We start from the raw sequence: 72,089 nt of genomic DNA on the forward strand, positions 1-72,089 counted from the left end.
CATACTTTCAAACTAGCATATTACCATACTTTCATACTTGCCTCATATCCTCTTTCCATAGTAGCACACTTACTTACAACATACTTCCTAGCATACTTGTATAGTGTGGGGGAAAGTATGTTATGCATATTTTCAAATTACCCTATTAGCATGCATGATCTTTTTTATATATATATTAGAATACTTGTACACTAATATGTATTTTGTACGTGTGGACCTATGCAAGTACGCTGTTGTACAATAATGAACGAGTTTTGTGTCTGCACTCATTTAAATAACAGTAAAGAGCTAAAGACCTCATTGGAAAATTTGACTGATACATAAAGTATGTTGGTATGCAAATATGTATGCTAGTATGTTAGTGTGCTACAGTGCAAATTTGCACGTATTCCCAGGAAGAATGCTAGCATTAAAGTAATTCACAATCAAGTAGCCCATAGGGGGCCTCTTCTTGTCCCACCTTAACACATACACGTATCGATTTTCTTGTATTAGCCTTGAGAGCACAAGCGACGACTCATGCTCTGTCTGGAGGGAGGGAGTATGTGAGTGGTGGGCGCAGTCGTAGGCTCATGGATCCCTTGGCGTTCTTCGCTGCTTTTGGGAAGTGTGTGTGCATACATTTCCAGTTGTAGCAGCTTTAGCTTCAGAACATTTCATGCACTGAATGTCTCCTCATGATGGGGTGACGGCTTGTAGACCAACAGAGACTTTAAAAACACTGCTACGCTTAAACGGATATAAATCCTGCATTCAATTTTACATTACTACCTTCTTTAGCTATAATTATTTGCAGATTGACTATGGATCTCATTTGCATATTAGCAAACTAGCATAGTTTTTCATGCAGTATATTAGCATATTAACCTACTTTAATATTTGCATTCCAGAATACTAGCAGACTTTCATACTTTCACACCATTCGATTCTTATTAGATTCTCTTAAATAGGTATGAATTCAGCATCGCAGAACAGCTCACTAGCATAGTAGCATAATAGAATACAAAACATACTTGAATCCTTTAATGCTAGCACACTTGAATACCTGCCCACTTGCACAATTATTAACTTTGTAAACTTCTATAGTAGTACAGATGCATTCTGGCATAGTAGCATTTTATGATGGCTCTAATACATGAGGTGAGTTGGAGCACGTTATCAAAGAGAAAGCTGGCAATCTTACATATTGCACATTAGCATCCATAGCTACATGATGCATATCCAACAGTGGCATACTAGCATACTGGAAGAACTTGCCTGCAAGCATGCAATACACATGGCAGTGTTATAAGTGACCCTGACCTGCCTACACTAGATCAGAGAAAGGCATGTGTGTGTGTGTTCACTGTGGGAACCCACTTTCCCCCATGAGCTAGTTATCTATTAGACATATATGGAAAAACTCTGTCCATGTAGGCTACATTACATGACTGGATAACAATCTATTGATTCTTCCAAGCTGTTGTCTGGAACAGTTCCAGTTGGATGAACATTTATTGATTGGATGACAGGGAGGTGAAATGTACCAAATGGCGGTTGCCTTTAGGAACACGTGAAGAGATTTATCCATCTACAAATCTATAAATTCACAATCACAGTGATTTATTGTGAATAAGTAAAGTGTTTCATCACGTCCTTAAAAGTGAGATAGGATCAAACCAAGTGTCTTGTCAAGCCAATAATGTCTGTCTGAGGATCACAGAGCACACAATGCTTGTCGTTGAGTGTATAAACAGTGTATAAATATATGTAAATATACACTCACCGTCCACTTTATTAGAAACACATTCATTTATGCAGCTATCCAATCAGCCAATCACGTGGAAGCAGCACAGTGTATAAAATCATGTAGATACAGGTCAAGAGTTTGAGTTAATGTTCACATCAAATATCAGAATGGGGAAAAATGTGATCTCTGTGACCTTAACCGTGGTATAGTTGTTGGTACAAGATGGGCTGATTTGAGTTCTTCGGAAACTACTGATTCCCTGGCATTTTCACACACAACAGTCTCTTTTTTTGTGCAAAAAACAAACATCCTATGTGTGGTGTGTCTGCAGGCTGAAACACCTTGTTGCTGAAGGAGATCAGAGGAGAATAACCAGACTGGTCTGAGCGGACAGGAAGTCTATAGTAACTCTTTTAATCATTCTTTACAACCGTTGTGAGCTGAAAAGCATCTCAGAATGCACAACACATCAGATCTTGAGATGGATGAGCTACAACAGCAGAAGGCCACATCAGGTTCCATCAGGTTCCTGTCAGCCAAGAACAACAATCTGAAGCTATCATGGGCACAGACTCACCCAAACGACAGCTGAAGACTGGAAAAAGATTTTTTTTTCTTCTAATCTTCAACTGTCCAGTTTGGGTGAGTCTGTGCCCAAGATAGCCTCAGATTCCAGTTCAATTCAATTCAATTCCATTCAATTTTATTTGTGTAGCGATTTTTACAATGCACATTGTCTCAAAGCAGCTTTACAGAAATATATAAACATGGGATACAGTTCTTTCTCAGCTGATCTTAAAAATATTAGACTTTATGCAATAAGATGTAACTAATATTTTCTAAATCTTGGTTACTCCGTCCAAAACGATGACTATAGCTCAAGACTAAAAGGTTTTTTTTGAATGGAAATTGGATAGCTTAATTGGAAATAATATTTCACATTAAGTAAGTGCTAGAAAAGTTTCTCTTAATCTTAAATGCATTTTTCAGGAAGCAAAGACGAGGATGTTTTGACCACCATACTGCGTACTATACATAAACTTTTGAAACATTATGTTGTGTTATGGAAAAGCTCATATTGCAGGCTTTGCAATACATTTGCATGTTATTATGTTATTGTCGCTCAACTCCTCAGTTCAACCCACATTCATGTTTTTTTTTTTCTTAAATGAAAGTTAAAACATGATTCTGACTTTAAAATGTAAGCCAAAATTCTATTTGTTGAGGTTTTAGTTTAAAATCTTTTGACATTCATTTCTTATGTAATATACACACACACACATATATATTTCCCTAAAGTGCCCAATAACTCAAGCTCTGAATGGTAAAAAGTTTTGAAATTTGGCACATTGATACTACAGGCCACGCGTAACTGCCACACCACAAATGGCCCACGTGTGCCCATAGGTGGCGCTACAGGCCATGCCCAAAGTCTACGTGATTTTCCCTCCGCCCCGTAAGTCCAAAATGTCTGAAAATTGGTATACGTACCTTATTTCTCACGGGGAACAAAAAAGCCTTTGGGACCCATAATGTCTGCCATTATAGATTTTCCAGTACATTGAGAATTTCTCCAAAACTACAAAAATCTTTTCCTCATGAACCGTAGGTCTGATTCCCTTGAACTGTGGTACATATGTGTGGGATACATGTCTTTCTATAGGGTGATAAGCAGTAAGGAATCAAATTAAAATTGGCTAAACTATTTACATATTGGTAAATTGACAACTGTAGCACTTATTTCTTGTGAGCATAAATCAATGGAACATTAACCTGTGGACTTGATCTGTGACACACACAAAGAGGACACTACAGTATGTTACCATGTGTGATGGCAACCTAATTTCTCCAAAAACAATGATTTTAAAAATAAGAAATACTGTTACATTATGTTTAACAATAACTTTATCGTCCACTAGATGGAGCTGTTTGTCTTCGAGGCAAAGTACACTGTAGTGCATACTGCTTAAAAGCTTGCATTGTAAACTGAATTGTATTCACTGACTAATGTATGTTAAATAAGCGTTTTTGTATTTCTTTTCAGTTTGTAGAGTGCTTATTCGAGCCTCTCGACAAGCTGAACTGTGTTTAGCTATCTGTATATGCTCACTCAGAAACACGTGAGCAGAGGACAGAAAACTACAAAATGAACTTAAAATCTGCCACTGATCCAAATGCATTGAAATGTTGCATCTGTGGGATACATTTCTCTACCATGTCCATTTTGAAATGGTCCTCAGTCTTGAGGAGGAATCCGCCATTGCTGCTTGCAGCTATATTTTCTATTTGTTATTTTATTTTATTTTTTTAAATGTTTCAAATATATACTGGCATTGTCCTCCAAGTACCAAACATGTTATACAGACAATTTTAACCCTTTCATTCAAGCAAAGCATCCAGAATAAGTGATGGTTCTGCTGCCTCTCCTTTTCTGTAATTTGTATTTTGACTGAACCACATGTGCTTAGTTGATCTACTTTTATTTTTTTTTTGTGTGTGTGTGTGTAATCACATGACATGATAGACTGCATGAATCTACAGTCTGGGCTAGAAAGTAATCAGCCCAAGCCTCGCTTCTTCATACCATTTTGTGTTAATACTATTCTTACTTCCCTTGGTAGCGCTGTTACACTCAATTCCACAAAAATAATAAATAATCCGCTTTATATCATTTAATAAGAGCAATAATCTGATGTGGATACCAGAAATGAAACATTTTTATCTTCTTGAACAGAACCGGTTTTGGAAAAGGCCGGACTCCAGTATGTCATAAGAAAAGCATTAATGCTAACTGTTACATCATGCTGCTCAGCCCTGAGGGAACAGGACAAAAGGATTTAGCAGAGCAGCTAAATCCCCACAGCACTCTGGGAAATTTCCTGGTGTTTTGAGTGAGTGAGAGAGAGAGAGAGAGAGAGAGAGAGAGAGAGAGAGCGGTGAGGTGAGAGAAAATGTATAAAGGAAGAGAGTTAAAAAAGAGTGAGTGGGGATGAAGAGTGGGATGGCGTAGAGGATAAAGCAGCTTATGTCTGATTAGATGGAGGGAAATGTACTCTAAACATCCCTTTTTGGGGATTGCTGAGCTGATGTGTGTATGTGGATTAAGTGGGGGGGAAAGAAGACCGTTTTAATGGTACACAGAGTAAGGAGCCAGAACTAATCTAATTACAGCTGCAAGTCATATTTTATGTATGGATGCAGGAAGTCAATCCACAATTGATTATATTTCTTATTTTACAATCAAGTTAATCATTTTTATATCTAATTTCTCACCTTATTAAAAGTTTACCACTTCATCAAGTGGATAAAATGAGATAAATAACACAAACAACGGAAATTCAAATGCACTTTTATTAAAATAGGACATTCATGAAGAACATAATGCATGGATTTATCTCTGGACATCAGAAGACAGGTGGACAATAGTCATCACATTCTGATGATAATATTGATGAGTTGCACAATATAAACAGTGATATGAAATAATAAGGCTTTTGTCCAAATGTGTGTGCGATTGTGCCCTGCAATGGGCTGGCCCCCCTGTCCAGAGTGTCCCCTGCCTCGTGCCCCGAGGCTCAGGCTCCCCACAATCCTGTGTAGGATAAGTGATAGAGAAAATAGATAGATGGATTGACTTTTCCCCATTTCGCCCCAATTTGATCACCTGCCAATTCCCACCTACTAGCCAGTTCTCCGCTATCATACAACAGCGACTAACCAGGGAGAGTGAAGGTTAACATGTGCTTCCTCTGAGACACGTGAAGCCAGTCAGCAGCATGTTTTCGAACTGCCGCTGATGCTGTGTCACACGGCAGCGTAACACACTCAAAGGAAAGTGCTATCCGCCCTCTTCTGCATACAACAGCTGGCATATGGCCATGATTGACTATAGTCACTGTGATTGACAGAGTAATGAGAGTATACCATCGCTCCCACCCAGAGACCACGGCCAATTTTGCTCCCTTGGCTCCCGGCCACACGCGAGCTGGGAAAGACAGTTCTGATTTCACGACCTCTGACTTGATTCAGAGCATATCCGAAAGAATATATTAATCACATTATACACTGTTCATATAGAATGTACCAGTCAGATCGTCCGTCAAAATATTTTCTTCAGTGCACGTAGACAGAAGCAGCTTTCAGTGACTGTACATATATACTGTATATTTTAAAGGTTAGATTTAACACAGGATTTAATGTGTTCCACGCTTGACATTATCAGAATAGTCAATCCATACACAGGTATACTTACATTTGAATCTTTCTGAATCAGCACAAAAGTTCAAATGGAACCAAATTACAGTATCATACGTCTCTGTTCAGGCGGCAGAGAAAAATCAGTCAGTTATTCCATATATCAGCATTCTACAGAAAATTAAAGTCCGACAGCTAAAAAAAAAATATTATAAGTGAACAAACTTATGCATAACAAAATTTTCCCAGCATTGGAAGAAGGAAAGTTGCGACTGAAGAGGAAATGAAAAAAAAAATTCTCCAAACAGCATGATACATCCATCCATCTATCCATCTTCTACCGCTTACTCCTTTTCAGGGTCACGGGGAACCTGGAGCCTATCCCAGGGAGCATTGGACACAAGGCGGGGCACACCCTGGACAGGGTAGCATGATACATATTACAGCAGAGACTGAGCAGCATTGTGGCACATTTCTCTTACACTGTCCAGTCATTTATATACAGTGGTGCTTGAAAGTTTGTGAACCATTTAGAATTTTCAATATTTCTGCGTAAATAGGATCTAAAACATCATCAGATTTTCACACAAGTCCTAAAAGTAGACAACGAGAACCAAATTAAACAAACGAGACAAAAATATTATACTTGGTCATTTATTTATTTAGGAAAATGATCCAATATTACATATCAGTGAGTGGCAAAGGTATTGTATGTGAACCTTTGTTTTCAGTATGTGGTGTGATCCTCTAGTGCAGCAATAACTGCAACTAAACGTTTGCGGTAACTGTTGGTCAGTCCTGCACATGGGCCTGGAGGAATTTTAGCCCTTTCCTCAGTACAGAACAACTTCAACTCTGGGATGTTGGTGGGTTTCCTCACATGAACTGATTGCTTCAGGTCCTTCCACAACATTTCTACTGGATTAAAGTCAGGACTTTGATTTGTTCACATGATCTTTAGTAAACTGCAGATGGGCAGCAATGTTCTTTTTGAAGAGCAGTGGCTTTCTCCTTAAGGAGAATTGCAACCCTGCCATGCACATTGTTGTTCAGTGCTCTCCTGATGGTGGACTCATTAGCCAATGTCTTTAGTTGCTTAGAAGTTACCCTGGCTCCTTTTTGACCTCACAGATTATTACACAACTTGCTCTTGGAGTGATCTTTGTTGCTTGACCACTCCTGGGGAGGGTAACAACGGTCTTGAATTTCCTCCATTTGTACACAATCTATCAGACACCATGATGCCCACTCTATATCTATCCATCCATCCATCCATCCATCCATTTTCCATACCACATCCTACACAGAGTTGCAGGGAAACCTAGAGCCTCTCCCAGGAGCCTGTCCTCTGGACAGGGTGCGAAACGACAGACAATTTGGAAATGCCAATCAACCTACAATGCATGTCTTTGGACTTGGGGAAGAAACCAGAGAACCCAGAGGAAACCCCAATGCATGGGGAGAACATGCAAACTCCACACACATAAGGTGGAGGCAGGATAATAACTGGTTTGTAAGGTGTTAGATTATTGGGATAAGACGGACTAGTTTTCCGTCATTTGAGCCCACCATCCTCCTTTCATATAGAATTTGTCTGCTGCCTACAGTACAGTACTGTCATGTCTTGAATATGGTTTGTGTGCAATTCTTCTCAGAGGAAGTCATGCCGGCCCTTTAATACACCTATTACCGCTCCTGTTTTTCTGCTGAGGGTCTCTTTAGTGCACATCCTACAGTGTGTGTGTGTGTGTGTTGGCTTGCGTGGGCTGATGGCAAGAGTGGTGTTTAAATGTCATATAAATCAGCATTTAAATCTCTACACAACTTTGCGGAGGAGGAACCAGGTGCTTAATGAAAAACACTGTTTCTTTCCACCCCAACCTAGTAATAGCTTTAGACACTGATGTAACCAAACTCAGTAAACACTCCAATTTCATTTGTAAATCTGAATGTTCAAGTCATATAAGTCAATATTCAAGTCAAAGTCAATCATGTCATTCAATTGTGTGTCAGGCTGTGTTATTGTGTGTGTGTGTGTATTGTTTGTTCTTACATGTATGAAACAAAATGGCTGTAGTTCAGAGACGCCAGTTATCTAAACATGAAACATTGATGCTTCTGTAGAAGATCCTCTGTTTCAGCTGATACATCCACAGACATTTATGTCAATTCTTTAACGGAAGGTAACTAGTACGACAGAGAGAGGTCAGAAATCAGTTTCATATATTTACACTAACTGGTCTGAAGTGATCAAGTGATAATGAAGTGATAGCTTGTTAAAAAGAGTTGAATGTTTAAAGAATATATTTTATATTACTGTGTTTATTATTATTATTATTATTAGTAGTAGTAGTAGTAGTAGTAGTAGTAGTGAGTGCTTGACTCATGAAAATGTTACTTGCAGCATTTATTATTATTATTATTATTATTATTATTGAGTGCTTGGCCCCTGAAAATGCTACTTGCAGCATTAATTATTATTATTATTATTATTATTATTATTATTATTATTATTATTATTGTTGTTAGTGAGTGCTTGGCCCATGAAAATGCTACTTGCAGCATTATTATTATTATTATTATTATTATTATTATTATTATTATTATTATTATTATCTGTTCACAGTTCAGAGTAGAGGTGTGCATCCGTAATTTTTTCTTACATTTTTCCTTAATACAGTCGGTCAGATATGAAGCTTGCAGGACAAAGAAAGGCCACATTCATTCGCTCAGGAAATTACAGGTTGCTCACGCAATGCTGCTAAGGGTTTTCACTAAGCCAAATAAGTTTGTTATAAAATATCATGGGTAAGTACAGAAAATAGATAAATAAATAAACAAATACAGGAACGGGTGAGTCGGGGTAAAATAGTCTCACACACACACACACACACCTCTATTTCAGAGTCAAAAATGTTTACATGCAGCACCACTGTGAAACGAAACATAACCACTTCACTTGTCATGAAGTAATCATTAAAAGTTAAGTATTAAAATATAACATTGTTGCCATTCAGTCATGTTGGCTGTTTATCCGGACCCCTGATCTAGGAGAACATTTCAGTCTCTGACCTTATTTCATTTTTTACATCCTATACAGAGTCTGTGTGTGTGTGTGGCGGGGGGGTGGGGGGGTTGTTCAGTCCAAGCCAAGAAGTGGAAAAAATATGGAAAGAGTGGTGCAGCCCTTAGGGAGATCTGAAGATGTGTTTTACTGCAGGACCAGGAAGGAGAAGCTGAGAGGCAGAAGAGAGAAAACAAAGGGAAAGAGAAAAGGAGAAGGGAGAGAGAGAGAGAGAGAGAGAGAGTGAGAGAGAGAGAGAGAGAGAGAGAGAGAACGTCTAACTAAGTACCAGACAACCGGAGAAAAAATACTACTACACTATCTTGAACTGCAAAATTGATGGCCTAGCACAGTGAAAACTTCTTCAGTGTAGGCAATATCTGTGATATTTCTCTTTTACAATATTGTTGTGAGACTACATTTATTTATTTATTTGTTTGTTTAAATGTTCTGTACTTGATGCATTTCAAACTTGGTTACCTTGAGAGACATAAAGCGATCATGGCTTTTACTCGTCTTTGGTGTGTGTAATTTTTTAAACTCGGGTTAATCGGCTGATTAGTAAACTCATGGCAGTGGCGAACGGTGTGTGTTTCTATCAGCTGAGTTGGTAATAAACAGGTAAACAAAAATCAATTATAAATGTCAATTCCTCTGTTAATATATTATTATTCTTATAATACATTATTATTATTATTATTATTATTATTATTATTATTATCATGTTAGAAAGTGCTGTAAACAATGGTAGGTTAAAAATGTATTATATTATATTATTATATCATAATTTCATAATGAGAAATATTAGCTACATTCACCACTATTTAAAAAGATTTTTGCTAGTGCAGTGTGGTCTCAGGTCAAGTCAGAAATGTGCATTTTGTGTAAATTTTGATGTTTCTGAACCAGTGAGCTGAAGTAGATGTGTATATATAGCGTGCGCGTGTGTGTGTGTGTGTGTGTGTGTATGCCCTCTGTCAGAGAGCATCACTTTTCTAGTCAGCACAAAACCACAGAAGCACACAGCATGCTGTCAGTGCCAGAGAGAGGTGTGTGTGTGTGTGTGTGTGTGTGTGTGTATAGAGAGAGTGGGAGAAAAATGTGAATAGGGGTTTTGACAGCAGTGGCCTGTGCTTGGAGTTGCTGGTGTGCAGATTGACTCTGGCAGAAGCATATGCAGGACTGCAGAACACAAACAGCAGGCCACCCATCTCCTCCCCTCTCTGCACTCCTCACCTCTCCACCCCTGCACTCATTTGCACCTGGATCTGCAGTGCAATTTTAATTGCAGTCACACTTTTGACAGCAAAATTCTGCAAGTGAAATTATGTCCATTTCAAAATAGAAGTCTGCGACACAAAAACCGGTGTCTGTTTTTTTTGCATTGCAGGCTTCCCCCTGAAATCAGTGACATACCCAGGAATTCATTTCAGAGGGGAGGTTAAGCAAATATACGAAATAAAATCACTGCATGATCTGTATAATTATATTAATAAGTGAGACATGCTCATGCATCTTCTGCATGGACGGTAGTAGAAGTTGTGCACAATTGTTATTTTACCATTTAAGGCATAATGTACCAACAACCAATCTTGCTATATTGATAACGTTACCATAAAATACCATTATGACAGTTCTAAATGACATTTTATTTCACAAAACCAGATCTATACTTCTTTTCCCCCCAATTTCCCCCAGTACTACATGCTATCTCTGTGCTCTAAATGCTGGGTTTCAAACAGAAACAGGAAAAAAATGCATGATTCCAATTAGTTAATCCTGTTTCTCACCATAGCAGCTGGTAGCCAATAAAATGTGATTAAACAGAAAGAGAACGTTACTTGGACATTTTTGTGCAGTGATTACTCTATAATGATGTCCGTATACGTAAACTGTATTTGTATATTTATGACCATGCAAGGAATAAGCATTAGGAACTGGAAAAAAATTTCAGTGCAGTGTACAAGAGCTTTGGCTGTTCAACCCAAGTATAAATTATTCCATTAAAAGAGGCAGCATAGTAGTCAGTCAGGAGGGAGGATGAGTTGGTATAACTGTGAGGTTTGTTTAGTAAGTAAACCAGTGCAGACATGCTGGCAAGCAAGAAATTGATAACTCTCATTAATTAGCATTAAAAAAACATATTTTATATACAGAGTGCCCCAAAAGTCTCCATACACTGGGCAGTGTGTTTGGCAGCACCACGTCGGTTGTGCCTTCATCTGAGGACGTGCATTTCTTCTCGATTGGTCCGCAACATGTCCAGTACTTTTTAACTTGTTAATAAGTTTGTCACCAATGTTGTGTGTGAGAATGAGAATGAGATAATTGGGCGTAACCTAAAGATAAGACTGTATAAATAGGGCATTGAGTCTGTGCTTCACTTTGGGAAGTCTCACTGATTGGATCTCATGTTGTTTTTTTGAACAATAAACTGGATTTTTGCTTCTCTCATCCAACGTGCTCTAGATTGTGCTTTTGAGTATGACCACTTATGGAAAAAGATCATTAGCACCACTAGTCGTTTTTGACATGACACATGTTTCCCGTTAAAGTCCATCGCAACCTTGCGACAGCTTCTCGATCCAGCCATGAGAATGATTTCAATACGTTCTTCTTTTGTCAAAGGCGTTTGAAAGATATTGGGAGACTTTTTGTTAAACAGTGTTAATTTCCTCTATGTATGGAGACTTTTGGGACACTCTGTAGTACACTTAAAACATGAAAGATACACTGCATTCACAAAGACAACAAAAGCACCTCATTCTCATCACAATATTGATATCTGTAATGCTGAGTCATAGCTGAATTGCTAACTTGTCTGTAGCTTGAGATACTGCACACATATGCACACATTTTTGTGTACAATCAGAGATGATCAGTTCGGCCCAACAGTCCTTCGACTGCTGATGCACGGATTTTGAAGAAGTGACAGTTGGCCAGTGATACTGTGGGATTTGTATATTTACAAGACAGAAGATCCCAGACACCAAAACATTCTGGGGTCTGACTATGTGAGAGTTGGCTCATGGATAACAACGCAAATGTTTACAGAATGTTTTGGTGTCTGGGTGAAATGTTTTGAAGGCGGACGGAAATGCAGACAACCTTTTATTTAAACAAAATACCAACAAAACAAACAAAAGGCAGGACAAGAACCAAAACAACAGCACATAACAAGACAAAGGCAAGGCAAGGAAAAGTCAACGGAAATACTAACTACTAACAGCAGCAAATGTTCAGCAAATAAGCAGGAGAAACAGTGCTTTTATAGGGGAACCAATGAGGAGAACACAACAGAAGTGTGCACAAACACAGGAAGTGACCCAGAACCAAAGGAAGAATTTCAAAAATGTGGCTTGGCGGTGACCCGTCCAATGGTGGAGGTGACACTGGGATCTGGCTGTGAGAGTCGACTCATGGCTAACAACGCAAATACTCACAGGAAGCTCTTAAAGACAGGGGGTGATTTATTTGCATTTCATTTAAGTGAAACTCCCTGACCCTGCACTCTGTGTTCACTGTAATGTTCATACAGGATTGTTCATGCTAATTGCTTACAACTAACTTCTGTCTGCATGAGTGCTGGCTCTAGCATTAGAGGCAGCTTTAGACAAACTGAACGATTGGATGAAGATACAAATGGCAAAGCCAGGTAAATGTTATATTTAAAATTCAACACTATTAAGGAAAATGTGGAGCGGGAAGACAAAAACAAAACACAGACACCTAAACCATCAAGAAATGCTACTGTAAGTGAAATGGCCTAGCAGCATGGCATTGGCTTTCCCTTTACAAACACTCGGGCACTGGCTTCACCGTGACTGTACATGGAGCTTTCGCTTTGCCTGTTTGTGTCTCACACAAGAATGTTTCATAGACAACTGAATCCTGAGGGCGCAGACGCTGTCCACATGAATCCGAGACAATATCTTCCCTTCAGTCCTCCGGCGCAGGCTTTCTTTGGCAAATAGCACAGGCTGAGAAGCACAAGCATCAGTGTGGAAATATATTGAGATGTAGAAAGGGGGAGGGAGAGAGACAGAAAGAGAGAGCGAGAGAGAGAGAGAGAGAGAGAGAGAGAGAGACAGAGACCGGACACAAACACCTTATCCATTGTGATTCATCATATGCATGGGGTTGAGACTGTACCTCACAACACTGTCTTGACATACATAACCTTTAGCACTGTGCCATATATAGCACCTATTTTTACTTTATCATCATTGTCAAGGTGCTTTGAAGGAATACACTGGCATTTTGAACCTAATTTCTACTTACTTTTCTATTTGTGTGTGTGTTTACCATGGACAAGAATTTCGTCATCATCTATTTGATTCAACATTAATTCATTTATATTAGATATCAAAGGGCAGCTGTTGAATTCCTTCAGTAATCATATCAAACGCATGGGGTGTGTCTCAATCAGCTCCCTAGTTCACTAGTTAGGGCACTGATAAGGAAGTCGGCCATTTTAAGGGCTGTCTTAATCGCGGAATCCTTCCAGTACACTTATTGCACATATTCGCTCCCTAAAAAAATCCCACAATGCACCACAAAAACCAGGGATTTTCAATGCTCAGTATATTCCCTTACAGGAAATGACGTTGTGTTTTCTGAAGTCTCTCGGCTCGAAAAAATGGGGGACGAACTCTCAGCCAACTTCATCTACAAAGGTAAGTCGCTTCTTATTGTTGTTGTAGCTCTCAAATGATTACTAACGTTTGCGATTTTTACATTTATTGGACATTGTTTGTGTCTAATGACTTTTAAGTGTTTCACGATTTTTAAAAAAAAATCCACTAGCTAATCTACGATCCTGCTTGACGTACCATGACAGAAATGCATGTGATTAAGCTAACAAATTTATATGACATATGAGACTTATATTTCTAAGTTTTTAACTTCTGGTGAAGATTTACAACGCGAGTACGTACTCATGTTGCCGGAAATCAAGTTATCAGTGTCCCAGTGTGTAGTGAGCCAAGGTCCTTCTAGTGCCCGAACTCATGTACAGGATATACTGATTCGCTATTCTTGGTTCTAGAGGTGGGACTACTGTTTTTAGAGGGAAGATCTGTGTTTATGTATTGGTAACATATCTAATCCCATTAGAACAGCTTTGGTATGTCTTTCTCTCATGCTCTTCTCATCTCAATACCTTTATTGTTATAGTTTTATGTTTGCAGTTTTAAATTATGTTTAAGTGCATAATGCATTATTCAAGGAAATACATGAATTACAGTCATATGGTTAACACAGAGCAGTCCATAATCAGAAAACAATAAAAACAGGCAAGGGTTAAAAACAGGAAGCATAAAGTTATATACTGCTTAGACTTAACAACCCAAAAGCATGATTGTAAAGAATTGTAGGCTGAGACGGAAGCAAGTGCAGGTATGGCAGTTTAATCAATCAACAAGAAGTTCAAAGGATCAGGCAGAAATCAATGTATATAGGCAGGCAAGGGTCAAACGATCAGGCAAACAGGCTAAACTAGGCAAGGCAGAGAATCAAGGTCAACAGAGTAAACAAAGTCAAGAACCAGAAAAGCAAACACGACATAAGGCTTGGAATAACGACAGAGACTAAGCAACTGAGCGTAATACTTTGCAAAGACTAAGCGTTTGAACAGTCTCTTGTATAACTACTTTGGTTGTGAGTGCGTGTGAGATTGGACGCAGGTGTGCGTGATTAGAATGAACGTGAGTGTTTCTGGGAATTGCAGTCCATGGCAGCCATGTTTGTAGGCCGCAGTGCACGATGGGAAAGGTCACTGGTTTGCTGTGACATGACAACTTCGCAAAGATATTCAGACATGACAGCTAGGCAAACAAATCAAAGACTTAACACAGCAGAGCCGAACATTATAAGATAACAAACCAATCACTGGACTAAGACCAAAGCAAAACAAAAACAAGCACACAGCTCTCCAACAAATGCTCTTAGACTTGACTGTTAAGTAAAGACGTTTTTTTGTTGTTGTTGTTTTTTGTCAATACAGGCAAACATGTCGACATTCTTGCCCACAGTAATCACGCATGTGCTCCAGATGCAGTGGAGAGAGTTAAATTGAAAAAAGTTTAATTAATTATAAAGTAACAAAACTTCCTCCAGAGTTAAGTGCAATCAGTGCAATCTAAAGTGAAAGCCATAATCTCCATTGTGGGTAAGACCTGGAACCATAACCCATAAACCCATATTCAACCTCCTGCTAATCCCAGGCAAAAGAGGAGGCCGACTTGGACAACATCCTCCGAAAATAAGACCTGCACCTGAGGAAATTTTTTGCCTTTAGTCTCCTGTAAGTACCAGATACAGTACTCATCGACTCCATGCTCTCTGTTAGCTATGTGGCATCTCTCAAGTATTTATCCTCTATACGTTTGCTTGTGTTTGTGCTTATGGCTTAGGACAAGGACTGGACAATTCACTAAAGGTTAAATGAAACGTGTATGACTTTACCCATTTATATCACTGTGATGGAGATCCTTTGTCTGACAAGAGGATAAAACCAAATGTGAGCAGCTGACAAACAACCTCTGCATGGCAAATCACGCCTAACTAACTGGGAGATGCTCTTGGCATTTCAGCGGAAAGGTGAAATGGAATAAAAAGCAATTAATGTACAGAAAGGTCACACATAATGTCACGTGAGCAAAACAGAAGCATCGATCTTTCTTCTGAGTTTGCTGTCATCACGGCCGTGCATATTACTCACGGTCAATTTATGCAGTGTTTTTTCATATCGATCAACCTACGCTCTTAGTAAATAGTCCTTCAGTTTATCCCTTTGGGGAAACCTAAACATGTTTCATGTAGAACCCTACAACAGCGGCGTTCCCTTTTAGAAAATCTTTCAAGAAAGATCTATTAATAATAATAATTTTTTAAAAAAAATCCCTTTAAGAACATTTTCCATTGTGTCATTCTCACTGTCAGTTTGATATGTTATTATACTTGTCATCTGCTTTGCTAAAAATAAATGTTAAAAAAAGGTATCTAAACTAGTGCTTGTCATGCTAAATATCTTCTCAAGTGAAGTAATTAGCAAGATACAGTATTATTAACGGCTGAATAACACAAATAGACAAAACGCTCAGATGGACACAACGAAATAGTGGCCCAAACAAGTCAGGAATCCTAAACAGGGGTGGGACTTAAGTGAAAGTAAAGATGAGTGAAAAATCTTATACAGTTAAACACATCCAGCCAAAAATGTACTCAATTATTAAAAAAACTAAATGTTTTTAACTAATGAAATTAATTTAAATGTCTTGTTTTTACATGAAAACAAACTTTTATTACTTCTTGAAAACAGCTCTGCCATTTTTCCATAAAAAACATTTGCTAGTCATATGAATGACTGACTACATCATTTGCTAATGAATTAATCAGAAGCAAAATATCCTGCAAATAACAAATGTTTATCATCAGCTACATTCTGACCTGCTGCCTAGCTACTGGAATCTATGCTAGTCAAACCTGGCATTAGCAAAGAAAACAAGCTAACTGTGTTAAATTTAGTCAGTTAATGTTAGCGACTTGGCGAGACTTACCTCAAAATGATTTTTCATATTAGATATGAGTGCATCCCGTCTAGGGAGGTCAAATCGATTTATAAATTTTATAGTCTTTTCTTCTATTGAAACATTTCATTGAGGCAGGGCTAGAGCACAACACAAACGAGAGAAATCGCATTCTTTTTCAAGAAGAGGCTCTTTTTTTTTTTTAAGTCAACGAAGCAGACAACAGATATAACAACACACCGCATGAAAATAAGAATGAAAGAGAGAACGGAACGAATACTCACAGCCATTTAAGCTAATGTTAACGAAGACTCCTGCGATGTAAAATCAGTGAAAAGGTTACATTTCAGCACATTTCTGCTAGATACTACAGTGTCTGATCAGTGACGGCGCCCTTCTAGTTATGATGACGATAATGGAAAGTGATATTGATTGTTCTCCATCATCAAGTCAGTGGAGTGGATTTGACGTATTCTTTACCTCAGCATTCTCACTTCCTTTAATGTACACCAAAACACAACTGATTCTGCTTATAAGGTCATTATTAAGCACTTCATAAGCTGTGTCAGGTGTGTTAGAGCAGGGACAGCACAAAAATGAACAAATGTGCAGTTCAGAGTGATTATAGGACAGGAATTGAGAAGCGCTGTGGTAGCTAACATGAACTGAATGACAACAATGGGAAAACACATGAACGGTGCAAAGTGAAAAATAAACTGCTTGGACGTGTGCTTCCTATTTTTTTCTAACACACACACACACACAGGCAGTTATCGGTGAAATCACACGTCTCTTTCTTACGAATCTGTAAACAAAAACAAGGCATAATGGTTTTCATGTATTCCCTGCCACCCTGCAATTTCTTTACTCTAATTTTCTTCACCTTCGTGAAAAATCTCATCTCTGGTTGCTCTGGAGTTCCCATTCCATCCGTAGCCTGCTCTCGGTCTCCCTCATGCCCGTTAATGGACCTGCTTTCTGCTACTCTAGATGCTCTCAGAAGCGTAGCTGAGTATGTTCTGGGGTCGGTTTTCACTGCCTACTCAAAATGGCTATGAATTACAGAGAAGGTGACCTGATCCTGAACCCGTCATGTGGAATCAGCAGCAAATGGCTGGATGTGGAAAGCTTTTTCTTATTGTCTAGTACAGTTTTTTTTCTTGTTTGCAGAACTGAGAAATACCAGTGCTCCTGAAGGCCTTGATCATTACAGAAGTGTAGAAATTGTTTAGTTATAGTAGAGCAGGGGAAAAGTTCAGGACAGTGAGTTCCCATTATTCATAAGCAGATTTCTACGTTAGTACAGGAGCCTTTGCAGGAACCCTGAAGTATTAGGTGTTTTATTTTAGCCGTGTACTTTTCGCTAACATAAATAACATTGCATGACTAGCATAGCTAAACTCTCCAGAAACGCTTTTCATTAACACCTAATAGCAAGCCAAAAACATCACCGAAGTTTTGTTATGATAGCTTCAGGACTGCAATTGATATGAACAGTTTTGCACTCAAGTCTCCGTCAATGAACAGCTGATAACTTCAGCAAAATGGACTTCATGTGAAAACCATAATGAATTTCCTGGTTACACAGTGCACTATTTGACCATGTCGTACACAGTTATGGAAGGGAATTATTTATAATTATACTATCCGGTGTCACCCAGATGAGGATGGGTCCCCTTTTGAGTCTGGTTCCTCTCAAGTTTTCTTCCTCATGTCATCTCAGGGAGTTTTTCCTTGCCACCGTCGCCCTTGCTCATTAGGGATAAATGTATCAGTTGAAAATTTATATCCTGAATTTAAATCATTTATATACTGCTTTGTGACAATGTCAGTTGTTAAACGCGTTATACAAATAAAATTGAATTGAATCAAAGTGTGTTGTACAAAAGGCTCACGAATCAAACGTTAAACCACTGCTGCGTGGCTTGTGTAGCTAACAATAATAATATCAATAATAATATTTGCGCAATGAAGAAACAAAACAAAATGCAAATCAATTATAACACAATGAAAATGCCAACCAAAGGTTACATTAAGAACCTCTGGGCAGCATGTTCATTGTGTTGCTGTATTCTCGCACAATTTTCATCTCTTCTGTTACTTTACGTAACAATCAGGGTTCTTGCAAGGCGGTAGGAACACAAGACCTGTACAGGAACTGCGTAGCTTTCATTTCAGAACTCTTGAGTCCAGTGGTGGATCGTCCATAGCAGCAAGTGGGAAGAGTCTCTCCAGAAACATTATATCCACCATTAAACAAATGCTCATTATCATGAAGTCCTTTTCACAACTCCAAATATTTGGAATTTCACTGAAATACTAATCACCAATTTTGAGTGACCAACGATTTGAAATGTTCCTATCGGACAGATATACGCTGATGTTCCATTGATTTGCTCACCTTTCTAGATGCTGCACGATCATTGTGCAGAGCGCTTGCTGCCAAATTTAGCTCCATTGTTATTGCTGTGTTTGTGGTGCCTTGTAAGTCATAATTGCAAGTTGTAATAATGTCATTTCCCACCTTGGGACATTCAAAGTGTGAGATGCCTCCAGGAAAGAGTGTTTTTAGAGCTCATAAAAGCTACTTTAAATGCACTTTTACAGTTACAGGCTTGAGAGACTACTGGTTCTGTTCTACTAAAGTGAACTTTAAAAAATTTAAGCAACATTTTTGACTGATATTGCAGCGCAACAACAACAGTGGATAAAAGCAAGTAGCATAAACGACTAACTTTAGTGATAACTACAACGTTGATGATTAGCTTCTCAAAAGTGTGATCAAAATGGCCAATGTTACAGATTTAACCAAGTATTGCGTCTGTATATTAACTGATCTAAAGCCAATACTGCTATAAACTAATAATATAAAGAAGGGGGAATTTACATTGTTCAATGTGAGCGGCCATGTTGTTTTGATTTTACGCCATAAACAGGGAAGGAACTGGTAGTTGAGAAGACTACCCCAGATGATGAGTTGAAATTGCAAGCTGAGAGGGCATTTTCCGTGGTTTTTACTGGTTGTAGGCGGGGGAATGACAAGTAGAACTTCGCCTCAAACGTATCATTATTTTTGTAACTAGTGGCCAAAATTGGAACTGCAACTAACAAAGTGCTAACAGAGGCCCACTTGGGCAATGCAGTTGCCAAATGTCTGCGGACATATGTGAGCTAATTTTCACAGAAGAGGGCAATTAGCACTTTCCTCTAAGAGTGTTCAGCTGGCCTGTGAACTACCATAAGCACCAATTTGAAAAATTGCATTGGCAGAGCTGCATATGTGAAAAGTGTTAGTCCTCCCCCTCACTCGGTTCATAGCTGTCGGAGGAAAACTAGCTAGTGGGTGGAAATTAGCAATGAAAAAGTTATTATTTGTGTCCGCAGCTCTCGAGTGGCGCAGTGTTTGCTCTGTCTTTGGGAGATTGAGTTCAATTCCCAACAATGCCACAGCCATCTGTGGCTGGGAGTCCAAAATTAGCCATGCTCTCTGGGTGGGAAGGATTGTGTTAATCTTTTTCCTGTCAATCATGAGCTCATGTATGCTAGATGTACCATGTGCTGGCCTTCACCATCCCTGGTTATTAGCTGCTGTGTGATAGGGGAGAGCTAGCTAGTGATTTGGTTTTGGCAAATGACCAAACTGGGAGAAAATGGCGTAAAAAAAAAACTGTATCGGCAGAACAATTTGTCATACACAACAAAATCTCCTGCGGTAATTCATCTCCTACAGTGTTGATTCACTCAAGTGCTGAATTGCACATATAACGTTGAATTCTGTGGCACGGCCCCTTGAATAACAGCTGAAACACTTGAAATAAGCCGTGGCATTCTTATTGTCATCCCAGTGCTAATCTCAAATCACATTACTGAGAGGTTTATGGATATGACGAGTCATATCCAGCCTTATATCATCACTGTAATGTTGCATACATGATGATATATTTTGACTAATTCTCCCAATATTATAAGGAACTACAGAGCAACTGTGAAGCCAATACAGTAGACATTGTTGCTATCAAATCAGATACTCTGTAAATGAAACTTATACATAGCCAACCCACCATTTCTTTCTATGTTTCTTTCTGTCCCTCTGTATTTTTTCTTCGTTTCTCACCAACATCCTGTTTTTTTTTCTCTTCTTCATTTCTCTTCATTTTGTCCTGTGCCTTATGAAAATGCATACATGAATCATGTGATTTTTCTCACGTATTATTCACGTGTAATTACTTGAGTGTTTACTTCCACATGGTGGAATGTTTTGACATTTGATCATATTTACATAATCACATGAGACAAACCTATGATCGTATGTGAAAATGTATGATTTTTCATAAGGGAAAGGACAAAATGAAAAATATGAAAAAATAACACACGGAATTAAATACATTGTGAAAATCAATGAATTGTGAAAAATTAAATGGGGAAACACAAGAGTCGTGTAAAAATCACACGTGAAAATCAACAACTCGGGTGTAAAAATCACACGTGAAAATCAACAAATCGTGAATTTTTTTTTTAAATCACACGTAAAAAAAATCAGGTGTAAAAATCACCCGTGAAAATCAAGAACTTGTAAAATCCGTCGTGAAAATCAACAAATAATGTGTAAAAAAAAAAAAAAGTCAAGTGAAAAACAGATTCACGTTTAAATCATAGGATTATTCACAATGGAAGTTTGTGAGAGGTTCTCTTCCTCTCACCTACCCCTCTTTCTCTTCATCCTTCCTTCTTTTTTTTATTTCACCATCACTCTGCAAGAACTTAGTGCATTTAATCAATTAATTACATTTTTAAAAATTATTATAACAAATGATATCCCCACAAATCAGTTTCTCGTGCTTGTATAAAGCTGAGACCTCAGTATTACTTACATGAGAGAGAGAGAGAGAGAGAGAGAGAGAGAGAGAGAGAGACGGTTTGCACATTAAAATATATATATATAAGTATTTTATTCTATTTGATTTTCTTTTGTTTCTCTTGTTTTACACCGCCCTTCCTTTGTACTTGCTTTGGCAATACGAATGTACGATTATTTGTCATGATAATAAAACACATGAAAACTGATAATTGAGAGAGAGAGAGAGAGAGAGAGAGAGAGAGAGAGAGAGAAGAGCGCGTGCAGGGTGTGATCTCGGTGGCTCTCGTAGCGCCAGTGAGAGAGAGAGTGAGAGTGAGAGAGAGAGAGATTATAGCGGTCTACGTCGACAGTAACCGGACTCTGTGACTCTCGGCGCTCGGGTTTGGTAGAAAGTTGAGGGAAGAGACGGAGACGGAAAGCGGGAGCGGAAACACCGACCGGCGGTGAAGGAAGAACAATACCGAAGTCTGCTTCTCGACATTGACACTTCCACATCAGCAGCCGCCATCGTTACTGAGTGGATTTGTAGCAGCTGCTCGGGAGAGACGCTGTAAAAGCTCCACCGCAGGAAATGATGTAAATGTTTATAGAAAAACAGTTCCATTACATACAGAGGCGGCGAGCGCGCGCGCGCACGGGATGCTTTGCTTCACTAAGCTCCATTAGGAGTTACTTTGGATATTTTTTATTTCCAGTAAAACCCGCACACAATTCTCGCCTGTATTTGGACTTTTCCGTCGACGCGAGTATCGTGTAAGCACTCGGGGCGCACTCGTGTTCCTCGGAGCGCATGCGTTCTCGGGAACCGGGGCTGTGATCGGCGGGGGCGCCGCGCGCGCGCGGGTTGATATGGCCGCGTCGGGAGGAGCGAAGAGCGGGAAGCTGGACGAGGCGCAGGCGCTGGCGCGGAGCTGCGCGGGGAGACCCGACTTCCTGCCGTGCGACGGACTCTCCATCTGCGCCACGCACAGCCACGGGAAGTGCTTCAAGCTGCACTGGTGCTGCCACCTGGGCTGGTGCCACTGTAAGTTATTACACCGTCACCTCACCGGTACTCCACCCGAAATACACCTCAACTCACAACCCTGCAGCACAATACAACCGGAAACTTGTCCGTTATGGGAGGAAAAAAAATCCCATTGTTGTACACTCTGAAAATGAAGGCTCCACTAGGAACCTGTAGGGGTTCCTTATTGACATTAGGTCACTAGAACCCATTCGTTTTTCAACAACCTTCTCAACAAGGTTATTATCCTGGAGGCACTTTAGAACCGGTTGAAACACCTCTACAGGGGCCATTTGTATTACTGTGTACTTGGCTAGTGTTTGTAAAAATACACTGTATAGCATCAGCAATATGTGCTTGTTGAACATCTCATTCCAGATTCAGCCCCCGTTTGCGGTTATAATAACCTCCAGTCTTCTAGGAAGGATTTCCACTAAAGTTTGGGTCGTGGCCGTGGGGATTTGTGCTCATTCCGCTACAGGAGCGTTAGTGAGGTCAGACACTGATGTCAGGCGAGTAGGTCTGGGGTGCAGTCGGCGTTCCAGTTCATCCCAAAGGTGTTCAGTGGGGTTGAGGTCAGGGCTCTGTGCTCTCGAGTTCTTCCACTACAAACTCGGCAAACCATGGAGCTTGCTTTGTGTACAGGGGCACTGTCATGCTGGAACATGTTTAGGCCTGTTAGTTCCAGTAAAGGGAAATTGCATATAGTTGTGTACTTCCAACTTTATAGTAACAGTTTGGGGAAGGCCCACACATACGGGTGTGATGGTCAGGTGTCCACATACTTTTGGCCACACAGTGGTTTTACATACAAAAATAGGCATGGTAGTATAATGTGTAGGGTTGCCACTTTACAACTCCAAGGTTTCTGATTCAACCCTGAATTCAGGTTCGATTTTTTGCAAGTTCTACCATGTCAGTGTGGGGTTTCCTCCACGGTTCTCCAGTATCCTCATACCTAACATGCAAACGCATCGAATTCCAGATCAAGCAACATTTACACTAATAGATTCTGTATGATTTGTGAGGTATGAACGTGCTTCTCGGACCAAAAGCCAACTTTTTTTTTTTTTAGGTGGAGGATAAATGTGTGATAGGATAACAAATCTTGACCGGCCCCCTTTTTTTTCTGGACGTTTCTCTTCCACTGCAATATAACTTCTTTGATGCAGTTTTTTAGTTCAAGCTGTTAGACTTTAGATTAAAAAAAAAAAAAAATCCTATTAAAACCATTGTAAACTGCGCCAGAAATATCAGACTGGCAGACAAGCTCAGACTTCTCACAGGAATAACAAGAATACAGCACTAATCAACACCAGAATCGATAAACACAAAAAAATATTTCAATATAAAAGCCTTTATTGCGTTTCAAGGTGGAGTTTTCCTTTAATGCCTGCCAAGGATATTTAAAAATCATTTTCCGTCTCATTCATCATTGAGCCCACTGGGACAGCACTTACCACAAACCCGGGTTTAAAAGTTATAGTCCTCATAACATTATGGCAGGCCGGCATGTAGGCCAGGGAGTCTTCTGATTTAGTTTTAAGCCACGTGATGAAAGCGAAGTCCTTTATTTGTTGCCAAATTGCCGAACGCGTTACTGAAAATATTCTTATTCCAGGCTACAGACGGCTGCTATGACTGTCAGAGGATTATAGTGGATCCTTGTCAAACAGACTTCATTCTACCAATCTGAAATCTTGTTAAAATCCTTTTCTATTTCGACGTACTCCTTCCAAACCATCAAGGATTCATTTCAAACAAGCCGTAATCTGTTTTCCATCCAAACAACAAATTAGTTCATGATGAAATAATTAATGAGTCATGATGCTGGTAATTGCTTACTGATTGCTGTTTTGCTAGGAGGACATTTCTCATCTAATCAATACAAGCAGGCTCATCTGAAGCCAATCAGATGTTTAATAAGCACGATGGAATCAGCATGTGATGTAGTTACAGAGGTGTTTTCTACTGGTAATGAATAGGTAATAAGACAGTGAGATAAGGTGTCTATAGCTTGATAAGTTCTCATTAGGGCTGTCAGTATTCTGCTCTCAGTGACTATGTTTACACGGACAGCAGTAATCTAATTATTAACCTTTTCTGAATAAGAGAGTATTCTGATTAAGGTGTTTACATGAGTCGCTTTTAGAATATTCCTTTCATGGTCCCGTTTGACATGTTATAGATCATAGATCGATTATCAGCACACGTCATTACGTCCCCACGCCACGCCGTCCGACGTTCCTCCAGAATTTCACGTATCGATATACAGTTGGTCTTCGTTATGGAACCGTATACAGTTTTGGGTGTTTTTATTTTTAATTGTACGAAAGCTTCAAGTGCGGTTAATTATTTGTCATGCTGTACGTGCTAATAGATGACTGCTCGGCGACATGGGCTCCGTCCCAAACCGTGTACTTACCTGCTGTATATAGTAGCTGAAATACATGTATCTCACCTACTATGTAGCAGGTAAGTACGCGGTTTCGGACGCAGCCGTGTTCTCTTGTTTGCCGTCAAACGGTTGAGCACTGCCGTGTGTGTACGTGTCCTGTCGCAAAATGCAGTGAAAACGCCCACACGACGTTAATAGTGTGATTAAGGTGTTTACATGTCTGTAATACACTTCGATAACGCGACTAAAACAGGAATACTCCACACGTCTTAATTCCATGTGTGTTTACTTTGAGTATGATTTTAGCCGGATTAAGGTAATAAATAATTGCTGTTTACATGCTAGTTTCTTAATCAGAGTATCATCTTAATCAGGTTAATATGGGATTACTGTTGTCCATGTAAACGTACTGACTGTTCAAGATAAGAATATATATATATATATATATATATATATATATATATATATATATATATATATATATATATATATATTTTTTTTTTACAGATCCAGGTATAAATGCTTTGTCTCACTGTTAAAGAAAAAAGAGCTAAGTGAGCTAAAAGACTCCTTAAAAGGTGGATTAGGTAAGATTAGCCCTTTTCTTTAAGATTAGTTCTCTAACCAGTCCCTCCAGGATTTTGCGATCGCAGATATGAACACAAAATCATGCAAATGCTGTGATATTCAGAGGGGCTTGCAATTTTTCTAAATACCGCAGATTTGGACCAAGATGCGTCATGTGACGTCGTCACAAGAAGCATTCAGTCAAAGCCCTTTTCGAATTCACGTGCATCGAACATGAGTACAGCTCAAACGTCTCATTTAGCAACAAACATCACTGCGAAAGTGCGTGCAAAACAATTTTGTGTGATCGCAATTTCACCAATTCAAGTACTTTTCTGCCAAAAAAGCACAAAAAGACTCCACAAATTGCACTGCAAATTTTGGAAAAAATCATAGCAAAATCAAGCATTTCTGGCCTGACTAATGATGACTCACTAATGGTTAGGTGGATTAAACATTTGAATGATTCCCGTCCATGTTCGCTAGGCTCCACCCCCAGGAACTTAGATGGCCCATATGGTGTCTGATAATGACTGACAAGAGGTGCATCCAAACACAAACAAGCATTCCGGACCGCAGATTAGTTTTCCAAACTTTTGCCTCGTCCAGGGCTTAACCCATCGTTTTATTTTTTAAAATCATATTGTACATATGTGCCCTGCGATGGATTGGCACCCCGTCCAGGGTGTCCCCTCCCTTGTACCCCATGCTCCCTGGGATAGGGTCCAGGTTCCCCGTGACCCTGTAGGATAAGCGGTATAGAAGATGGATGGATGGATGGATGGATGGATATTCTACATATCTTCCAGGTTATTTGTACAAGTAAGGAATAATAAAAAAAAATTAAATAAAAAAAGCACATTTAAAGGAGCATTACAAAACAAATGTGATTAGCATTTAACATGTCATGTTATGTAGTATAATTTGACGTAGGTTTCATAACCAAGTATCAGCTCTTGTTTTTTGGCAGAATTGTATTTTGTATCATCGCATGTCGTGAATCTCTACAACAACGTGATCAATCTTCTACCACTTTTAGTACAAGCATTCACAAACGTTCACAAAAGCAGGCAAGAAAGCAACAGGAACGTGTTCATTTTCAACGTACGTGTGAGACATCATTTCAGCGAGAAGAGACAATGTGACAGTGTAACTTATGGAGATTTTCAATTCTATGCAGATTAGGTCTGATGCGATTCCTCACACCAGTCCTATTGCAAGTGGTCCAATGTTTCTTCAGATCCCCACTCACAACTTTTGTTAGGTGTTCAGCTGCAATTGTAGCCTTAGCTTCATCTCCTACTGTCAGATACAACCTCTCGTTAAATGTGTACAGAGACGTTAGGAAGAAAAATAAGGCTAAATGTCCACACAAACTGGAAAGCACTCTTTGTTCTCATGTTCAAGGTCTTCTTTTTTAAAGTAGTAGTTGCCAAACTCCAAGCTTAGTTGAGTTTTCATATAGGAAGTAAAATCATTTTTGCGGAATTGTTGCTAAAAAAAAAAAAAAAAAAAAAAAAAGAAAAGCAGAAGGACATTCTTCATTCAGCAAGTACAGGAAGGTTGGCAAATTTTGTTAAACAGAAGCATTTCCATTAAACTGGGCAACTGGGAATTAACAGTTAGATCTTGCGTACAGGAAGGAAGGTACAAACGAAATCTGGACCAAATCCAGATGTCTCTCTCAGGCCTGAACTAACTGCTTTAACATCACATTTCACTGCATCTTAATCTCATTTCTTAGTACCCAGTGTCCTGTTCGTTTTTGGATTTTGCATGATAACACGCAGGTCATCAGGCAGTTGTTAAATCTTTCATGAGCTGAGTGTGTGCGTGCAGCCGATCCACATACTGGGACCGAAATCCACCAGTCTAAGCAGTGACCTATTGAGCTGTTTTGGACTGAGAACTAATTTTTACAGAAGTGTGACACGACTGAGAGTTGATTATACTCGGGGAAGGCGGTGTCAGGATCGCAACCCATCTGCTTTATAAACAACAGGCTTCTGTTAAATGGCGCCCGTCACCAAGGAGAATACGGGTCATGTGGCTGGGAGAGAGGAAGTAGATTCTCAGATTCTTGTAAACATCTCCGAGGGTGTGTAGATTTGTGACAGAGAGAACGACTGAATCGGATGTGTAAACAAGAAACCGTAATATGGAGATGCACAATCCTCTGGGGGAGTGGCAATGAAAAATCGGGTCACTCAGCAGGGCTTTTTTTCTGTGCTGTAACAGTCCACATTGCCGGTAATGCTTTGATGAGGAGTTAGGGCAGTGTTCCTGCAGTAAAGCACTTCCCATCCACTGTTTCTGCTCAGCCCCATGTGCTGCCATTACTCCTACACTTATTACACTGAGGAGTTGCAGTTAAATTGTGTAGGAAACATGCTAACCTCTCTCTCTCTCTCTCTCTCTCCCTCTCCTGTTTTAGTTATTGTCTACGTTTGGTTCAGTCACCTGACCACTTAAAAATCACAAGGTTTGAAATTTTCAAGTGAAGCCGAACCACCCCTGAACTTGATTATTTCCCAGTGACATGTCTTAATCTTCTTATACCACAGCAGTTTGTCAACATTTATAATGATTATTTTAACAGTTATTCATTAGTTATTAATTTAATGCTGTAGAACATCCTCAAATCAAATTACTTGATAAATTTAGCATGAAGTGAACGTAGCGAGCAAATGGTTTTACATATAATCGTTTCCACATATCCGTATTCAAGCTAATACAGAGTATTCTAGTTTTGGCGCTGGCTAGCTAGCCATTCTATTCCTTTATCTAGCTAGATATATAGCCTACTAAACATTACAACACATTACCATGAAGTGTCGCTAGCTAACGTTAGCTTGAGGACAGGAGTAGTTTGCTTTGTTTTTTGATTGATTGTCTGGCCAAATGAATCAAAATAGCTTCTGTTCTGAGGAAAATGCTAATAGCTAAAACTTCTGTAGGTGTTTTTTGAGACACCTTTCAATTTATTTTCATGACTTCTTTTCATTGGACACAAGCATCTAGCTAACTAGCTAACACACCATCTAACTCTTTTGATAAACGCAGTGTCCTAGTTTGCAAGCTAGCTAGCTTTCTCCTTCTCTTCCAGTTATTTAATTTCTCTTCAGTTATTCAGTAAAATTCTTCTGCAGTTATTCCTCTAACCCTGTAAGACCTCACTATCTGTTCATCAACATTGTTCCTTTATGTGGCAGAAACTAGCAGAAGCCAATGCAGTTGCTTCAACAAAAAGGCATTTTCTAGTTCTTTCTCTTTAGACTTTCTCATCACGCTGTAACTCTCCACACCTACACTGCTGTTAAGATGCATTCATTCTGTTTTAATATTTCATCAAGTTATAATGCAAGAATGCTGCCACTGTCTGTGACTCACTTTCTCAAAGCCGCCGCATTCGACAGCGTTTGCTTTTCTCTGTGAGTTCTGACTTCAGACAGTGGAAAGGAAGTTACACAATAAATTGAAAGGAAGTTTAAAATGACCTGAACTCACCCTGATCTTTGTTTTCCCATTACAAGAAAAGAGAATGCTGTATTTCTGAAATATTAAGCATGTTTTTGTCTTCATGCTTTGGTTTTTTTTTTTTTTGTTTTTTTTAAAGCAGCTATTGCATCAGATTGCAAAGCCTTGTGGATAAGTCTACACTGATGTTGACTCTATCCTTTAGGCCTCCAAAGCCTCAAGAAAGAAGCTACACTGGAGCTAATAAAGTGTCAGACTAGCCCTTAAGATGGCGAGAGCGATTTGCCCCAAGGGGAAACAGTGATGGGAAACAGACTAGGCTGTGGTTAAAACACTACGGGAATGCATCCCTGAAAAACCCATTAGATGTACATTTTTAAGCTTTCCTGGCTCTAACACACCTGATTCAGCTCATTAAAGCTTTGGTAATCAGCCAGTGAATCACTAATGTGCCAGGACTGGAATTGGGAACCGCTGACTTATTGTCTATGCATCAACATGAGTTTATTATGTACCAGAATAAGGAGGCACCGGTCACACAGGCTGAACGTAAGCTCTGTTGTAGGAGTGTAGTTTGAGCATAAATTGCCAAAAAAAATTAACTTGACAGTTTCATCCCAAGATTAAAAGATGATCATAAATGTAATTTGTTGTTGTTCACCATATTCAAATGCAGATTAACGTTAGCCGGCGTTAGATATTTCTCATTGCTGTAGTTCAATACTAAAAGGCTATAAAATACGAGTTTAAAATACAATATTTAATATTTAAAATACAAACGAAGCACAATCCTTTTATTTTGTTTACTTATTTACCGTAATGCAATCATTCATTTGTTTGAAATAAATAAATGACACTTAAAAAAAGACAGACTTGCATGTCGAATGTCCGTCTTGGTCTTGGAATATCGTATTGTTCATTGTATGTTGTTACTTATACATTATTTATTATTCGTATTGTTATTTTTATTGTTAATGTGTTTCTGACTTGCTGGTGATGGTGAAATACCATCATTCTGTGTAGCTACATTTTGCTCTATCAGTCCCTCCAGGATTTTGCGATCGTAGAAATGGATGCAACATGAAGGAAACTCTGCAGTATTCACAGGAGCTTGCAATTTTTCAAAATTACCGCAGGTTTTCCGCATATCTTGGCCAGGACGCATCATCTGACGTCATCACAATGCGCATTCAGCCAAAACCCCCTTCGATTCCTGCGTGTCGAACATGAGTATAGATAAACAGGTCTCACTTACCGACAAACATGACAACGAAAGACTGAGCAAAACAATTTTATGCGATCGCAATTCAAGTAGTGACGTAGTTTTCCGCAAAAAAGCACCCAAAAAATATTGCATCTTAATTTTGAAGAAAAAAAAAAAAAAAAACGCAGCTAAATTGAGCTAAATAAAAATACAAAAAATCTGCGAAATCCTTTACGGATTGCTCTATGATCAGTTTACACACTACTAGTTATGACGTTCTTTCTACACCATGCGAGTTTGAAACTAAATCCTGTGTAGTTCATCATATGGGTCATACGTCAGGACTGACGTTACACCCGGACCCACTGTACAATCAAACTTATCTTCAGCTGGTGCAAGGAGAAATTTCATCACGTTTTTTTCCACACATTTCGTGTCACACTGTAACATGGTTGTAACACTAAGGAGGGGGAAAAAAAACAAAAGATTTTTGTGATTTTTTTTTTTTTTTTTCTGTTATTGCTATTTTGGACTGTTCAGGCAATGTTAAAAATACAACAGACTACAACAGAATGAAGAATATGTTAATGAGCTCCAGGTGGAGCAGGAGAAAGAATGTTCCAGACACATGAGCGTGAGCGTGAGCAATGCCTCAGGTCCAGAAGAAATGATAAACTGCCAAAACACAGCTCTGAAACAGTTAATGAAACTCACCTCCTTGCCTTATTTTTTTAACATTTATATCTCACAGTGACTTGGATCTGGTCTTAAATAGAAAAACTATACATTCACCTAAAATCTGGACGGTCCGGTTATATCACGGTATTATTATTGCGTGTCTATAAACATTACACATTACACAGTAAAGCAGACAATGTGATCAGGCCTGTAAGTTTAAACCGTTTCACTTTGCATTGAACAGTGTCTGCTGGAGGAATGTCTGAGGGAAAAAACTTGCACAATAAACTGCAGGAAGTTCAGACAGCTGTGTCAGCGGCGTGAAGTCACGCTCGGCCTCGTTTCGCTTCACAAAGGTCGGTGCGTGCTGTCGCAAAAACCGTTTAACCCAGGACATTCAGGTGTAGCCTTTCGAGTCCGACCTTTCCGTTCAGACAAAATCGCAAAGAACAGTCTTTTATCCTTTTTCAATTCCACACACAAGCACTTGCTGGGTTTTTCACACTCATCAACACTATTAGTGTGTTCCAAATGACATACTGTACACTTATATGGTGCACTATACACTCTGCCGTCTAGTGTATGAATTTTAGAAGGGTCGTATCGTCTCAAATGGCACACTTTCGGTATTGTACGAACCGGAAGTATATGCTGGTTCCCGGTCGAGGACAAATTACGTCAAACGCACGTAATGCGATGGCGCTAGCATTAGCGAAATAGCCAAACAGATAGCAAAAATGAATTGGTACATTTTACTGTTTATGCTAATGTTTCCTTTTATGCCCAACAACACCTCAGCCACCGTCAGACCGGATCCGGTGTAACCGTCTCCGCAGGCGAATTTTGCTCGCACAATTTAAAATCAACATAGTAAGTTGTGGTTGTGGCTGCTAGCAATGTAAACATTTAAGTTCAGCATCTGAGCCTGATATACGTAGCCCCTCCCCATCCGCTACTTAAGGACAGCTGTGACCGTTGAGTGCATGAAGTGTCCATCATTCCACACGTCGTTTTTTTTTCGCTTGAACGAGTGCACTTTAAAGTGGAACTTAAAGTGCACTTTGTTTTTTGGGGTTTTTCAGTAGTGAACACACTCATCACAATATTTATACTACAAAATTGTGTAGAATAGTGTATAAGTGTGCGATTTGGGACGCACTATACGTGACATGTTTTACTAACCCAATGCTGTCATGTTAACGTCATAAAAAGGCTGAGTCAGATGAATTTATGTTGAATTTATGGTGATTTTGCATACTTTTATCTCTCGATACTTTGTTCTTGCCCTAGAACACAAGCTTACAAGAACACATCAAATGTAAAAATATTGTAATCAGGTAATTTGTTATGTCTATTATAATGCAAGCGGCTAATGTTAGGGCGTTTTCAGACCTGTAGATCTGCGCTTTGTTCTGAAACAGGGACTTACATTATTACAATGTTGTATTTTCTCCTCGGCTCGGTTCGCTTTCACGTGGCAACCTTTCAAAGCGTAGCAAAATGTGTTTATGCAAGTCACGTGTGAGTAAACTGTCCTCTGATTGGTCAGAGTGTGCCTGTTTATGTTACAGGGTTCTGCTCATAGCGGTCTTCCATCAAGATAGATAGACAGCAGCTCCGTGAGCTTATTGTGGCTTTCTTTTTAGCTGTAGTTATAATAATTTATCCAATTTATATGTTCCATGGCGCGATTAAAGCCCAGCTTCTTGAGACGCTCGCCAAACACCTTGTAAATCTTTGTGTTTTTATGCGTTTTTGAAGGTTTTTCAGAAATATGTTCGTCAGACCAAATTTCAAGGAGTTTTACCTCCTTTTACCTCGTCTTTGGTCCAAGTTAAACCGCGATTCATGTTGAGCACCATTAGCAAAATAAACAAGCTTTTTACGTAACATGGTTCCCATCATGCATCGCTATACAGGTTGGTTCGTTGGTCTGTTGGGTCGGATCGCTTTCTCACCGCAAGCAAACCGCTCCAGAGATCGTTTGCAATCAGGCTGAGACCACCTCGTGCAGGTGCTTCAGGTGACGGATTGTTTTGGTGCGGATCCGAGAGAGATTGCAGTATTCATACATAGAACAAACCAAACCAAGGGAGAAAACACACCAGGTTCCGAAACAAATGCTCCAAACAATCCAGGTGTGAAAACGCCCTTAGTCTAACTCGAAGGGGTTAAAGATACAATTGCGTATCGAACAATACAGTACACTCAGTAGACAAAATCATACTGCTCATATATTACACGAGGTGCATTAAACATTTAAACTTAATCAAAGACACACCCCCTATCTTTCTGTGTATCTTGAATCAGCAGAGGCTACAGGGGTTTTAAAAACACTTCGCTTAAGCATGCTGTTAGGTGAATGGCTAGTGTACAAGTGTACTTTATTACCTTATGGAGCAGTGACTACAGCAGCAATTGGAAAATTACTGTATTGAAAAATTCCCCAAATCCTTAAGGTCCGGTGCATGGGGGCCAAATACCCTTCACCCTTTTGTCATTGTGAGTGGAACTAGATGAACACACACACACACACACACACACAAAGTAGTCTCTCTGCTGCATTCAGGCAGCATTGCCCGGCTGAATGGTACTTTTATAATATTGAATGTTATGTTATTGAATGTTATAATTGAAAATGGAAGCCTAAGGCACATATTCAGGCACTGCTTGTTTTTGAAAAATGCATCATATAGAGACATCACCATATTACATATATTCGAATTTTAAATCTTGTACATAGTCACATCTTTCCCCCTAGACACTTTCCTATTCTTACTCAAGGCATTTATTTGGATGGCTATTTCTACATTTCGTCATTATTTTGTACTCTTAAGCTTTTTTAGCCGCTTTACCCACGTCCTCCTATAGACAGATCAGCAAGACAGTACATTAAACACTATCTACCTCACTCCCCATTACCCTCACTGACCGTTATCCTGATTGTTGCACAACATATATTTGCATATTTTGTACATATTTACAAATTTTTGCATATTTAGTCTGTGTATATACTATATTGTATATTTTTGTGTAAGGGAGACTTGCAAAGTAAGAATGTCATTGTGTGGTCTAAACCGTGGTGTTTTTACTGTGCACATGACAATAAATCTCTTGATTCTTTTATTACTATTGACAAATGTCCAAGACCCAAGGTCAGTGTACAGGGAAAAAAGACGACTCCTATAATAGCTCGACGGTCAGAAGCTAAGCTGCTCCAGCTATCAAGTGGCTCTGCCCCATAGAGCTGACAGGATGTTTATTCGACTGCTGCTGTCATCACTTTGTACAAATGACATATAGGTATTAATAACCTCACTACAATAGTGAAGGTGTGAAGCCGACTGGGAAAACGGGTTCAGTTCACAGTGTAACTGTCACATCCTGCAGCCTACAGAATGGGTTTTCCAAATCCGCTTCGTCTTTCATCTGTGTTTCATTACCTGCGCTGCTTAAACACACTCCTCTGTCAGTTTGTGTTTGTCTTGTTAGTGTTATTCTGTGCATTATTGAGCCAGTCTCTGTCTTTATTTAACTACCAGTTCACTGAGTGGTTCAATGGTGTACACCAGCTGAACACCTGTTGGAGCAATTTCAGTTGTCTTTTAAGATTATTACTTGTCACGTTGTATAAGATGATCCCAATAAAATCTGTGTCGAATTCTGTACCAGACTGTACAACAGCACATGTTCACCATGTCAGAGTATATACGATGAAGATAATTACGTTCTGCTTACGTCATTAATCAGTGTGATCTGGGCTCCTGCAGGAAATGTTGTTGCGTACACAGAAACATCTTTAAAATTGAGTATGAGGTCATTTTTTTTGTCAGTTAGCATATTTCATTTACGCCCTTGCCACTACCGTATTTGTGTCTGTCCCAAGAATTTCCCATCATCCTGTGCCATCCATCTACTCATCAGCCATAACATTAAAACCACCTGCCTAATATTGTGTAGGCCCCCCTTGTGCTGCCAGAACAGCTGTGACCCGTCGAGGCATGGACTCCACAAGACCTCTGAAGGTGTGCTGTGGTATCTGGCACCAAGATGTTAGCAGCAGACGCTTTAAGTCCTGTAAGTTGTGAGGTGGGGCCTCCATGGACTTGTCTGTCCAGCACGTCCCACAAATGCTCGATCGGTTTGAGATCTGGGGAATTTGGAGGCCAACACCTTGAACAATTTTTGCAGTGTGGCAGGGCGCACTATCCTGCTAAAAGTGGCCACTGCTATTAGGGAATACCAGTGCCATGAAGCGGTGTACTTGGACTGCAGCAATGTTTAGGTAGGTGGTACGTGTTAAAGTGACATCCACATGAATGCCAGGACCCAAGGTTTCCCAGCAGAACATTCCCAACCCAGAGCATCACACTGCTTCCACCGGCAAGAACTGCACGAAATCAGTTAGCTGTCTTTGTTCGCAGTGGCACTAAACTGGCCACTGGTGAGTACATCACATGATGTGTTCTAACACTTCCAATCTCAACTCACAATCAAAGAATTCTTTTACAATGTGGGTTTTTCATCTGTAACAGCAAAACCGAGCTGAAAACCCATCCACCACCAGCATCAATAGACCAAATGTGGGAATATCATTTGGAGGAACAGTGTACAGTCAGAAGGGATTGGAGACCCCATTGAAAATATAGCACAAAAGGAAAAGGGAAAGATTCCGCTGCAAGCCCACAGCCACAGTTTTTTGAAAAAAATTAAAATAACTGACAACAATGCCCAAGTGCTGTAGTACAGCTAAAAGACTACAGAATCCATTGCCTTGGATGTCCGTCCAATTTCTGTTGTTGAGGATGTAGTATTGACATTGAGCCTCATTGTACACTGCTGAGCAGAAACCTTTTCAGATACATGTCTACCTGAAATGGACAGCGAGGATTTTCAGCAGTTTCAGTCAGGGATTTTCATTTTTGGAGGATCACTAGTATTTGATGATAACTGAAGCCACATCTCCACAGAATACTTAGAGTGTAGTACCTGCTCTTACATTTATTGCCGGTGCACAGGTATAACAGAAATTCTGTGACTAAATTTAGAAATGTTGTTTCTGTACATTACTCATAATTTCAGTTAAATGGAGGAGCTACCAGGAAGTCATGCTGGGAGTCTCTAGTGTGGGTGGTGCAAGAACCACGCATGCAGTGATGTAGATACAGAGTAGGGATATAACCGAATGCAAGTGCACTAGTCATGATGAACAGATCATGTGTTCTGAAGAGTTACAAATAATGTTTTGCTTTTAAAGCTTTTCAGAAAGGCTCACAGGGCATCTGGCTGAGACTAGAGGTCTGCATCGATAGCTGTGGGACCACAAGCATTTACAGCGTTCATTTTTCATCCTTAGTAACTGCCTGGTCAGGGTCGTGGTGGATTAATTTAGGCTATACGTTTTGATTATATTATATTTTGGGAGCCAATTAAATTTGGTCGAAAACATCGTAGGCAGGCGCGAACAAAAATAAAAACGGAGTGAGTGAAGTTTAAAAAAAAAAAAAAAAAGTCCCTGACATCTGTAGTTGAGACCAGTTTTGAACTCGAGGGAAGTAGCTAAGGTTGAGGATCTGTCAGAGTCAGACCCTGCTGACAGTGCAGGCATTTCTACTTCTGGTATTTATTTTATTATTTTTCAATTGATTTCCAGTATTACTGGAGCCATAGTGGTAGGTTTTATTAAAACAAACAAGCAGAAACCATTCCAGTTTAGGCCGTGGCCAAATCGGGTTTAAATTCAGATACAGATGCGAATATTTAGAGCACTAAACAGATGCAGACAGTGGCATTGTATTACACCTCAAAGAGAGAGAGAGAGCAAACTATACAGAGGAAGATGCCTGAGTATAGGGAATCGGGGTAACTACATTACGAGACATCTGCGTATGATGACTAATATGCAGCCCTTCATATTCAGAATACAGCATTGAAATTGTAATAAAGGCTTCCTGAGCACACATGTGGACACACACAGTTACAGTGCAGGAATAAATTAATACTGATTGGGCTTTTAATTCAGGAGGCTCCTTTGTAAGATGAGTTTTATGCAAACCCATGTGAATACAGTGTTGTTTATCTTCTGTCACCTCTCTCTCTCAATCTCTCTTTCTGTCTCTCTCTCTGTCTGTCTTTGATTCTTTGCTTTGAAGCCTTGTTTACTTCACTATGAGAGAAAATCAAGACCTTTATGATATAAAATTGCACCAGGTGAAATGCACAATACATGCTTTTTCTGGAATTTTCCCATCTTCCTCTGGTCTCAGTAGTCTCTCACAGGTTCCTTTTTTTAACATTCCATCTGCCTTAACTATACAGAGTGTCACTTCTCTCTAATAATCTCCAAGGTAAAAGGTTTGAATGTAGTTTCGTTTTAAAAGAGGCTTATATTTCAGGGCCAGCGGGTGTCTGATTTGAATAAATTAACCTTGAACGTGCTTTCCATTTCACTGACGGCTTTCTCCTAAGCTCAAGGCACACTGTAAGATTTATATATATATTTTTTAGTAATTAAAGGACAACTGTTCTTCACGTTCAGGAAGTCATTCTAATGTAATCTCAACTGCATGATGTAGTAAAATGCTGATTTTGTCCGTCGGTGTTTGTCTGGGAGGAAAGCGTTAATGGAAAGAATGAACCAGTTTTCTTTTCCTCGGGAAAGAATGTATGAACAGCTTTTTAACCGTCAGAATGGCAACGAAAATCCTCTCAGAGCATTGCAGATTTCTCAGGCAAAACGAGATACATATTTTTTTTAGTCAGTTTGCCACTGTGGATAATTTCCTTTCTGTGTAAATTTGTTGAAAAACTGATAGTTTGCCCTTCTTCATGGTGAAGTAGTTTTCTTTTCTTCCTGGCATCACACACCTGCCAATCAGATTGTCTTATTTTAACGTCTAACATATATGAGTGTATGTGTCCCTGGTTGGAGCATTACAGTGAAGCCGTGTGTCTTCCGATCGGCTGAAACATAGTTGTTTCATTATGAGCTGATTTGCATATTATTCAAGATACAGCACAGCAGTCCTTCTAGGATTTCGTGATTTTGCGATCGCAGAAATGAACGCCAAATCGAGCAAACTCTGCAATATTCGGAGGAGCTTGAAATGTGTCAAAATTACCGAAGATTTTCCGCAGATTTGGGTCAAGGTGCGCATGTGATGTCATCACAACACGTATTCAGTCACAGTATCTTCGATTCACGTGCATCGAACATGAGTACAGGTAAAAGGTCTCATTTACCAACAGACATCACTGTGAAAGACCGTGCAGAACAGTTTCGTGCAATTGCAATTTTGCCAATTCAAGTAGTGTAACGCATAAAAACTACAAAAAAAAAAACAGCAAATTTTGAAAGAAAAAAAAAAGCCACAACAAAATCAAGAATTTTTGAGCGCAACAATCATAAAAAAAAAACAATCTGGCTAACTGGAGACATGTTTGATTGAGTGTAAATGCATGTGGTTAAAATCCTAGTTAAGCACAGCGCACAACTGAATTCTCACTCTGATTTGGCAGTAGTGGCTGTATATTTTAATGTTATTGCTTCGAATACATTATCGTAACATTATTATAATCCATTAATGGATTAAAAATGCGTGTAAATATATATATTGTGACGTTTTCTGTAAGGAGACGTATATATAAAACTTTTGGAAGGAGTCTACAGCATCAGCACTTTGTAACAGTCACCTAACTCTAACCCTAACCCTTTTCCTTACATGTTAAAGTCAACAGACTAAGGTCAGAGGACATTGTGCTTTCTGGTCTTTCCATAACACGACAAGATGCATTTATTTTTCATTAACTTCGAGAGAATTTATAGCTGTTATACTGTAAATGATGGGGTCTCCTAGACAACGCGGTGGAAAAGCCTTCACCCGATGATGCCACAGCAAAACTGGCCATGCTCATTGGGTGGGAGAGATGACATTAGTCTCTCTTCTCTGTCAGTCCGAGCAGCACTAGCCAATTATGGGCGTCTGTGAACTCAAAAAATTGTAGTGGCTTCACATTTCTCAGAGGAACCATGTGCCATCCCTCAAGCTTTGTGGTTGGTATCTGTCATGTGATAGCGGAGAGCTGGCTGGTGGGTGGAAATTTGCCAAATTGGGGGTTATAAAAGGAACTAACGTGCATGAATATAACTATAACATTAACTATACATTAGCATTGTATAAGACGAATAAATCACTTGGGATGTGCTGTTATAGGAAAATAATCAACTTCATGGTGGTAACAGTAACTCTGCTTCACAATGCCTGTTGGAGTTCATTGTGGCACTCACAATGAACATTATTTTAACCCTTTAACATCCTCACTAAGAAAAAATCAATGGAAAATTATTTTCTTTTCATTTTTTAATGTCCTTGGGGCAGTAACAAGAACAATCAATATTTAATTTTTTAACAGACACACCGTCCCCCCCGTCCCCCCTCCCCCAAAAGGTCACTTCATGGTAAAAGTATAAATACATTTACCAAATACCAAAAACTTTTAGAAAATGTCAAATTAAAACGCAGAGGGAGATGTCTGGAGTGCCTTTCTTGGTGCCAAGTTCCTGTAAAGAGGAAAACTGAAAAGGCACACTGTTTCAAGACTGCAACATTTAGTGAATGTTTTTAACATAACATTCCTCAACAGAGTGGTAGATGGCTCAGTCAGGATGAGTTAAGATCAGCATGTTTTTCAATAAGATGTAATGACTCAAAATGTGCTCTACCAAACAGTTGAGAAGAAGATTGACAGGCGTACACATGATTGTACCTTTGGTTAGAGAACCTAGAGGATGTTGTGTGCCTTTAAAACTGATTTAAGGTACATTTAAGGGCCTAAAGGAACAATGTAGCAGCATTAAGGAAGGAGTAATATTCTGTGTGCCAGTACAGCACTGTTTGTTCTGACACGGTTTCACAGAAAACACCATAAATGTTTGAAAACACCGAAAGCGAAACACCGTTCACAAATACAGAGGTGTTTAAATAGAATAGTTTAAACAAAAGTGACCTTTAGACCGTTCTTTTACTCCGAATGTACTCGTTCAACCAAGACATGCTTGCTTCTTTTAGTTTTCTACCGAAGCTCAGATAACAAGTAGTTGAAAATGATGTCACCTATAATGATAAATCCATCTGGTAAAGTGTTTTTCCATTTGTCGTTCTGGGAGAACCTTTTGTTGTTTGGAAACAATAAAATAGGGTTTCCTAAACAGAAAAGGTACCACATATAACCTCTTTAGAAACCATCCAAAGAACCATCCAGAGAACCCTTTTAATCATACAAAGAACCCACCATTTTTTGTACATGAGTATCGTTCCCGCTTTGTGTTCAAACAGATTTTCTCTATTTATGTCATGCTGATAGGGCTGATAAGGGATGTGTTGTTCATAAATAACACATCCCTTAAGCTACTGTGCCATTTATTTGACGAACAAAATCCTCCTCAGCATTTATTGGCCATCAGCTTGTTTATTTATAAACTTCTTCCTTTCTTCCTGACTTAAAACACTTCTGTTGTTGCTACTGTAATCAGTATAGATAGTCATCAAGACATGGTCCACTTTCCTGATGGTGTATAAGCCGTGATGACAATTTGACGGGAATTGTACTTAGTCAGATCCCAGCTGATTGCTGCTTCAATTATTTGTAGGATTTTGGCTTGCATTCATGTTTACCCCATTACTGATTAATTACCTCTGAAGCGTCGCACTTGCAGCTTCAAATAATAACGTAAACTTCAGACATCAGACTTATTCTGGCTGATCAGTATGTTAATGGTAAGTAGAAAATGATAGAAACCTGGTCTTATGAAAAAGTTGTACAAATTTGAACAAACAAAGCAATGTAGATGGTTTTGGTTCAGTGACTTTCTAAGATAAGGTCTAGAAAGGTCTATCTAACCATAGCTTTATTTTTGGCGACTTTTCAAAAGGCTCGAGTGTCAGATCATGTTGAAATTCGGGATCAACTATGCCTTTAAGAAGCGTGTATCTGAGGTGAGGAGAGCTGGGTGTGTGGAGTGAGCTTGGCCTTGTCTTTCTAATCTTGACAAATGATCCACACCAGGCCTTTCTACAGCCTCTCATAATTCCTCATGCACACCTGACCTGAGACATCAGCAGTGCGGTGTGTAATTATAAACGAGTAGAAGAGAGCTGGAGAGAGAGAGAGAGAGAGAGAGAGTGATAGAGAAATAGAGATCCTGAGAAAGAAGAAAAGAGAGAATATTAAGGGGCAAGGTATGAAGGGCAGAAAGGGAAGACATGAGATAGCAAATGAAGGAAGATGATGGAAAGTGAGAGCAACAGAGAGAGATTGAGAGATAGGAAATGGAGTGGAGCGCAACACCCCTATGGCCTCCTGCCTCCTGCTCATCTCGAACTCCACTCATCTAATCAGTCACTCCTCTCCTCCTGTTATCACAGCCACACACATATCAACACACACACATTCTTCACTCACCCCCCCCCCCCCCCCCCGCAATCCTTTCCTTAGTTTTTATTTGATTCAAGTCACAAAAATATGCTGAAGATGAGCAAACTCAGCACAATCACAGCTGCACTTCCTCTCCGAATGATTTCCATCTAGACCTATTCCCCGTCGCCAACACTAGAAACTGTGACGAGTAGATTCAAAACTGTGGGCTAGATAATGGGAATGGGACTTCCTAGTTTGCTTATTCATGTGTCGTCTTCTGCTCAATCATAATCCATGGCCTACAGTTATAATCCGTCTGGAATCATTTTGTCTTGCTTCAATAAAGCCTTGTTTGGGGTCAATAAGGAACAGAGCTGTTAAAACCAGCTTAGGCTGTTTGTCAGAGATCCAGCCCGGCCCACGCATTCGCCATCTTTGAACTACTCTGCTATTGTTTTAGTGCTTTAAAATATCACTTCCTTTCGCTTTCATTGAAATCTTCTATATATGAATGGATTTGAAATGATTGGTATACTGATAAATATACAAAGGCAGGTTGTATAAGTCCTAACGTTTTGAGTCTGTTGTAGGATGTGACTGACAACCATCACTTAAAAAGAGGAAAACAGAAGTGTTTATAGGGATTTAACCATTTCAAGCATTTAGCTAACTACCCAGGTTAGCTAGCTCACACTGTCAATGTGGTACACAAGCAGCTGGCTGAAACTCACAGGCTAAAATCTTTCATGTTAGCTAATTAGCTAGCTAGTCCTTTTGCTGCTCTTGATGGTCCCAAATGGATACCCTAAAGATCTGCACTTCCAAAAAAAAACATTTATATCCAAGTCTTACTCTTTCTTCAGTGAACAATCTCGCCTAGATGCTGTAGATTTGTGCCTAAGAACTACTGGTGCTGCTGTAATCATAACGATTATGCTACTCATACTGAACCTTTCAACACAGTTAGTAGTGTTTGGCTTTTCTCTTCTACAACTATAATCTTTAATAATTCAGAATTTCACTATCTGGGAAAGTTTCCCCTTTGAATATTTATTTTGCTTGTATATCCTCATTTGTTAGTTGCTTTTGATAAAAGTGTCTGCTAAATGAATAAATGTAAATGAATCTGGTTCCTTTCAAGGTTTCTTCCTGATGTTGTCTCAGGGAGATTTTCCTTGCCACTGCCATATCTGTCTTCCTCATTTGGGATCGAAATTTATATCCAGATTTCTGCTGCAAAGCTACTTTGGGACAATGGGACAATGTCCATTGTTAAAAGCGCTATACAAATAAAATTGAATTGAATTGCATCTAGAAAGGTGTTTCAAAGTATGGTTAATGATCTGGTTCAGAACACCGCATTAATCCCACTTATTCACAGTAGAGATTCACCCTGTCTTCACCCTTATTCACCACCATTCTTTATTCACCCTCATAACCTTTCTTTAATACATTTCCTAATAAACATACTGTATATAGACAGAATCCTAAAAAAAAATAAACATTCTTGTTTGTTGCTAACTAGCTTGATTTCACTGTCAACTCTGTGTCACATTCCTGTCCAAATGGTGAAACTTCAGAATTGCACAGACTAGGTCTATTGTTTTTGAGAATACTCTATGAAAGTATCGATACCAATACCAATTTAAACCCACGCAATTGAGAAAATTCCACTTTTGTGCCATGATTTATACTGTTATTAGTTTATGCTAATAAAATTTGGAAATATCGTGATATAAAATTGGCTGTGTCGGCCACTCATAGAATGCTTCTTGGCACAGTCCACTCTTACATTTGCTCAAACTGAAAGAGTGGTTAATGTTTTTTTTTTTTCACTTTTCATTTTACGTTTCTTTTTTCTTAATTAAAAAAAAAAACATTTCATTGTACAAGCACCTGCAATTTCTACACAATTTCTGACCACAGTGTTGATTAGTTGGCTGTTATGTCATGAACTCAAATAGAAACTCAATCATTCTTGTATCCTGTAGTCACGAATGAGGTTAAGTTTTGTTCAGTCTGGCTGTGTATTTGGGAAAAAGGCCACAGGAAATGGGTTGGCCTTGTTTCCTTTTTCCAAGGCACACCCAGAGAACATGGGCACGTAACTGGAGTGTACGTTTTGTACATACACATGCATACATAGACAGCACCAATATGTCTTAAAGTGGACTCAAAAACAGAATAGCACAAGACTATAATTTCAGTTCAGTACATTTACCTCTTACTCACCTTTTTATGGTGCTTTCATGGTGCACCTTAAAAATAAGCTTGACTAAGCTTCACTGTTCCAGGACATCCAAGAGTAGTGTACCAGGAGTTCTTAAGGCAGCTGATCAGTCACATGCTGATGGCCCTCTAGACATTTTGGTCTAATTACTACTAATATACCTGAAGGAGGTCATGTCAGAGGCTTTCATCATCATCTAGTGTGTTTAAAAAAAGGCCAGAATTTAAAAAAAAAAAAAATGGAAAGACAAATCAGCTGCTCAGGACCTTGAATGGCTGAGTGGCTGAGTGCATTATGAATGTTCTTGTTAACATCCCAGCAGGGGGTTTAAGGGGAGTCAGCAGTCAGCACTCAGCAGCCTGTAAATCCAATTGCTCTCTTATCAATGCACTGAAAGTGGCTTTTATCTGATGCAGTGACAAGTTAGCCATGTTAGCGCTAATGCAGGGGCCCAACTCCAGTCACACGCCAACACAGTTTGGAGATGTGCCTGCTCGTGATTCAACTCGTCAGCCAATTCAATTCAATTCAGTGTTGGAGTACAACCAAAAACAAAAGGTGATAAGTTATATCACGATTCACGATACGATTTTTTTTTTTGGAGAATATTACATTTATATATCATTGGAACTGTTAAGACACCAAATGACACCACTGTTACTGCCAGTCAGGTCTGTTGACGAAGGTGGCCTGATATCAAAATTCCAGTCATTTCCAGTATCATTACAGTCAGTGCCAAAAGCAAAACATTTTATGAAGCATTTTTCCTAAACGGTTCTTTCACCATAATATTAAAACTACATTTTGTTATATATTTTCATAAATATATTTTAGAATAACTAAACCGATGTACTGACACACAACAAATATGTTCGTACAGTAAAAGCGTAGGTGTACATTTGTGTTTTTAACTTGCATGATATGTAGCATGATTATTTAATATGTCACAGCTACATGAATATGAATCTTGATGGGGAACTGCACACTGAATCTTGTCATACCATCTGGGCTTTTAATGGAGAGTAAAACATACAACATTTTCTTTTATTGTCGTTCACAATCTTCAGTCAGACCCAGCCTCTAGAATAGAAGCTGGTTTGAACATTGTTGTTACCTGATCAGGAAAGGAAAAGAAGTTATAGATAGATAGATAGATAGATAATGAATTGGTCCTCCAAGAGGAAATTTGTTTCCACCGTGGGTGCGTAGAAAAATAAAAACATAACAACATCATAGATATAAACCATCATAAACAATCACAGGCATAGAGGGGAGAAGGGGACAAAAAGAAAAACAGGATCATCATACAACAAATGCATCTGGCATCACAATGGCTGAGTACCTATGTGTGTAACGCTCGTATAGCCATAGGAAGAAAACTCCTACCATAGCTGGCCTTTCTGCACATGGGTAGTCTATACCTGCGGCCAGAAAGAAGGGGGTTGAAATATTGATATAGTGGATGGTTTGGGTCATTCAAAATTTTATGTGCCTTCCGGAGCGTATATGAACTGACACAGTGTGATAAATTGGGGGTGGGAATACCAATAATGGTATGGGTTATGGTAATGGTAATTGGTTATAGGTGAAGTGTAAGTAACTAGCTAAGTGAATTAGCTTAGCTGGTTAAGAACTAGCTAGCTATTAGTACTGCATCTGTGTCTGTCCTACATTTTAGCAGGGTCATTCCTATGTTCCCAGGGTCCTATATTCCCCAGATTTATATGCCACATAATGTAACAATATCACTGCATGGGTGTTTTGACATTTCAGCTTAATTAACTTAATTTTAAGAAACAAAAAAAACAGGATTAAATTAGATACAAGTCATGATGTCATGAGAGTTAGACTCAAAAACATACTAGGCTAGTTTTCACCTAAGGAAGCTACGACCTCTTCAACCATTTGTTTACTTCCCTCAAGGCTAGGCCTATTATACCGAGAACCGTACGGCAGGGCTGGGGAACAGGAAACCCCTTCGACAAGTTCCCACAATAACCCGTGTCATATTAAGCAAATACAGAGCTGGGAACATGTTTTTCAGGTTCCTGTTATGTGCTATATAGAGCTGAGGAACATAAGACACTGGGAACATAGATACGCTCCCATTTTTTAGCTAGCTAGCCTCAATGTTTTCTAGGTGTGACTCCTGTAAATGAGCTTGTTCTTTATTCTTATTAGGTTTGTTATTAACTGTAGCTTCCACGTTATTGTACTTTTCTTTATTTGTTCTTTTTCATTTTATATGTGGAGTATGTGTGCATGTGTGTTGCACACTATTCTGCATGTGCATGTGGTGGCTGACTTTTAGCAAACATACAGTTGGATCCTGTTCATATTGATATCGCATATTAAACAGATGAATAGGTTGAGTGGTTTTTCAGAACAGTCTACAAAACCTCTAACCTCCCTGTCATGTATCCCTACCAACTTACCATAGAGGTGCTATAAAAATGTCATTAAAACCCTGTTGCTTTCTTGCTAAAATGCTGCGCTAGTGTTTTTCTGGCACTCTGTTTAATAAGGTCAGGCATATTATGTATCGTAAAAATGTCTTCCGATATTACTGTTGCTATTTATTTATTTACTTATTTATTTTATTTATTTAAAAATGTAATTTCCCAAACTGAAGCGTCTTTCTAACCTATTCATATGCTAATATCTATTAGCATGTTTCACTGTGTAGGGGTATCACAGCAGGGGGGGATCCTCAAGAGGCCTGGACTAAAAAGTTTCCATTTTCAAAAGATGGGAAAGGAGTCTGCAGAGACTGAATTTGCACAAGACTCAGAAATTTTGTCCCTGCATTAAGCCAATATAATGCATGATACAGAACAGCCTCTCATCCTGCACAGGAACCTCACTAGCTCAGGTCTTCCTTTGCAAATATCCCTTTGTTTATCTTTTCTCTAAAGAAAAAAAGGAAATTCTCAATGGACTTTCCACAGCTGGTGTTAATCAAATAGGCAGATCTGGCTGTTCATGCCCTTATTCTCTGGGGATCAGGGACAAAAATAGGCTGCGGAGATTACACACGAGGAAGAAACGGTTTTAGAATCAACAGCATCGTTGATTATTGAAGAAGAAAACCTCGCCTGAGAAGAAGTGGGAGACCGAGAGAGAAAAGCTTGAGGAGATTATTGTTTTTTTTTTTTTTTGTTCTTTAATTTTGTTCCTAGCTAGAAAGCCATACAGGCAGCTCATATTTTCTTCCCCTGAATTAGAAAGCACTGTCATATCTCTGAGCTGTAATCATGTAAAAGCTATTGTTGTTTAGATAACGATACTATACACAAAAACATGCATTTTTATCAGCAAAGCTGAAGTGGTGTGTGTGTGTGTGTGAGTGTGTGTGCGCGTGTGTGCGTGCGTGTAAGTGTGTAATTGTGTACCGCATGACTGCAGAGAGCCAAATGACCATATGCAGTCCAGAGTGTTTAAAAAAAATTTTAAAATGCTAATAGAAATGGGTATTAAGGTATTATGGCAGAAAACATCATCCTTTTCAACCAGGTCAAGCTTTCTCATGTTTAAGTGCAGAGTTTACCTCAGAAATGTAGCTAACAGTGGAAGCTAATGAGGACTAGCTAGGTATGCACAAAGGAGGACTAGCATAGTCTGCATAATGCTAGAAAGATTCTTTTGTGAATAACAAGGCTTTTCTTTTTTATTGTTGTTTGTCGTGTGGACAATTGAAGCAGCACAGATGTAGGATCAGCTTAGCGTACATTGCTAATGTTAGCTACAAATGAGTAGCTTCACTGTTTATGGATCACTTCACATATTGTCAAAATGGACGTTGTAAAAGAAAGACTGATTCATATAAATTAATTTTTTTAAATGTGTCATTAAATGGTCTCTGTGAGCTTTTTTTTCTGACAGGATTAGATATTCTAACTTGATTAGATAATTAGCAATTGCCGTATAATCAAATGAGCAAAGCTAGCCATTCATGGTCAGCAAGCATAGAATTATTGTTAGAGGAAGCTTGAAAACATGTTTGTATCATTCTGTAGAAAATATGATCAATATTACTGTCAGTGTTTGGCTTTTTTGTTTTTTTATTATACAGGGTGTGTAAATGGGGGCAGTAACAAAGTGTAGAAATAATTTTTTTTCACCTGGCAACGGCTTTGTCGCCTTCTCAAGTGCTCTAAAGTGAGCAGCCCGTTTGTTCCCTGCAGGAAACGCTGTGTAGCCACATTCATATTCTGGCATCACAGAGATCTGAAAATGGCTGAGAATTGCTTTTGGTCCGTTTGTTGTGCTAAATTTGTGATGCGTGCAGGAAAACCTGCCAAAAGTAACCCTCGTATTGTTTCTCCATGTAGTGTCTTGTTATTGGTACAAAAAGTAAAAGTAAAGGAAAGTGGAAAATCCAGAATACTTTTCACGTCCTACACAGCGGATATACAGTATATGCAATAAAACCACTGTGCCTTTAGTTTTAATTCTCTGCTTCACTAGAGGATGATGAAAGACATTGACACAAGTTATGTTCATAGCAGGCATGTGAATTATTAGTATATGTTATATTAGGACTTCTCTAGAGGTCTGTTACCACAGCTACACTAAGAATGTCTGGTTTTTAAATTCAGAACATGTCTGGACTTGTTCACTACTTTTGCCAGAAGTATTGGCACTTGAGTTCAAAATGGTTATTTTTGCACTCATGCACTGTGGATAAACAAGGAAAGATGAATACATGGCGAATGCACAGAGCTGGGATTACAACCCTAAGTTATTCTTTTATGAATTTGCTGAACTTCTAAAATGTCCTGTAGTGTACACATTTTCATAAAGACAGATAAGAAATACAGATTAACAACCAAGAATACTAATTTCTTTGCTACTGAATGTGAATGTGTTCCTGAATCTGATGTGCGTTTTCTGTTTTTAGCACACGCTCCCTGAAGTAGGACATAGTTTTTGACAATGTATATTAATTGGAATTAGTATCCATTTACTTGGTGCTTATCTCTGTGCTAATTATATTTTTAACTGAAGTTCTCTAAATACTGTATAGTCGTACTAATTTCCCACCCACTAGCTAGTTCTCCCTGTTGTATAACCAACTTAGAAGGTAGAATTGGCTTCTTTGAAGACTCATAAAGCCAGACACACTATCTTTTCTTTTCTGCTCATGTGAAGTTATAAGATGGCTTAACACGCTTGGAGGAGAGCACTTACTGCTACTTTACTTTGTATACATGAGCTGACAGACACCCAAAATTGGGTAGTGTTGGGAGAGCAATGCTATTATTCCTACCCAGAAAGCACAGCCAATTACGCTCTCTTGAACATGTCACATTCTTGGGATCTGAACTCTTGACATTATGATGAATGCTTAGAGCGTTGTACCACTTGGGAGCCTTCTGAAGGCTTTTTGACTCTACTGTGTATGCATTTTTTTTTCTGCTGCAGGCTTTTTTGCTCCAGCACCTTGCTCACATTCTGATGTCTATTAAAGGGCATTTTGTATGTTAATATTTTATAATTCATCCCAGTATAATATTCTGATCCTACTGTTTCTCTCTCTCTCTCTCTCTCTCTCTCTCTGTAGGTAAATATGTCTACCAGCCTATGACCAGTGTGTGCCAGCTGCCCACAACACCAGTCCCTGCCTCGCCCTCAGATAACACCGACACCATAAACCTGTCAATCTCACTGACCGAGCGTCTCCTCAGGACCGCCCCCAAATTCAGAGCTCCACCCTGCCCAGAGTCCCCCAGATTCTGCATCATCTCTGACCTTTTTGTCGACGACTACATTGTAAAACGGATCAACGGCAAGATGTGCTACGTTCAGAGGCCTCCAGCAGCAGTGCCTGTTCCTCGAGAGAGGGCGCCGGCCTCACCAGCCCAGCCGCCCAGTCAGCACGCTCAAAATCAGCCATCCCAAGTAGCCCAAACTCCAAACACACAAGGCCAAAAGGGTCCCAAAATGGACCACTGTTCCTCACCATCCAGCTCAGAGGACTCTGGGATCAACGCCTTGGGTCTTCACTACGTGGAGTCGTGCGAGGATGACTCCTGTGAGGATGATGAGGAGGACGATGAGGAGGAGGACGATGAATTGAGCACAGATGGCAACTCCAGTCCTGGGAGCCTCTGGGAGCAGGATGAATGCACTCTGCTCTCGCCATCCAAGTCGACTGTGGAGATAATTGAGAATATTGAGACGACTGTCTAACACATCAAGACAAATTGTGTTTAAATGTTTTTTTGACAACACATGCATTACCAGTCTTCAACTTGAGGATGCAAGTTGGTTGGCCACCTGGTTACATGGTGATAATTACATGGAAACTTTCTCATTGGTTCTCCTCACAGTCAGCTCCTACACCCTTCATGTCCTTTATACACGAGTCTCCTCTTTGCATGGTGACCCTGCTATGGATTATACACAGTAGATTTCAAAAATACATTCATGCATGTATGTAGTACCACGTTTGGCCAAATGAAGCTGTTGCCCAGGTTTTCTGCACAGGATAAAAGAGCGAGTTTAAAATGAATTGTGATACATACACAAGCACAAGTTTCCTTAGTAAACAAGAAGGAACTCGTGCTTAATCTACAGGAATAACCTTGTATGGATATTCTCTCTCCAAGGACCTGAATATTCAATACATCACAAATGAATGGAGGAGAATATGATAGGCAATAAAAGGAGGCAATAGAGTGAGACTATGAAATGTTATCTTCTGTAGAAGAGAGAAAGGATTGGAAGAAATTGAGAGAGAAGGGCAGAACAGGGTGAGAGGCTCTTCAGTCTCTTTTAAGCAGGCACCATTTGAAGTGTGACTAAATCATATATGAGTTGGGAAGACTGTAAGGACACGACGTGAAGAAAGACCACATATTCTGAAGTCTCCACAGAGTATCAGCTTACATCTTCCTTTCAATTCTTCCTTCCACAACGGTGAAGAGCCCTGAAGCTTTAAGAAGATTTAGCAGAATGAATTCCAATGTCTTGACAATCATTTAATGATATAGATCTAGGGGTAGTTTCAAAGAGCTGATTATCAGCAGAACTTCAAGGGGTGAGATGGTGAGTTATGTCCTTCTTAAAGCACAGCGTGGATACTTTGATCCATTTGTGTAGCAGTATGAAAGCTACCACGCTGCTGTCATCACTGAAACCAAATCAGAGCTCTAGTTCAGAGAGCAACAGTTATTTCTACAAGGATATTTATTGGCAGTGCTCCTTTTTTCCCCAACAAAATACTAACAGCCTATTTAATAACCAGTGATGTATGACCTAAGCACATGATGAACTAACTCTACTGTCTTTGGATGGAAGTGATTATCTATTTTATACTACCGTGGGCAGAGGTCATATTTACAGAGGTCATCTTTAGAGACGCATTTTAGAGTGCTTTGAAGCTGGCAGCCCACACGTAAAAGCACAGCCTACATGGACCTGAGAGCTACGAGCCAACAGAATTTAATACCATGCATTAAAAATCACTGCAGCCCAGCCGACAACTACTGATTATTAATGCAAGTGCATGAAATTGCTACAGTCTAATATAATCGTGATGATTTAGCTAGACTCAGATGTAAATGAGATTAAAATGATGCCCAGGACAAAGTGACCTAGCCATCCCTTTCCCTGCATTATACATGCATTAAGTAACTGTACAGTACTTTCATTTTGGGTTCAGAAAGCCCTGCTGTGGGATTATAAATGTATTTAAATCACATTCGAAACAGTTGTGCAACTGCATTAAGAAAGAGACTGTTAAGGATCACTGTCGCTGTCCTCCCCGGAGTGGACACTAAACTTCTGTTGACAGTCCACTCCTGTCTGTGTCTCCTGATGGCTCCAGACTGTGATAATAGCGTCTCTGTTTATAAGCACAGAACTTTGTCACTGCCTGAGTAGAAGAGTCCATTTTGAAGCTGCTTAAGTAGAAAACCTAATGGACCTGTCATGGAGCCTTGAGGAACCCCACACTCAATTATTTGTATGATTACCTCTCCTGCTGGTGGATTAAATAAATGGGTGTCCCTGTATCTCTGCAGTTTTCTATCAGGGAAATAATACTGTAGCTATAAACATGTACTGTAGATACACAAATGTTTATCTCGCCTTTAAATAAACCCCTTTCTTATATCAGTTGCTGTTTTTTAGGTCGTATTTTTTTCTCTTCCACAAATCCAAAAATAGTGTTGCTGGTGTTGCTTATGTTCAAATTATTCCATTTACACTATTGTATGCAGTGATGGGAGAGCTAAAATCTAATATCTACCAATAGCTCGACAGTGAAACTATTAATGCATTATATCACACGGTCTAATCAATGGCAGTGGAGGTTCCACAGAGATCTTTTTCTGATAAAAATGACCTTCAGTTATACACCAGATAGAGGATAATAAAATAAAAAGAATGGTGTGGGGTTATTACACACACACACACACACACACACACACACACACACACACACACACACACACACTTAAAAGACAGATAGACTGCGCCATTCATTTATGTTTATGGAATTTGGCAGAGGTCCTTATCCAGAGTGACATACAGAAGTTAAAGGACATTACAATTTACATTTATACATCTGAGCAGTTTAAGGGCCTTGCTCAAGGGCAAGCAGTGGCAACTTGGCAGTGCTGGAATTTGAACTGGAAAATGTGCTCAATCTATCAACTTTTACTTTGTCCTCCAATAGCATTTTGGGGGGAAAAAGCATGATAAAGTAAATAATCTGCCTCGTTCACATTCTTTACACCTGCCACTGTATTTATCATGACGTGTTATGGATGTGTCAGCGAAGCAGACTTTGAAATATTATCCCCAATAGACATCGACTCTAGAGGCCTTTCACTCTGTGTAATCACCTGACATGTCACTGATAGTTTGCATCAACCTACAGCCTGGGGTAGAAAGAAATCAGCCCCAGCTTTAGTTCTGAAGCTAGAATTCACTTTAAGACATTTGTTAACAGCAGGTAATCTCATGTGGATGCCAAAAATTATCTTACATTGATGTCTATTTATCTCTGAATGACGACGGCCATACTGGTTGTATCATCAGGAAAGGATGTTACAGATTGCCAGAATAATAAAAGCCAACCTGCTAATGTAGAAATGGCTTGTGTGAAATTGTCATTTAGCATAGTCAGCAGACAACCAGATGGAAACTTAGAGCGATTTCGAACTTCGAAAAAGAGGACAGCCCCTGCTGTTGCCATGGAATACATTTTAATATCATTAGCCCATCCCAACGTTAATAGCCTGTGTCACATATCGTGTACCAAATCACCCTTTTGAGCAAAATCCTGGCACTCTGGAGTCAGTACTAAATAGATGAGAGCAGGATATTACGCGCTGAGCAATGTGAAGTGATATTTTCAATAATTACACGGCACTGTATTGATATTGTACTAAACTGTGGTGGAGATATATGACAGATACACTTATAATACGACACACACACAGACACACACAAGGCTCTATTTAAAACATACCTTCTGCAGATTGTGACAAGATGCTACGGCAGTCATACCTTTGAAGTATTTCATACCAACTCCAAGCCAAAGACACTTTTCATACACATGGTAGCTGTGCTGTACAAGCGAGAATGAAAAATTCAGTGATAAAAAGCAATATATCTCCATAGTTTATCTCCATAGCATGCTTCTCAAACAACCTCCTCTCAAATGGAATGCAGGAATATTGTCAATATTCAGACGGGTTCACATTTATAATATTGTGTGTCAAGTGTTGTGGTATGTTATATAACCGTTAATCTCCATGTGTGAGAGGATTTTCATTCTGCCTGCTCTGTACACAGCTCTAAGCCCTACAGCAATAAGGATCCATACTAAGACAGATGTTAAGCCTCACACTCCTGTATTTTCTTCTGTCTCTATTTACTCATGAGGACATGGAGCATTCCAGGTTGTCAAGGAGACAGATGCCTCGTGAGGCGGAAAAGGGAACGTTATAAACACGAACGCAGCCCATAGCTATCGACAGAGGAATCTCACTCATTCTTGTTTTCATGATTCCTCAACTACTTTACATGGGCCATCTCCATGGATATATAACAATGCCAAAACCATTTATTTTCTCCACCTCATTAGCTTTTTAACAAATCATAGATGAAATATTTCTGCCATTTGCTGTTGGACAGGATTGCATTTCACCACGACAATCATGCAGACTATGTGAAAGAAAATGATGATTGAATGAACCGAACTACACAAGCTAAAAGCCCTCTAAATGACTTTAAAAAAATGTATTTTTGAAATTTCTGTTTGTAAATTGGAAGCACAGCCTATCAGGGTTTCTCTTCTAACAATCAGAAAATGCCAAGTTCAAATCCAAGGATTAGCAGAGAACCTCTTTTCGGTCTTTGGCCTGTAATCTTCGACAATTCAGCTGTATGATTGGATTGTCTCCATCTTATTTGTATGTTACTTCGGATTAAATGCGTCAATAAAATGTAATGAAAACAGCAAAACATCCCACCAGCAGCAGCTGTGACGGGTTGAACGTTAAATACACTGCCGAATGAATTATAAAATAAATGTGTTTCATTTTAGCAGCATATGACTGTATGAGCCAAACAGCATTTCCAACCTGGATTAGCACTGGAGGAGTAGTGCCAGCCAACTCGCAATAAAAATGCTGAGCAGAACAGGACCTTTTTTTACTCCTAGACCTTAAAAAAACTAAATAAAATAACATGCCAGCTACTGAAAATGATTATGCAATACAGGAAGGATCTGAAAAGCAGATATTACATAAACTATTCAGCATTTTACTAAGATCAAAATGTCACCAGGTGATTCACAGCCACGGCGGTTTTTAGCCAAACATTTTTCATCATCTACGTGTCAACAGCTCGACTTCTCACAAACCGAGAAGAAAACAGGTGGATCAGAAGGTACAGCTGAAGACCTGTCGTGACAAGTAGAACATTTATTAGGTTGTGTAAACAGGAGTAAAAGCTGTGACTGAATAAGGCTGTGATTAGTGATTACCCATGTGACTAAAATTGCATGTGACTTATATTTAAACATGTACAAAATGTCTTATAATATTGCAGTTTGAACAGTGTTAAACTGCTAACTATAAGCTTCTTATACATGTTAGCTACATTAATGCCAATAAAAAAATAAATAATAAACCACAGCACTGATACTGTATGATAATAGTATTGGTGAAAGTTTGCTTGATTTCTTTTATTAACTGGACATCCATAGCTAATGTAGCAAACAAGAAAGGGAAGCTAATAATTGAACTGCATAAATTTCATTAACACGCATTAATATAGTTTGGCTCAGCAATACCATTTGTACAAAAATTGCACAATTTTTATATATAATTCCACCTTAAAACTCTACCTTAAGACTCCTCCTCCCCCCACCTGAATCTGGTGCTTTGATACCAACCTGTATGCTGAGGTAAAAAGTGATTTGTCTTCAAGATGGCCGCTGTTGCTGCTGTTTTTAGCTCTGTGATGTCATTTTGATGCATTATTCTAAATAACAGTGTCAAACAGTGTTAGAAAACACATAAACAAGTTTATTACCCTATTAAAAACCACAACACAAAGTCTGAGGCAAATATTAGCTTCCTTTTCTCATTAGCTACTTCAAAACACTTAGCACACGTCACAAACCAACATGGCCAACATTTAAGGTACGGGGGGGATCTGTGTAAGTTTAATTTCATTGGAATAGAGGTGTGTGAGGGTGTGTGTGTTGGGGGGGGGGTTGTTTTGAGGAGGAAATGCTTATATTTTCATACCAGGGCTGGCTTTACAATTTACAAATGTACAAAATTATGATAAAACATATAATCCAGTGATAATTACTGACTATGACACAACACACACACACACACACACGAATGCTTACACACACTTCCAATAAGAGAATTTATGTTCAATAATAGACTAGTCCTGTAGAGGTTAAACGGTATATGTATTTGTGTGTGTGTGTGTGTGTGTGTGTGTGTGTTGCATGTCAGTGCAAGTTTCCTCATCTCTTTGTTGTAGTCTATTCTCAGCTAAGTGCGGCAGATTTTTCCACTGGCCCAGAGAAGCACATCCCAGGCCCCAATGGATTAATTAGAAAACGCTTTCTCCCTCCCTCTTTCTCTCCCCCCCCCCCCCCCCCTCTTTCCCTCCCAACAGATCATTAAAAAGCAGACACTAGAACATATGTTAAGCACTGTGAGCTGCAAAAAGGCCTGGATAATGTTTTTGCCCTCAGTGCTTGGAGGAAGTTCCTTGTATTTAAATTGAGTAATAGTGCAACTGATTGTATTCATATATTAAGCTACGAGATTACAGAATACTGGGCCAACTGTACTGCATTCAGAAACGCTAATGTGCTACTGTTTGTTGATGAGCACTAATTTGATTACTTTTACATACTGTTGTTTTTTTTTTTTAAAGCACAAGGCAGACACAATATTAGGGATGCAATGATACCCATGCATTCGTACCTAGATTGTTGTTCGTGACTATCAGCCACTATTGGTCCTTCTCAACGAATGATTATAAAGGAGTGAAAATAAAAACGTACCTTACTTATAACTGTACAGAAACACTTTTACAAAGTGGAACAAAACGCACTCCAAACTCGCAACCCTTCTGCATACAAGGTAACTAATGTAGCCAGCTTATGCAATTCAATTCAGATAATCTAGCTAACATTATAAAGAACAAGCACTGTAGCCTATGTTCTGTGACACACTGATTGATTATTTCTAAGTAGGTTACTTAATTCGGTAGCAGTATTGGTATCAACTGGTACCAAGAACCACATACAGTACTTGTATTCATTCTGAAAAATTCATAATGATGCAGTCATTTATAATGTTCATAAAACGTTAGGTACTAGTAATAATTTAGTAATTACTAATTACTAATAAATGCAGGTGACCCCATTCCAGCAAATATTTTCTTGCTGGTTGGTGTAATTTTTTAGGTACATTATGGGATGTATTTAAGGGCTGAATATGTCCATTCAAATACATATTGGGTAGTTGGTTAGCCTTGGTTAGTTTACTACTGTACAGGTATATACATATTGAACTAGACCAATATCTTTGAATTTGACAATATCTTACGCTTGCCATAACCCTGATTTCCTTCTACTCATTTTAAACTTCATTCCATATCAAAAACTTTTTTAAAAGCACATGCATGTACAGAGATGTGCAACCATATTGTACATCATTTAAAGAGTCCCTCCAGGATTTCACGATTTTGCGGTCACAGAAATTAATGCAAAATCAAGCACCGCCACAAAAAGGAGCTTGCAATTTATCAAAATTACTCCAGTTTTTCCACAGATTTGGACCAAGATGTGTCATGTGACGTCATCACAACGTGCATTCAGCCAAAGCCCTCTTGGATTCCCGTGCGTCGAACAGCTAAAATGTCTCATTTACCAACAAACATCACCGTGAAAGACCGTGCAAAACAATGTCATGCAATTCCAAAAGTAAAGCACAAAAAACTCCGCAAGTTACATCACAAATTTTGAATAAAAATCGCAGCGAAATCAAGCATTTTTGGCCACAACAATCACAAAAAGACTCGTGTACGGACAGAATGACAAACAAGCTTAATAAAACAGAAGGTTTTCTTGTTCTTAAATAATGTTAGAATCAGTGAATGGGAAGGATAAAATTAATTCTACCTATCAGTAACTTTGTGTTATTATTATGAAGCCATGATAGTTCATACGTATACGTGAAACCATACACACAGGAACCCAATCACTGAAGGACAGATGGAGATAGAATGCACCATTAAAGATGGTATGTCTGTTCCTTTGTGTAATGTGCTAAGAGCAAACAAGATTTTTACAGCACTTTATGTATTTTTTCTATGAAGAGAGGAAGGGCCCTGGTTAGAATACAACACCCTTTGTCAATGGAGAGTCAAAAGACATTGCATGATCGTGCAAATCTCACTACTCCATTTCTTTGGATCTCACGGGTAGAACATGGAGTGTTAACAGTGCTATAAATACAAAGACAAACTGTGAGGTCCTTGGAAGCGTACACTCACATCACAGACATGTGATGGCATTAACGCCAGCAGTCTGAGGAATAAAGAGATTTTAGGACTGATTATTGCTAACTTAAGACTTTCTCTGCTCTTATCATGACATCAAACCTTCCACCAGTTCAGAAAAACACAGTTAGAACTGCACTAGCTGGATTTACCAGTCTATAGACTGGTGAAAGATAAAGTCTCTCCCAAGAATCACAATTTGTGCAATCACACGTACCTATTCATGCTATGCCGTATAGGCTCATTACGCATAAACTCTGGAGGGATTTAAACGTCAAATTCAAGTGAACTGAACAGATTTCGGAATTAGCATGACATTATGATCAGAGTCCTACAAAAGCCTCTGCTGAGAAATTATGCAGATTTTCACTGTCAGCTTTATGACATCTGAACACTCCTTAATTGCTTTCACTTAACTGCTTTTTCTCCTCCCTTGCCAAATCAGACTGAGTGCCTCCACCACAATCTCTGTCTAAAACACACAAAGATGATGATAAACCAAACTAAAATTGGAGCTAGATTATATGCAGCATAAATTCTTTCTACTAGCCCTAGGCCATTTTCCCAGGCCAGTGTGATTAAAAACAGGGAAATCGCTCAATCTGGCAACAGTGTACTCCTAGGCGACCTTTGCAGACAGCCTGTGCATTTCATTTCTGTAGGCGTTAATGACTTACTGGTGAATCATCTTTCTCACCAGCAGGCTCATATTTGGCAACCTACATCTCTGTAGCTCTGTAACTAGGAAAATTTCCAGGCTCAAGTAGGGCGGTCTGGGGGTCCTTATATAGAAAGCACTAATTTCTGAGACTTTTATTATGGCTATATGGTTACTTTTTTATGCACCAAAACATAATGTAATATAATCAGCAAATGCATTTTTACATTATTTAATAGCAAAAAGTGACCAATAAGAAAGCAATAAGTAAGGAATAATACACAACAATCAGTGCTGGTAAACATTCTCTTTACACTTAATAAGACTGTAGCCTATCCCCTGCCACCCCCACCCCAAGTAACAACCATAACTATTGGCAGAGCTGTGAAAATTAATCAGCACCTTCTGACAGTACAATATGAAGTGTTGACGTTTTCATTCTTTTATCGACAGTGAGGGTAAAAAGTGGATTACATCTGACATCATTGAGGCTAGAAACACGCTACCTCACCCTATTGCAACAGACCCTACAGACAAATTCCTACAGACAAATGTTCCAGGCCCATGTCTTGCTCTGTGACCCGTCTGTCTCTCAGGGTTTTCGCTCCTGATTGGCAACTATTGGTGTGTGGAATGCATTGCCTACAGTGTCAGTAACCTTGCACAAGTCTTTCTGTAGTGTTGAAGCTAGCCAGCTGTGCAGCTGCATATGACTGAAGGAAACTCGGCTCACTCCAATCAATGGAAAAATTATGCAGGACTGCACAAGGGCTGGTGATACAGCTCGCACTCTGTGGGGTGACTCATGGCCAGGCATTTGTGAGGCATGCAATGTGGCTTTTAATGTGTCAAATGTCCTTTACTGCAGGTGTTTCCTTTGTAAAAATTCTAAGCTATCTCAGGGTGTGAAATGGATTTCCAAAGGGACGTCAACAGGAGAACTATCAGCGTAAATAAGTGTACAGATAAGAAGCAGGAATCATTTTGTGCTTGTCAGTATTGGGGGAAATTCCACTATTGTTGGAAAATGCAGTGTAAATTTTTGATAAAATCTGAATATAGCCAATGAATTATATATATCACGAGAACTTCCATTGCACTGAAGTGTCCTGTAAATAATTATAAACAGTATTATACTATTATTCTGATTCCTTCATAAGTGAACATTATGTCATTATACTGTTTTAGTCAGATTTGATGTAACTTACATCCAGTTTAGTGGCAATATAGCTGCTTGATTTGACAGAGAAATTACCAGTATTGCCAAAGTGGCAACTTTTACAATACTTTTACAAAACTTTTTCAAGGCTCAACTGTGGTCATGTTTGCAGAGTTTCATGCTTCCTCCTGGACCTGTGTGGGTTTCCTACAGGTTCACCAGTTTTCTCCCACCGATTCAAAACATGGCATTTAATGCTTTAGCTAAAAGTCTGACTTGTGAGACTACTGAGACTCTGACCAGGACAAATATGTAGATGATTGAATGAATTGTTTCAGCATGATTCTGATGCTCAAACTGACATATAAGGAATAGTAAACGTCTAATGTTTGACCAATGAACCTAACCAATAACTAGTTTTTGGATGAAACCCTTCAACCAAAGGCATAATTATTTTTTAAGTATGCATACTTAAAATTCTAGTATGCATACTTATTTTTTTAAGTATGCATACTAGAATTTTAAGTATGCATACTTATTTTTTAAGTATGCATACTTATTTTTTAAGTATGCATACTTAAAATTCTAGTATGTATACTTATTTTTTAAGTATGCATACTTATTTTTTAAGTATGCATACTTATTTTTTAAGTATGCATACTTATTTTTTAAGTATGCATACTTAAAATTCTAGTATGCATGCTTATTTGCCTACGGTAAGCTAGTTAAACTTTAGCTTGCTCTTGCAGCTGTGAGTTGGCATAGTGGATAGTGTTACTGCTTCGTGTTCCACGGGTTGCTGGTTCAAAGCTCAACTGTGGTCGTGTTTGCAGAGTTTCATGCTTCCTCCTGGACCTGTGTGGGTTTCCTACAGGTTCACCAGTTTTCTCCCACCGATTCAAAACATGGCATTTAATGCTTTAGCTAAATGTCTGACTTGTGAGACTACTGAGACTCTGACCAGGACAAATATGTAGATGATTGAATGAATTGTTTCAGCATGATTCTGATGCACAAACTGACATATAAGGAATAGTAAATGTCTAAGGTTTGACCAATGAACCTAACCAATAACTAGTTTTTGGATGAAACCCTTCAACCAAAGGCATAATTGTTTTTTAAGTATGCATACTAGAATTTTAAGTATGCATACTTATTTTTTAAGTATGCATACTAGAATTTTAAGTATGCATACTTATTTTTTAAGTATGCAAACTTATTTTTTAAGTATGCATACTAGAATTTTAAGTATGCATACTTATTTTTTAAGTATGTATACTTATTTTTTAAGTATGCATACTTAAAATTCTAGTATGCATACTTATTTTTTTAGTATGCATACTTAAAATTCTAGTATGCATCATACTTAAAATTCTAGTATGCATGCTTATTTGCCTACGGTAAGCTAGTTAAACTTTAGCTTGCTCCTGTAGCTGTGAGTTGGCATCGTGGGTAGTGTTACTGCTTCGTGTTCCATGGGTTGCTGGTTCAAAGCTCAACTGTGGTCGTGTTTGCAGAGTTTCATGCTTCCTCCTGGACCTGTGTGGGTTTCCTACAGGTTCACCAGTTTTCTCCCACTGATTCAAAACATGGCATTTAATGCTTTAGCTAAATGTCTGACTTGTGAGACTACTGAGACTCTGACCAGGACAAATATGTATTAACTTATTTACTTATTTTTTAAGTATGCATACTAGAATTTTAAGTATGCATACTAGAATTTTAAGTATGCATACTTATTTTTTAAGTATGCATACTTGTTTTTTAAGTATGCATACTTAAAATTCTAGTATGCATACTTATTTTTTAAGTATGCATACTTAAAATTCTAGCATGCATACTTATTTTTTTAGTATGCATACTTAAAATTCTAGTATGCATCATACTTAAAATTCTAGTATGCATGCTTATTTGCCTACGGTAAGCTAGTTAAACTTTAGCTTGCTCTTGCAGCTGTGAGTTGGCATAGTGGGTAATGTTACTGCTTCGTGTTCCACGGGTTGCTGGTTCAAAGCTCAACTGTGGTCGTATTTGCAGAGTTTCATGCTTCCTCCTGGACCTGTGTTGGTTTCCTACAGGTTCACCAGTTTTCTCCCACCGATTCAAAACATGGCATTTAATGCTTTAGCTAAATGTCTGACTTGTGAGACTACTGAGACTCTGACCAGGACAAATATGTAGATGATTGAGTGAATTGTTTCAGCATGATTCTGATGCACAAACTGACATATAAGGAATAGTAAACGTCTAAGGTTTGACCAATGAACCTAACCAATAACTAGTTTTGGATGAAACCCTTCAACCAAAGGCATAATTATTTTTTAAGTATGCATACTAGAATTTTTGTATGCATACTAGAATTTTAAGTATGCATACTTATTTTTTAAGTATGCATACTAGAATTTTAAGTATGCATACTTATTTTTTAAGTATGCATACTAGAATTTTAAGTATGCATACTTATTTTTTAAGTATGCATACTTATTTTTTAAGTATGCATACTAGAATTTTAAGTATGCATACTTATTTTTTAAGTATGCATACTTATTTTTTAAGTATGCATACTTAAAATTCTAGTATGCATACTTATTTTTTAAGTATGCATACTAGAATTTTAAGTATGCATACTTAAAAATAAGTATAATAAGTATAATAAGTAAATATATACTTATTTTTTAAGTATGCATACTTATTTTTTAAGTATGCATACTTATTTTTTAAGTATGCATACTTAAAATTCTAGTATGCATACTTATTTTTTAAGTATGCATACTTATTTTTTAAATATGCATACTTAAAATTCTAGTATGCATACTTATTTTTTAAGTATGCATACTTAAAATTCTAGTATGCATACTTATTTTTTAAGTATGCATACTAGAATTTTAAGTATGCATACTTATTTTTTAAGTATGCATACTAGAATTTTAAGTATGCATACTTATTTTTTAAGTATGCATACTTATTTTTTAAGTATGCATACTTAAAATTCTAGTATGCATACTTATTTTTTAAGTATGCATACTTAAAATTCTAGTATGCATACTTATTTTTTAAGTATGCATACTTAAAATTCTAGCATGCATACTTATTTTTTTAGTATGCATACTTAAAATTCTAGTATGCATCATACTTAAAATTCTAGTATGCATGCTTATTTGCCTACGGTAAGCTAGTTAAACTTTAGCTTGCTCTTGCAGCTGTGAGTTGGCATAGTGGGTAATGTTACTGCTTCGTGTTCCACGGGTTGCTGGTTCAAAGCTCAACTGTGGTCGTATTTGCAGAGTTTCATGCTTCCTCCTGGACCTGTGTTGGTTTCCTACAGGTTCACCAGTTTTCTCCCACCGATTCAAAACATGGCATTTAATGCTTTAGCTAAATGTCTGACTTGTGAGACTACTGAGACTCTGACCAGGACAAATATGTAGATGATTGAGTGAGTTGTTTCAGCATGATTCTGATGCACAAACTGACATATAAGGAATAGTAAACGTCTAAGGTTTGACCAATGAACCTAACCAATAACTAGTTTTGGATGAAACCCTTCAACCAAAGGCATAATTATTTTTTAAGTATGCATACTAGAATTTTTGTATGCATACTAGAATTTTAAGTATGCATACTTATTTTTTAAGTATGCATACTAGAATTTTAAGTATGCATACTTATTTTTTAAGTATGCATACTTATTTTTTAAGTATGCATACTTAAAATTCTAGTATGCATACTTATTTTTTAAGTATGCATACTTATTTTTTAAGTATGCATACTAGAATTTTAAGTATGCATACTTATTTTTTAAGTATGCATACTTATTTTTTAAGTATGCATACTTAAAATTCTAGTATGCATACTTATTTTTTAAGTATGCATACTAGAATTTTAAGTATGCATACTTAAAAATAAGTATAATAAGTATAATAAGTAAATATATATACTTATTTTTTAAGTATGCATACTTATTTTTTAAGTATGCATACTTATTTTTTAAGTATGCATACTTAAAATTCTAGTATGCATACTTATTTTTTAAGTATGCATACTTATTTTTTAAATATGCATACTTAAAATTCTAGTATGCATACTTATTTTTTAAGTATGCATACTTAAAATTCTAGTATGCATACTTATTTTTTAAGTATGCATACTAGAATTTTAAGTATGCATACTTATTTTTTAAGTATGCATACTAGAATTTTAAGTATGCATACTTATTTTTTAAGTATGCATACTTATTTTTTAAGTATGCATACTTAAAATTCTAGTATGCATACTTATTTTTTAAGTATGCATACTTAAAATTCTAGTATGCATACTTATTTTTTAAGTATGCATACTTATTTTTTAAGTATGCATACTTATTTTTTAAGTATGCATACTTAAAATTCTAGTATGCATACTTATTTTTTAAGTATGCATACTTAAAATTCTAGCATGCATACTTATTTTTTTAGTATGCATACTTAAAATTCTAGTATGCATCATACTTAAAATTCTAGTATGCATGCTTATTTGCCTACGGTAAGCTAGTTAAACTTTAGCTTGCTCTTGCAGCTGTGAGTTGGCATAGTGGGTAATGTTACTGCTCCGTGTTCCACGGGTTGCTGGTTCAAAGCTCAACTGTGGTCGTATTTGCAGAGTTTCATGCTTCCTCCTGGACCTGTGTTGGTTTCCTACAGGTTCACCAGTTTTCTCCCACCGATTCAAAACATGGCATTTAATGCTTTAGCTAAATGTCTGACTTGTGAGACTACTGAGACTCTGACCAGGACAAATATGTAGATGATTGAGTGAATTGTTTCAGCATGATTCTGATGCACAAACTGACATATAAGGAATAGTAAACGTCTAAGGTTTGACCAATGAACCTAACCAATAACTAGTTTTGGATGAAACCCTTCAACCAAAGGCATAATTATTTTTTAAGTATGCATACTAGAATTTTTGTATGCATACTAGAATTTTAAGTATGCATACTTATTTTTTAAGTATGCATACTAGAATTTTAAGTATGCATACTTATTTTTTAAGTATGCATACTAGAATTTTAAGTATGCATACTTATTTTTTAAGTATGCATACTTAAAATTCTAGTATGCATACTTATTTTTTAAGTATGCATACTAGAATTTTAAGTATGCATACTTAAAAATAAGTATAATAAGTATAATAAGTAAATATATATACTTATTTTTTAAGTATGCATACTAGAATTTTAAGTATGCATACTTATTTTTTAAGTATGCATACTTATTTTTTAAGTATGCATACTTAAAATTCTAGTATGCATACTTATTTTTTAAGTATGCATACTAGAATTTTAAGTATGCATACTTATTTTTTAAGTATGCATACTAGAATTTTAAGTATGCATACTTATTTTTTAAGTATGCATACTTATTTTTTAAGTATGCATACTTAAAATTCTAGTATGCATACTTATTTTTTAAGTATGCATACTTATTTTTTAAGTATGCATACTAGAATTTTAAGTATGCATACTTATTTTTTAAGTATGCATACTAGAATTTTAAGTATGCATACTTATTTTTTAAGTATGCATACTTATTTTTTAAGTATGCATACTTAAAATTCTAGTATGCATACTTATTTTTTAAGTATGCATACTTATTTTTTAAGTATGCATACTAGAATTTTAAGTATGCATACTTATTTTTTAAGTATGCATACTTAAAATTCTAGTATGCATACTTATTTTTTAAGTATGCATACTTAAAATTCTAGTATGCATACTTATTTTTTAAGTATGCATACTAGAATTTTAAGTATGCATACTTATTTTTTAAGTATGCATACTTATTTTTTAAGTATGCATACTTAAAATTCTAGTATGCATACTTATTTTTTAAGTATGCATACTTAAAATTCTAGTATGCGTCATACTTAAAATTCTAGTATGCATGCTTATTTGCCTACGGTAAGCTAGTTAAACTTTAGCTTGCTCTTGCAGCTGTGAGTTGGCATAGTGGGTAGTGTTACTGCTTCGTGTTCCACGGGTTGCTGGTTCAAAGCTCAACTGTGGTCGTGTTTGCAGAGTTTCATGCTTCCTCCTGGACCTGTGTGGGTTTCCTACAGGTTCACCAGTTTTCTCCCACTGATTCAAAAATTGGCATTTAATGCTTTAGCTAAAAGTCTGACTTGTGAAACTACTGAGACTCTGACCAGGACAAATATGTAGATGATTGAATGAATTGTTTCAGCATGATTCTGATGCACAAACTGACATATAAGGAATAGTAAACGTCTAAGGTTTGACCAATGAACCTAACCAATAACTAGTTTTTGGATGAAACCCTTCAACCAAAGGCATAATTATTTTTTAAGTATGCATACTTAAAATTCTAGTATGCATACTTAAAATTCTAGTATGCATACTTAAAAAATAAGTATGCATACTTAAAATTCTAGTATGCATACTTATTTTTTAAGTATGCATACTAGAATTTTAAGTATGCATACTAGAATTTTAAGTATGCATACTAGAATTTTAAGTATGCATACTAGAATTTTAAGTATGCATACTTATTTTTTAAGTATGCATACTAGAATTTTAAGTATGCATACTTATTTTTTAAGTATGCATACTTAAAATTCTAGTATGCATACTTATTTTTTAAGTATGCATACTTAAAATTGTAGTATGCATGCTTATTTGCATACTTTAGCCTGTACCGGTAGCTGTGAGTTGGCATAGTGGGTAGTGTTACTGCTTTGTGTTCCAAGGGTTGCTGGTTCAAAGCTCAAGTGTGGTCATGTTTTCAGAGTTTCATGCTTCCTCTGGGGCCAGTGTGGGTTTCCTACAGATTCTCTAGTTTTCTTCAACCACTAAAATTTTAGTATGCATACTTATTTTTTATGTATGCATATAAATTTTGTGTATATACTTAGTTTGTGTACAACCTTTTTTTTAAAAGCATACTTATTTAGCATACTTATTGTTTAGTGTTTGTACATTACTAGTACATTATATAGCGTTGAACATATACATTTCTTTGCATGAAGACTTCTACGTATCAGTAAATTAGGTAACTGTTGCTTAGTAAATTAATCCATAGGGTAAGCTAGTTAAACTTTAGCTGGCTTGTGCAACTCTGACCAAGATGAATAAATTGGATGAATTTAGTGTTTCAGCATGATTCAGATGCTCAAACTAGTATGCATACTTAAAATTCTAGTATGCACACTTAAAATTCTAGTATGCATACTTATTTTTTAAGTATGCATACTTAAAATTCTAGTATGCATCATACTTAAAATTCTAGTATGCGTGCTTATAGTTAGGTGTAAGCTAGTTAAACTTTAGTTTGCTCCTGCAGCTGTGAGTTGGCACAGTGGGTAGTGTTACTGCTTCGTGTTCCACGGGTTGCTGGTTCAAAGCTCAACTGTGGTCATGTTTGCAGTTTCATGCTTCCTCCTGGGCCTGTGTGGGTTTCCTGCACGTTCTCTAGTTTTCTTCCGCCTCTAAAATTTTAGTATGCATACTTATTTTTTATGAATGTATATACTTAGTTTGTGTACAACCTTTTTTTTTAAAAGCATACTTATTTAGTATACTTATTGTTTAGTATTTGTACATATACATTATATAGCCTTGAATGTATACATTTCTTAAAGACTTGTATGTATCAGTAGATTAGGTAAATGTTGCTTAGTAAATTAATGCTGTTACGGCCCAGTCTAGGTTAGGCCGCACAGAGTAACCGGCTCAGAATTCAGTGGAATTTGACCTTTAAATAAGGGAAGCCAGGAATAACAACACAAACAGGGTTGTTCAAAAAGGTTGTGGTATATTGTAAAACACAAAATTATAAAAAACACATAACTGTACAAGGAACCAAACCAGGCATAACTTCAGGGTGGGCCAAGGCCAAAATAATAGACAAAAGAATTCTATTGTTAGGTGTTAGGTTTAGCTTAACTAAAAGGAACATAACAAAGAAAATACAAGTACTTCCCTAACTACCTAAGCCAAAAACAGAGACAAAGGACCCTCTCCCAAAAGAAATGGCAGCCACACCCCTACTGCAGGTGAACCAAGTGAATCATATATACAATGCTGAATAGAATGCACATAAACAGGTACAAATAAACTCAAAGTCCAAAAACCAGGCAAAAGTCAAAAACCAGAACAGCAGTTAGAAAATAGCATACAAGCAGCACAACCAAACACACTCTCTTAACAGAAACACATGTAACCACCTCCAACATCCCACACCATTCTCACTCCTCTTCCTCTTTAAACATGGCCGCCATTTAGTGACGTCATCCTGGGAGGTGGAAGCAAGGCAGGCTAAGGCAGGCTGGAAACTCTGGGAGGGTGTTCGGACCTGCACACAAAATATGGCACAGCACACAAAAAGAAACCTTCCTATCCCAAAGATAGCTGGTTGTAACAATGCATACGATAAGCTAGTTAAACTTTAGCTTGCTCCTGCAGCTGTGAGTTGGCATAGTGGGTAGTAGTGCTTCGTGTTCCACGGGTTGCTGGTTCAAAGCTCAACTGTGGGCACGTTTGCAGAGTTTCATGCTTCCTCCTGGTCTAAGGTTTGACCAATGAACCTAACCAATAACTAGTTTTTGGATGAAACCCTTCAACCAAAGGCATAATTATTTTTTAAGTATGCATACATAACAAATAAGTATGCATACTAGAATTTTAAGTATGCACACTTAAAATTCTAGTATGCACACTTATTTTTTTAAGTATGCATACGTATTTTTTAAGTATGCATACTCAAAATTCTAGCATGCATGCTTATTTGTTAAGTATGCATATAAACTTTGTGTCCATACTTAATTTGTGTACAATTTTTTTAAAAAAAGCTTACATATTTTGCATACTTATTGTTTAGTATTTGTACATATTTGTACAGATTTCTACTTTCATATTTCTTTGCTTAAAACTTCTATGTACTAGTAAATTAGGTCAATGTTTCTTAGTAAATTAATTCATAGGGTAAGCTAGTTCATTTTTAGCTTGAACTTAAAAAACAAGTATGCATACTAGAATTTTAAGTATACATACTTAAAAAATAAATATTATAATTTTTATTCTAATGGCCACTGGCAGTACCGGGTTCTCCCCTTTGGGTTACATGGATCTCCAGCAACCTTCCAACGCCTGACGGACATCGTCCTGAGATCACATCGACAGTTCACAGCCACCTACCTGGACGATGTGATTATTCACACCTCCACTTGGTCAGACCACCTACAATCATGTAAAAAAATAAGTACACCCCATGGAAATTGTTGGCTTTTTTGGCATATTTGGACGAGCAAACATTTGATCATATTTGAAACAGTGCCTATTAATGAAGGTGATATACTTGAACAAAACCACAAAGAAAAATATCTATTTTTCAATCATTTATTCAACAGAAATATCAATAGATGTGATATTCTTCTGTGGAAAAAGTAAGTACACCCTTGGCCTCAGAAGCTAGTATTGCCCCCTTTAGCTGAAACAACTTCTTGTAGGTGTTTTGCAGAATTGTCCACCAGGCTTGCTGGATTTTTTTAATACTCTTCCATGCAATATTCTTTCAGTTGCTAGATGTTTGAGGGTTTTCTTGCATGTACTGCCCCTTTCAAATCCACCTACAACATTACAATGGGATTCAAATCCGGGTTTTGACTAGGCCATTCCATACCCCTCCATCTCTTCTTTTAGAGCCTTCTTTCATGGGTTTTGCCAGTGTGCTTAGGATCATTATCATGATGAAAGGTCTAATTTCGGTTTAACTTCAACTTTTGGACAGGTGGCCTCACATTATCTTCAAGCACTCTTTGATAAGATGCAGAATTCATAGTTAAATCAATTAATCCAACCTGTCCAGTCCCTGAGGCGGCTAAGGCACCCCAAACCATAACATTTCCACCACCGTGCTTCACAAATGGTATCAGGTGCTTCTCCTGAAAAGCTGTCTTTGGTCTGCACTAAAGTGTCTGCTGTTACTGTGGTCAAACAACTCTATTGTTGATCCATCTGTTCAAGACAAATTATTCCAAAAGGTCTGGTCTTTGCCTATATGCTCATTGGCCAACCGAAAGGCTTTTTCCTGGCATGCTTCCCATGCAGGCCAAATTTGTGCAATTTCTTTCTGATTGGAGAAGCATGCACTTTGACACCAACAGTTACAAGACTTACTAGCAGAGCCTATGATGAAATTTTTGGGGTTCTTGGAGACTTCTTTTTGCATCAGACGGTCTGCTCTTGGGCTGAATTTAGGCTTGGCAAGATATTACAGAGGGTTCGTACATAATTTCTCCTCTCTAGCCTCCCTCCCGCCATATCTTAACAAGAAGGGCCAACTGGACCGGGTGAAATGGACCAACAAGATGGACCAACAAACAGATGCTCACCAGCTCTCCCATCCTGTGGAACCCAAACTTCAACCTGCCCTTCCTGGTCCATACGGACGCCTCCAAGACAGGGCTGGGCATTCTGTCTCAGACCTTTGAGGGAGAAGAACACCGGTCCTGTATGTCAGCAGGAAGCTAACTGCCGCTGAAAGGAAGTATGCTGCTGTCAAGAGAGAAGCCCTCGCAAGTGGAAAGTGGGCCACTGAAGAACTGCGTTATTACCTGGCAGGTCACCACTTCACATTAGTGACGGACCACACTCCTCTGCAGTGGATGGCCAGAGCTAAGGACACCAACGCCAGGGTAACCAGGTGGTTTCATTCATTGCAGGACTTCTCTTTCCAGGTGCAGCATGGAGCGGGGGTTCATCACGGGAACGCAGACGGCCTCTCCCGAAGGTACGCCCTATGGGCCCAGCTTCCACCGACAGTAGGCTCGGAGCTGAGGAGGGTAGTGCAGTGCCTGCAGCCCACGTACACCAAAGCCAACGCGCTTCTCGCACAACTGCCGCACGGGTTGTGCGGCATCTGTTGTGGAAAGCACAGAAGCACATGGCTGCAAAGCAGAAACACAGTGGCTGGCAGCAGATGATTACAGCAGCAGCTCTCCACTCTCCTCCAAAAGCCAGGAGGATATAAAAGGGTGCAGCCAGCACAGGAAGGTGAGCACGTTCTTTTGCCCTGAAACTGCTGATGCATTTCTCCCTCACTTCTACAGAAGCCGACGACAGCGAAGAAGACGACGCTTCCTAGCAGCACTGCGCCCTGAGCCCGCGCCCATGTTCAGCTGCAAGCCTCCTGGGTCCAGCCTCGATGCTGCTCCCCATGCTGGGACGACCGTGATGACACCCATCTTCACCTTTATTCCACACTCCCTCACCATCCCCTTCCCCACTTTAATTAAAATTAAAAGAGTACTTTTTTTGTCCAACTTTTGCCTCCCACGCATCTGTCTTCATCCTGCCACAGCCTTGAGTAGCTACACCACACACATGTTCCCAACAACCCATCAATCACTGTTCACCATTGTGCCCAACAAGAAAACATTCTTGTTCTTGATAGAAATGCTAAGTGTTTTGTAAAGACGTAAATAGTAAGTTGTGCTGTCCAAACACTTATAAGAAATGTTATGATCTATTATTTTCTATTCTGATAAAAGTCTATTCTATTCTCTGTTTAGAAAATCTGATGACCACTAAACAAAATCTCTTCGAGAGCACCAGCCCAAAAGAGTTTTTTTTTTTTCCCTCCATCATTTGGTTATCATCTGGCTATGGCTTCACAGGGCAGATCAAAATAACAACAGCAACGCAATTAAAACTTTCATCCTCTTAATCCTGAACGTTTGAACCTGGGAGTCCATCAGGCACAGGCGACGAAAATCGAAGGTCGGCGAATGTGCACTATGCCAGTATTAAACACAGGCCTCACTGAGTGAAGCGTGTTTTATAAGTGTAATAGTCGATTGGCTGTGGATCACAAGATTATGAACTGCCATATACGCCAACCTACTACTTTTGATCAGATCAAAAGAGGCAGAAATGCAATTTTTGTTTCCTTTGGGAGCTCATGATTTTCTGTTCCTGTTCTATGGAGCGGTTGACCCCCGTGTGTGCCATGGCCACTGTGCTTATGAAGTGATAAAAGGCAGAAATTAGTCGGGGTGAGAAAACCAGGGCAGGTAAAGAAAAGAAAAGCTGCAAGGAATAGCCTAGCTAATAGATTTTCTTTGAAACGAGCTTTTGCTAAGAAAGAATTACCTTTCAGCATTCTGTTTGAATGCTCTTAGGCTTTACTAAAATTCTTCTGGCCCACTTGCTCAAGACTTACACTGTTATACTGTTCTAGACCATTTCTGAGTATACACAACTGTCTATTGTGTTCTTGTGTGTAATTGAAATTCTATTTTAACATTTATATTTACACTCACGGGACACTTTAAAAATTTCACGGGCTCATTCATGTAATTATCCAGTCAGCCAATCATATAGCAGCAGTGCAATGCATAAAATCATGAAGCTACAGGTCAAGAGCTTCGTTTAATATTCACATCTGGAAAGTTTTCCTGTCCAGTTTCAGTGAAGCTGTGTCCACAGTTCTTGGCTGACAGGAGTGGAACCTGATGTGATCTTCTGCTGTTAAAGCCCATCCACCTCAAGGTTTGATGTGCTGTGCATTCTGAGATGCTTTTCTGCTCACCACGTGTGTAAAGAGTGGTTATTTGAGGTACTGTAGCCTTCCTGTCAGCTCAAACCAGTCTGGCCATTCTCCTCTGACTTCTCTCATCAACAAGGCATTTCCACCTGTAGAATTACTTTCACTGGATGTTTTTCGACACCATTCTGTGTAAACTCTAGACACTGTTGTGTCGTATGAAAATCTCAGGAGATCAGCAGTTTCGGAAATACTTAAACCAGCATGTTTGGTACCAACAATCATGCCATGGTCAAAATCACCTAGAGTTGACAAATTACTTTCCGAT

At 38.4% G+C, this 72,089-nt stretch overlaps 1 protein-coding gene across 1 annotated transcript; it reads left to right on the forward strand.

The window, feature by feature from the left end:
• Positions 1–21,638: 21,638 nt before the first annotated feature.
• Positions 21,639–51,471, forward strand: c26h3orf70 (chromosome 26 C3orf70 homolog). Its single transcript, XM_053615570.1, has 2 exons — positions 21,639–22,398; positions 48,914–51,471. The coding sequence occupies exons 1-2, from the start codon at positions 22,224–22,226 to the stop codon at positions 49,540–49,542; spliced, it is 804 nt and encodes a 267-aa protein (XP_053471545.1). The 5' UTR covers positions 21,639–22,223; the 3' UTR covers positions 49,543–51,471.
• Positions 51,472–72,089: the final 20,618 nt, after the last annotated feature.

The sequence above is a fragment of the Ictalurus furcatus genome, chromosome 26, assembly GCF_023375685.1.
Source record: "Ictalurus furcatus strain D&B chromosome 26, Billie_1.0, whole genome shotgun sequence".
Taxonomy (NCBI): domain Eukaryota; kingdom Metazoa; phylum Chordata; class Actinopteri; order Siluriformes; family Ictaluridae; genus Ictalurus; species Ictalurus furcatus.

Bases quoted from the DNA above. Each gene is read 5' to 3' on its own strand.
- c26h3orf70 (XM_053615570.1), top strand. From the start codon at position 22,224: ATGGCCGCGTCGGGAGGAGCGAAGAGCGGGAAGCTGGACGAGGCGCAG. The intron at 22,399-48,913 runs GTAAGTTATTAC...CTCTCTCTGTAG, and splicing joins CCACCTGGGCTGGTGCCACT to GTAAATATGTCTACCAGCCT.